Source organism: Micromys minutus (genome assembly GCF_963924665.1).
Source record: "Micromys minutus genome assembly, chromosome: 26".
Taxonomy (NCBI): Eukaryota; Metazoa; Chordata; class Mammalia; order Rodentia; family Muridae; genus Micromys; species Micromys minutus.
In genome coordinates this window covers 13,786,778-13,851,933 of record NC_137961.1, presented here as the reverse complement: position 1 = coordinate 13,851,933, position 65,156 = coordinate 13,786,778, and the positions used below count along the sequence as shown (strand labels likewise).

The 65,156-nt window shown below is 41.0% G+C and overlaps 1 protein-coding gene across 1 annotated transcript; it reads right to left on the bottom strand.

Annotated features, from left to right (window-relative positions):
- Positions 1-4,778: 4,778 nt before the first annotated feature.
- RAB2A (RAB2A, member RAS oncogene family) lies at positions 4,779-60,395 on the bottom strand. The gene is made up of 8 exons (XM_080938489.1): positions 60,114-60,395; positions 43,091-43,162; positions 35,940-36,007; positions 29,337-29,419; positions 28,436-28,528; positions 25,327-25,438; positions 7,817-7,885; positions 4,779-6,081 (listed from the first exon to the last, which is right to left on the bottom strand). Exons 1-8 carry the CDS (start codon positions 60,157-60,159, stop codon positions 5,986-5,988), a joined length of 639 nt encoding a protein of 212 aa, XP_080794615.1. The 5' UTR covers positions 60,160-60,395; the 3' UTR covers positions 4,779-5,985.
- Between the last annotated feature and the right edge of the window lie 4,761 nt (positions 60,396-65,156).

The following is a 65,156-nucleotide window of genomic DNA, read 5'->3' as shown; positions in this document are numbered from 1 at the left end:
ACAGTTCCTCAATGCTCCTCTTCCACACACACAGGAGCAGGCTGAGATGTGGACCTGTGGGTGGACATGGCTCCCCTGGATGGCCTGCGTGGTTTCTGCTTTATCGGATAGTCAGCTCCTTGTTCGTCCTATCGCTAGCACATCATGTGATTTCTCATCTCTCAGCCCCGCTTTCCTTCCCTTTCTATTAACACAATATCCTCTTCTGCCTGTCTTTGGGGCCCCTCCTAGTTTGCAAGGGGCACTGACCCACCTGTGTGTCTTGTTTTTCTATGCCTTTCCCTGCATTTATTGTGAGGGATGGGGCTACATCCATTGCATAGCATGGGCTCCAGCTCCTTTGGTATGAGAAGCTATCCGTGTGGTGGCACACACCTTAAATCCCAAGCCTGGGAAGGCAGAAGCAGGTGGGTTTCTGTTCAAGGTTAGTCAGTTACATGTGAGGTTCCAGACCCTGTCTCAAACACTAAGTAAGAAATTAAATTTGCTCATCAGTGGACTTTGAGATGAAAGGGTTTATTTTCGATTATCTGTCTGAATCTGAGGGTCTTCAGAAGTGAAGGAGAGAAAGGAGAGATGGTATTAGAGAAACGTATGAGAATAACTTAAGCATCCCTGTTTGAACATGGCTGAAAGTATACAAACCAAGAGGTGCAAGCTGCCTTTAATATGGAAAGCTGGAAAATAAACCAGCCCTAGAACCTCAGAGAGAAACACTAACACCTTGATTTTAGTTTAATGACAGTTGGAATCTACAGTCCTGTGTGATAATGCATTGTAGGTGTTAAGTCACATTTCTGGTAATTTATAAAAGCAGCACTAGAAAACTACTATACTGAATTAAAAAAAAATCTCATTATACTTAGAACAGAATCATGCTAACATGGCTTCATAAGCTCCACTAGGGAAGTACTTGGATTGTACAATACTTGAATTTGAGGATGTGTTGCATGTAATTTAGAACACACACACACACACACACACACACACACACACACACACGCACACACTCTTCCGCCTTTTGGGAGCTCTGTCTGTGCTCCCAGATAGGCTCAGAGATTCTCACTCAGTTCTGCCAGCAGCCAGCTGGCCATTTTTTTCCCAGGAGCTGTGATTGCTCCCCAACCCCTCATGGCTAGCTTCGCCAAGCTGCCAACACCACCCCTGCTAGCCTTTTATTCCTCCTGCCCACCTTAGCCCCGAGGATGGAAGATACTAGACCGTTTCCTTATTTTAGAACTAGCCAGATAACTCAATGGCTGGGGGAAGAATTTCCTGCCCTACACTTATCAACTAGCTCCCTTGGTCCTCCTCGGCCCCTGCTCATGGTGGAAGCTATAATCTCCAGGGGGCCCACGACCTATGTGACTGCAGCCTCCTCCTTGTTCCAAAGCCTGGTCCAAAATCCTCTTTCTCTTTGTCCCTTCCCTTCCTTCTGGATATCAGAAAGTCCCACCTTTTCTCCTTTGCCCAGAAATTGGCTTCTGCCTCCTTTATTGACACACTCAAAAACCAATTAGGGAATCAACACCTCCCTCTGCAGGAATGAGTACTTCCTGTAGAAGCTGTTGGGATGGCAGTGATGTTTTCACTTACACTGTCTTTGTCAGCTGACATTGTACTGCACAGAATGGGGAGTGGAGGAACCCTGAGTGAATGTCTTGAATGGATCTATGTTGTTGACATGACCGACTTGGGGAATTCCCATGTTTCAGCCCAGATGGCAGACGATCCAAGTGTGGATGTTGATAACATGTGCAGAAAATGTTCACCGTAGCTTTCTCATCCTGGAAATGTATGGCCCGAAGACTCCTCTATAAACTGCTCCTCCTAAGAATAGCTAAACCGGTCTGTGTGTGTGCACGTGCATTTGAATGTAATAACTCAACTTCCCTGTTTAACCATATGTGACAAGCTGACCTGCTGGGGTGCTGTGGCTTCCCCACTGGGGAGCCCAGTGCACCCGATTCCAGCTTTTCCATAACTTTCTGTTCTTCATTTAGCCACTGTGTGGATAGGTCAGTCCCTGGAACAGTGTAAGAGCACAGAACAGGAGCTGCTTCTCTCCCTGTTCACTAACTCATTGGTTTGCAGCATTACTAACTTACAGGCATTCCTCTCCATTCCCAGCGCCACAGGGTAGCCTTGTGCATCTGATCTCTGTATTGCTAGCACCATCCAGGCAGGTCTCAGAAGAAATCTGGATTCCTAAGACAACCGCAATAGAAGGCAGCTTTGTTACATTGCCACGATTCTCTCCAAAATGTCGTGATTTGTCCAGTTTCATGGGAGAGACTGGCAACTTGACGTCCCTTGAAAATTTTAGGTTAAAAAAAAAAAAAGCATATCCTATTTGTGTATGCATACACGGATGTGGTAAGAGGACAAGTTGTGGGAATTCATTCTCCTTCTACCAGTGCTACCCAGGGATGGAACTGAAAAGTGGCAGGCTTGGTGGTTGGTGCCTTTACAAGATGAACCGTTTTTACTGGTTCTCTTTATTTTAAATAATCATGTGCACACAAGGGATCCAATATTAATTAGTAGAATAAAAGTGTTGGGGAAGCAAATCAACATATCCATCAACTCATTTTATGTATGATTAAGAACATTTTTTGAGGGGTCCCAGGGATGAAACTCAGATTTGGCGGGCTTGTCTATACAACTGAGCTACATCCCTAAGCTTCATCTTTGGATTTAATTTAAAAATTGAGTGTTTCATTGACATTTGTTTTAAGATTTATGAATTAATTTATTTACTAACGTATACATGTATGCCTGCGGGCCAGAGGAGGGCAGATCTCATTACAGCTGGTTGTGAGGCACCATGTTATCTCGTGATGGACTCAGGCATGACCTCTGTGCTTAGAGATTTCCCCAGCCCTGTTGGCATGTATTTTATGTGTACCAACAGGTGCTAATGAAGGACAAAAGAGAGCATCAGCTTCCCCGGAAGTGAAGTTACAATGGTTGTAAGGGGCCACATAGGTGCTGGGGACTGAACTCTGCAGAGCACTAAATGCTCTTCACTGGTCTCTCCCAACCCTATGTTTACTTCTAAAAAATAAATTTAATTTTCTTTCTTTCTTTTTAAAGATTTATTATATTTATGTGGGTACACTGTAGCTGTCTTCAGACACACCAGAAGAGGGCATTGGATCCCATTATAGATGGTTGTGAGTCACCATGTGGGTGCTGGGAATTGAAATCCGGACCTCTGGAAGAGCAGTCAGTGCTCTTAACCAGAACCATCTCTCCAGCCCCCAAAAATTTATTTTTTTTAATGAATTATCTTTTTATTGCTCTCATTTTCTACCAAAGCTTTGGTCCTCTGTGGTTTAATATTTAAGGGCAGTCATCATGACTACAGAGCTAATGAATACTAAAATGTGCGCCAGCATTTCAAAGTTTCCTGTCCTAACTTCAAACGAGTTATGAACTACACGGCAAGAGCAGGAGTCCTGCTGGGCTGGCTCTGATAACACCAAACCACATCTGAGCTATAGTCTATGTGTCCATCCCGTGTGGTACCATTTCCTTCACTACCTGTTTTAGTTTTTTAAAAACTTCTGTGTGAGAGATGATGGTGTGCGCATGCAACCCACCGTCCACGTGCAGAGAGCGGGGACAGCTTTCAGGGGAGCGCGTTCTTTCCTTCCATCTTGTCGAGGCGGTACCACAGTGTATCTAGAGTCATCTTGCTGACCTTACTTTTGTAGAATATCCTTAAAGACAAACTGAAAACTGCAGCTGTGTTTCACACACAGCTGTAATTCTAGCTAGCCTCCAGGCAGATTCTGAAGTCACAGCCAGCCTGACATGCAGTGTGAGGTTCCAAACAGAGCAATGGAAACACAACAGGTTCCATTCCATGCACCACCTGACTGTCTCCACAGCACATCTGTGTGCTGCTCCTTCAGCCATTTGCTAGAAAACAATGGAGACTGCAATGGCCACTGGAGCTGTGTGTTCCCGTGACTGATTGTTACTAAAATACGACCATGTATGCTACAAAAGTTGATCCAAGATCAATAAAACCAGCATCACGGTATGACTCAGCAGGGTACTGACGCTGTATTATTGGTACCAGGACAATAAATGAGTAATGAGTGGAAGAGGACTCTTCTGTTGAGCCACAAAGCGTCCCTGCCATCTATTCCGTGGCTCTGAGTTGTGTGGGGAAAATGGCAGGGAATGTCAGCAGCCCAGGAGGTGCTCCTGCGGCCACAGCGGAGCTGTCTTTAGGTTGTTTCTGGTGGGTACTAGGCTACATGTCATACTGGTTCTTGATTTTAGCCACCACTTTTCTTGTATTTGATTCAGGAAAGTATCGGGGTTAGCGGAGAAGGGATGGAAAAAAGTATTTCAAAGCTGTGTCGTATTTGAGGTCCCCCGTCTCTTGGAATCAGCAGAACTCAGGCTGTCTGGACTTCCCTACGCAGCACGGGAAAGCCGCTCACTGTCAGTGGACCGCCCACTTAGAGGGGGAAGGGCTCACATAAAAAATGCTCACAAACTACATGTCCTCCTTCCCTTTTCTGTGCCACAATCAGCCTCGGGACAGCATCTGGCGATTCCCTGCTAGACAGAGCAGTGACAGAGCTGACAGGTCTGTGGGAGGTCAGCTCACGTTCTCGTGCAAGGTGAACAGCAAGGAGGGAGTGCATAGTGAGCCCTCCCACACTCACTGACTCTCCAGGACAGCACGCTGGATGGAACACAGGAAAAAGGTGCCAATGTACTTACAAACAGATTTAAGATGTGCTCATCATAAAAAGGACGCTTTTATACACAGGACTTTATTTTGCACTGCTGTAACAATTTCATTCTAGACCAAGGGAGAAAAAGAAAGGATAAAACCACCACAGTGAGTTAACAACTAAAACTTTGCTACTTTGAACAGGATTTTCCATCTGTTAGATTTATTTTCATATCCTCCTCAAAACAGACAGTAAGCTTACCATATTTTAAAGATTATAGATAGGTTGCCACTGAAAGAAAAAATTTACACAGTCACTGTACATCAAGGTTGACAAACTGCCCTGCATGAAAATATACTTAGAAACTGTGTGAATAAAAGGGAACATCATTGTGTCTAAGGGAAGATTAAGTGGTATGGCGTGCCCTCTCCGTGTGGCCACCGCTCTTGGGAGTTGCGTAGTGTTGGAGTTTCTGTTTCTGCCCTTCCCACTCATCATATCGTGTTTTACCCAACAGCACTCATTAAGGCAAACAAATCCTTTTTGTGAAGCGGTCTCAAGAAATTGTGGACAAATAGCAACCTTTTGGCATTAAAACAGGTTAACACACACACAGCCTTTAGTAATACACAGGAAGCGGATTGTTCTTGGACTAGTGACAAGAAAAGATGAACATGCTCATTAACGATGTCAAAAAGTTTAAAAGTCAGTGTCCAAGCAATTCCTAACAATGCTTCTGCAGCTTCAAGCTCCGAACAGTGGTAGAATTTATGCAAATGCATTAGAATTCAAGCTTGGCAAATCACACCCAAGCAGGTTATTAAACTATATATACAGAAAGCAAATTATAAATACAGAATTCAGACTTCTGCTTTTCCTTATATCCTTGAAAGTTGACAAACCTTTTGAGGACAGTCCTATAATATTAACATCAGGTAACCACAGGTATTGGGAAACCTAACTACACAAACTGATTTAAAATACTCACCATGACTTTGTAGTGTTTAATACAATTCAGCTCGTAGTTAAGGGCACAAGACAACATTTAACAAAAATAATCACATCAATTGACCTAGAAATCAAATGCAAATAGATATGAATACAATCTCCAAAATCTGTCTTTTTAAGTGAACATTAACCATTTATTCAAAGTTATACAAGAATCTGAAAGATTAAAGTCTCCTGTGACATAAAGCCATTTCAATAGTTTCATGTCTCAGCTGAGCATGAGGAAAGAGGGTGAGAGTGCGTGGCTCCACTGGGCAGCTGGCCGGTAATGACAGACTCAACAGCAGCCTCCCCCTGCCTGCTGTCCTCCTTGGTTGCCTCCATGAGATGCATTGGTAGCAGCATGCTGAGGGCCAATTTTAATGCCATTTGCCTAAAGTAGAAGAAACAGGATTGTAAATAAAAGTGGCCCAACCGTGCAGGAGACTAAGTAGATTATTATTATTTTTTTAATTCACGTAATTCTTAGTGATTTAATTTTGCCAAACAACTCTAAAAAATATTTTAAATAGATTTTTGAAACCAGGAGGAAATGTTTTGGAAAAAACGTTTGTTAGGAACTGGTGGGCAGAAATGAGATAATGCTGCTTGCCAGAGAGCGTCATAGTGAAGAGATTACTTGTAACAATTAGTACATGGAATGGTTATTAAAGAGTAAAACTATCCAAAGCCTTCACTGCTCTAACAGGACAGAAAATCCTTCTTTTAGACAGCATTTCTGTTCCATGTTGAATCAGCTGTGCAGGCTGGGGGACATGAGTGTTCTGTGTCATCAATAATTTCTGTGATCCCCAAAGACATGGCAGGGTGCCAAGAACCCACACACAGAGCGGTTCTTTCATTCGTCAAATTCACACTTGTGTCTTAACCCTCGCTCCCTCAAGTGGGTTTTACCTAAAAATACAACACTTTGCGAAAAGTAATACAGTAGCTCCAGAAATTAAGCTCTTAAGGAAACTTTGTGTCACAGTAAATCTCAGATTTATGGTGCTTGGCAGTTACTCTGCAACAGTAGTAGCCTTGGGGCTTCTGGCACTGGCTCACTATTGACAGTGGCTGATGTGGTTTCTTTTCAGTCTTTTGACTCCTCTTTAATAAAAAGCATGCCCTATGGCTCATTGGTTCTGCCCCCTCTGGGCTGGTAGCAACTTCTTGAGGAATCAGGAGTCAGCCTTGGCATCAGGCCAAATAAATAGCATGGCCTGTTGGCTTCTGACAGCACATTACAGTCAGAGCTGCAGAAGGCACAGCAAAGCAGCTACTATATGAAACCAGACAGAACAGCACACGTGCCCTTTAAACAGGCGGCAATTACTGTTCAATTTATAGGGTATTAGTCTCTGAATGGTGTCACCTTTAAATTAACTCAAAAAGTATTGCCATGTAAGTCTAAATGTAAGATTTAAAGCTATGCTACTCCAAATTTAAAGAAATCAAGCAGTATCTGGAAACGGAAAGCGATAAATACAGAGAAGGGAATTTAGGTCAAATGACAACTCGTGGGCAACCACAATCATCCTCCACGTTACACTCTGTCTAATCATGCTCAACAAATTGGGCTCAAAATAACATTAGAGAAAGGACACGCCAACTGTTAATTATATATCGATTGGGCCTTCTGAAAGATGTGTTTGCTCTAATAAGAGTCATTTTCAAATTGGGAATTGCCTTCTCTCACCAGAAGAGAGCATATTGCAGGAGTCCACAGGCCTCGAATTTACACACTAGGATATTATTCCTCGACAGAATAAGTACATGTGAACAGATGCAGGTCTTCTTTGCAACTGAGGAAATTTACATTATTTTCATTGTTTGTAATGAACAGACAGGGCCATTCATTTTAATCCAACTTCATAAAGTGATCCTCTACTACAATGAGTACTTAACCAAAGTACTGCACACACCAAGTAACATAAGCACCTACCTACTGTACTCCACACATCAGGTATTACATGTACCAGACTTTCAGATAGATGATTATTACTAATGTGGCAATGGATGATCAATTGAACCATTTTAGAATAAAAAAATAACAAAATCATGAATTCAAATACTAAGTTGGTATCAATTCAAAATTAGTGCTCTGAATAATATTTTTGTATACACACCTCATTATTAATGTCAAAGACCCCTTCTTGGATTTTTTCATAAATTTCTTTTGCTGTGTTAATAAATGCCTGAAATATAAAGTAGGAAAATTGGTTTGAATTACTCAAAATCACAACAGTAAAGGAACATTATACACAAGCTCAAGGGACTGGTGAGTGGTTCAATGTTCTTCCAAAGGACCTGAGCTTGACTCCCAGCACTCATGCTTGGGGGGGGGGGGTTCCCAACGACCTGTAAGTCCAGCTCTAGGGAACCTGACGCCTTCCTCTGGCCTCTGTGGGCATTGTCCTCTGACCGTGATGCTGGTGAAGAACTCTTGAAGGTTGGATAAGCTGGCTTATACCGAGGGTGAAAGTATTTGCCATAAAAGCTTGATGATCTGAGTCTAATCCCCCCAAAAAAAGAACAGACTCCAGAAAGTAACCTCCATACATGTGCCAAGGCATGAATGTGCCTGTGTGTACACACACCAAACACACACACCACACACAAATACATAAAAACTCTCTTGAAAATATCGTAACACTTGGTACATGAAAATTATTATTTTTGCATATCCTTATTAATTAGTGACAGAACCTTGATCATCTCAATAGATGCATAAGAAGCATTTGATAAAATTTATAACTTTTCATCAAGGAAAATGTCCAATACAGTAGGACTAGAATGGAAAGCTTGAATGATGAAATATCTAAAGCGGTGGTTCTCAAACTTCCTAAAGCTGCAACGACCCTTTAATACAGCTCCTCAGGTTGTGATGTTACTCCATTGCTACTCTGTAACAGACACTTTGCTACTGTTATGAATTGTAATGTAAATATATCTAATTTCTCACAAGGGTCAGGACCCACAAGTTGAAAACTGCTGATCTAGGACAAGGCACAGCTGATGGCATCCTCACTGGGAAACCTCTAACCCGAGTAAGCAAGGATGCATGCCAGACTCCATTTGAATCATAAACACTGTTTGTTCATAATGGCTGAAATATGAAACAACATGACGTTTACCCACTAGTGAGTGAAAACTGAAAGGGCCACTGATATAACATTCAGCCAATTAAAGAATGAAGATTTGGGCTTTATCCTTTATATTGCGGTTGACCTCTGAAAAATGCATAAAATATACGACACATAAAGGAGAGTAACTGGCAACTAGGATTTCTCTGGGGTCTTCCAAGTATCCTCGGATTATTAGACTGTGGTGACAGCTGTGCAATTCTGTAAATAGTTCAAATTTAACTAAACGTGCTTGAAAAGTGTGGCTTTTATGGTAAGTGGATTTTATCTCCAAAGCAAATTATCACCAAGGAAGGGAAAGAATGTCTTAAATGTGTATAGGAGAACCCACATCAACTGGGCACTTTACACACGCCAACATGTCTGCACTAGCTGATTTAGAGGACAATGTTCCACATGGGACTGCTTTTGCCATCCTTAATCCTGTAGTCTGAAAGACAGTCAGAGTCAGGCCAGGAGATGGCTCAGCAGGTCAAAGTGTTTATCATAAAATCCTAAAGACTCAAATTCAATCCTGGAACACATTTCAAAGATCAGAAAGAGTGACCATGCCTAGCAATGCCAGCATTCCTACAGTGACAGAGGGAGAGCCATCAACTGGGAGCTATGTGTGCAGCACAGTGGCAATGTGACACACTTATACGTATCTCATGAGTGTTCTCTCTCACACATACATCCTCTCAATAAATCTTTAACACAAAGAATAAGAGAATCAGGGTTCAAACGGTAGAGACACTGTTCACGTTGAAGAGCTTTGCTCTCTGCTACACAGTGCACTACTACACTTCAGAAAATGGGGTGAGTGTGAGAAACCACTCATCAAATTAAGCCTCTAAGTTGTTCACAACCATCCTGTTTATGTAGACTATTTAAGGTCGTTTATGTGAATATTATCAGTGCTACAGAGGACGCACAAACTCTGAGAGAATCTAAACTATCGGATTTGAGAGAACTAGAGTATTAACCAGTATGAGGAGAAAAGGCATCTTCAAGTAGCATCTTATGAAACTTCACAGGAGGTCTTCTGAATGACCACCAGCACAGATCTAATGGAAATTAAGAAGTAAAAAGTTCAAGGGGAGGCAGGAATCCTAGCGCTCCTCCTTTAGATACTGGAAGCATCTGACTGCTGAAGTTGCTATCATAGCTTTTGCTTCCAATTAACAGGACTGTTACGTTTTCACCTTTAAAGGCCTTACAGCTCCCCAGAGTAATCAATCTACGGCAGCTCAATTACTATACCAAGCCCACCCCAGTCAGCAAAGGAGGGCTGCACGACTGTGGCAGGAGCACAGGGTATGAATATGCATAAACTCTAAGTGGCCGATCGAATCATCAGAGGGTCATGAGAATTTGCTGCGGAAATAATGAGAAAAATTAATCACTGGTGATTCACAATGCATTTAGGAGGCAAGCACGGTTTTCATGTGTGTGTGTTGGCTTTAAAGTGAAGGAGAAAGTAGTTTTCCACCAACTAAGAACTGATTCACATTCTTCAAAACTGAAGTTATCCTTATAAATAAGTAAAAATTTAACATTATTACAAATAACAAGTCAATTACAATAATGGCTTCAGAAACCTGGCTAACTGAACTAAAAGACACAGACTTTGCGAGGCTGCAACTTTTCCAACAGGAGCACCATATGTGTGCATGCCAACCCAATGCCAGACTCCCAGGTCCCATGAATGCAGAGTAGCATGTGTGGGAGTGCTGACACTGCTAGACCTCACAGAAACAAACAGGTCTAACGCTAACCCAGTACAGAAAGACTCATCCAGTTGACAAACTGTTCTGCTTATTAGAGAAATCATTTAAAAGCTAGCATAAGAAAGCTAAGCTATGTAAAAATTTCCATATGTAATACTTTTATTCCCTAAACAGTATTTACTACTTTATTCATACTTTAAAAGCACAGTTGTACCACATTTGAGATATATTTTAATTATGGAAGGCATGAAATTAATTTTCTTTGAATTGAAATATATAAATGGTTATAAAGTTTTCATTATAATTCACTTTCTCAATGAACTAGTTGTTGAATAATGCCACCTCTAACTCTGATTCTTTGATTAAACCCTTAAAACAAGATAATCTTTTTCTACCTTTCTGCGTATAATATAGAAAATACTATGTAAATGCAGTTTTAGATACTTCAAAATTAGTATTTACTACACATTATTAGGTAACTAAGACTGGCTCTAATGATTCCTTAGAATGTGAAATCCAGCATGTCAAATGGAGACATCAATATACCTATTTAAACTGTAGAGCTATTGGCTAGAATGGAAGATTCTCCAAATACAATCAATATTAAAACGGACACTACTAAGGCTCACTGCTGGTCAAGCAAACTTCTAAGTTAATACTGGGCTCACATACAAATTCTCTCTTTTCAAGATTTAAAAAAAATCAGTAATAAGAGATATTCAAGGATATAATCATAAACTGGCTAGGATTAAAAATAATAATTTTAATGGGCATGGCTCAATGGTTAAGGCACTTGGTGCCCTTGCAGAGAACCGATGTTTAATTCTCAGTACCCACATGGCAGCTCATAACTGTCTATAGTTCCTGACTCCAGGGGATCCAATCTCCTCTTCTGACCTCCACAGGGATCAGAAGCACACGTGGTAAATATATATACAGAAATGTAACACACTTATACATATAAAATAAGAATTTACTGATATGGGGCTGGAGAGATGGCTCAGTGGTTGAGAGCACTGACTGCTCTTCCAGAGGTCCTGAGTTCAATTCTCAGCAATTACATGAGGGCTCACAACCATCTGTAATGGGATCTGATGCCCTCTTCTGGTGTGTCTGAAGATACCGACAGTGTACTCACATACATAAATAAACAAATCTTTAAAAAACAAAGCCCCAACTTTAAAAATTCTAATTCCATTCTTCATTATCAATCTTCATAGATGTTTTTCAAATGCTAGTTCATATTGCTGATCTGACAGGACATTTCGGCTAGGACTGGTAGAAGACGAGTGCTAGGCGGCACTGGGTCCTGACACACACACACACACACACACACACACACACACACACACACACACACACACACACACACGACACTCTGTGCACGGGAGCAGGGGTGACGCAGCACACTTTTTATTACCGCTTTACAGCTTTGAAGTGAAAACACTGACCTTCAGCCGACTCGCACTGATTTCATTACGGGTCACACTGCCACCTGGTGGCAGGACAGACAGGACATTAAATCTGACCTCAAAGCAACTCTCCGAGAATCTTGAACAATTTCTCTTAAACAGATGCTAGAGAACAAGGTGTTTTGCAAGACAAATGACTTTGTAGTGTTCTCTTTCAGCTAGAAAAAATGACAGAGCTAAAAATCTTTAATTTTCTTCTCAAATGCTGAAAGCAACTACATGCATCAATTTGTCTGTGCTAAATAACCAATAATTTATAAAGTGCTTACTGGTGGCACTAAGTATTTTATATAGCTTGCATTGTTTCCTAAAAGAAATTAAAATTCTATTTTAAAAAATCAAAGATTTAAATTCCTTTCACAAAAGCTTATAGGTATGGGATGATGTTATGCCTCTGAAACTCACACACATAGGGGAACGAGGTTCTTCTGGTTCAAACTCCAGCACCAGTGTGTGGCCTGAGAAGCAGTGCTCTACAGGAGAAAAGGTATAAGTGTGTAAGTCAGCAAGCCCTGCCGATATTCCAGAGTAATGAATGTGGTCAATGCTCAGGAGAAAATGAAAATATCTTGATTAAGAAAATACTAAAAAGAGAATTAACAAATCATGCATGGAGTGAGCACTAAAGAGATACAGATGGAGACAAATCCAGCAGACACGGATGGGAAGTCCTATGAGAGCACTAAGCAAATTTTAGTATTAGGGAGCTTAGGTAAAGACCTCCTTCAAATTCTGTAACTTTATTGGGATCCTATGCACTTTAGTCAAGAGGCCTCAGATCACAGTGGCTTTCAAACCCTATCTCGAGGCAGCGTTGCTTTGGGATGAGGTAAAGAGTAATGGAGGCTAGTCAATCTGCCTTAGCTTCTTCAGCTTCCTGCTGCCTCTGATGTCTCTATCAATGGAAGGGCAGAATGAAATCACGTAAATTAAATGAAAGAAAGTCAGCTTGTGCATGGAATGAAAGATACCATGTGAAATTCTAAAGTTGTATGAAAGTGGCAGTTGGTGTTTTAGATACATGCATGCTTATACATAAATGTCCACTTCACGTGACTGTGATACACATGAAGCTACCTTGGTTAGCAAAGTGGATACAACTTCCAAGAGTTAAAAGTAGGACCATCTGGGCTGCAGAGATGGCTCAGTGGCTAACAGCACTGACTGTTCTTCCAGAGGTCCTGAGTTCAATTCCCAGTAACCACATGGTGGCTTACAACCATCTGTAATGGGATCTGATGCCCTCTTCTGGTGTGTCTGCAGACAGCTACAGTGTACCCGTATACATAAAATAAATAAATCCTTAGAACAAAAAAGTAGGACCACCTTCAAAGTTTCCAAGTCTGGTGGCCAACAGCCAGCCCAGAGGTAGTGAAGCTAGGTCAGCGCTGCCCTGATATTCCAGGAGAGAGGTAGTTATGACAAAAAGCTTCCCTCCAGGGACAGACCATCCTAGTCTGTTTGTAAAGTTCTCTTCTAGGCTTCAACACAGACCTGAGTAGAAGACAAGAAAGCCTCCAGCTCAGTCAGATTCCAGCTGCCTGAAGGACTTTTCACTACTTAGGACTATTACTAAGAAGCACAGCCTTTCATAATGTAAGCAAAGGGCCTTGAAGCGAGGGATGCACTTCACAGATGATTAATTCCTACTTTAATATGAAGAATACATTGTGGGTTGCTGGCAACCAAAGGGCCTTGGCTGTCAAATTATGGAATCTGATGCTAAGACTGTGGGGGACCACTACACAGTTTTAAAGAAACTGGAGAGCAACAATCATTTTTCACTTTTTAGAAGCTTTCAGACAACAGTGGAAGACTGAAAAATGAAGACAGTAAGTCCTATTAGGAAGCAATAAGGGTCAATAAAGCAACAGGAAGGCAATACAGATTAATGGGGTGAGTGACTGAAGGGATATGCAGACATAGAATACCGCGGGCCAGACTAGCGCAGCGAAGGACTCCGGCCCAGGACAGGTTATGACTGTGGGTCTGAAGACCATTCACAAAGAGCTCTCTAGGAGAGTAGAACTTGGAGTTAAGGGGCACTTCAAGTCTTGAGAATTTTGGAGAGACATAAAGAAGTGGGAACACCAAACTAAGGAAGCTATTTATAAGAGTAGTCAAAGATATGAAGAGACTGTTTACAGTAGGAATGGAAACCCATTTGTTAGCTATGGGTTATTCTTAAAGTTGCATGAACTTACCAATGGGGAAAGAATTCAGGTGAGAAACTTAGAAAAAGGACTAGGGAAACTCGTTGGAAACTGAAAGAGAATACATCCAGAACTGGAGGGATGGGTTTTTGTTTTGAAGACAGCTGAACTTTGATCCTATAATTACATGCTCTAGCTAGGAGCAAATAAAAAAGGAAGGGATGAAGAGGGCTTGAAAGCGTGTGCTTTACAAGGGTGGGGAGTGCTCTGTCAGCCTTTCCTGTGTGGTAACTGAAGTGCAACCTGCACTGCAGCAGGAGTCTTGAGCAATGTGCACACAATACCTATCACTGGAGAAGCGCTCACCCAGACAGCGCAGTGTGAGGAAAGCATGTGGGACATTTAGATCAGAAGAAACACTTTTTGTGCCTTCTGCCACATGTCAAGTCAGAGGAAAAAAAAAAACTTGAGGTACTGGGTGGGCTGTGCTAACGGACGAGTAATTTCCCCTAGATACATGGAGGGAGCGATGCTTAGAAAATTAGAAGTTAAATAAAACATCAATTTTCTCTGAGACAAGGCTTTACTCTGCCTGGGCTAGCCTCAAACACACAGCAAGTCTTCCGCCCTCAGTCTACTGAGCGCTGATATCACAGGCACGAGCCACCATACCAGCCTTTTCAGGAGATTTCTCTACAGTGGCTTCTCAGACATGAACACGCTATTTTCTGGTTCTCTCCTATACTTGCTTGCCCTAGGAATCCCAAGCCAAACAATCATTACAGGCATTCTCGACCACGTGGCAGTATACAGGGGAATGACAAGAACCTGAAATGCCTTGGCCTGAGTCCTCTGTGAACAATGACTCTGCACACGAAAGCACCTAAGAAAATACACAGTGAATAATCTGCCTGCAGTATTACTGTAAGCATGTATAGTACTTGGACCTTATGCTTAAAAAGGCTAGTGATAGTTACCAAAAGCATCAAAAGTAACTTACGAGGGGAAAAAGACCAAGAGTACTTTGGTTGAAACTGGTTGTCTTAGGTGTCTTCTGTTGTGATGAATGCCATGACCAAACACACTTGGGAAGGAAAAGGACTTATTTCCCACACTTTCGAATATCATGGAGCAGCCTTCACCATGAGGAAGTTGGGGCAGGAACTTGTAAGGAGGATCTGGAGCGCAGACACAGAGGAGTGCTGCTTACTGGCTTTCTCCCCACGGACAGCTCAGCTTGCTTAGCTCTACAACTCACGTCCACAAGTCCATGGGTAGCATAGTCAGTCCCCTGTGGGCCTAAGGCCCACCTTCATCAATCATTAATCAGGAAAATAGACAAGAAAATTTGCCTACATGCAATCTCATAGAGATTTTCTCAACCGAGGTTCATCTTCTCAGATAACTTTAACTCATGTTAAGTTGACAGAAAACCAACCAGGACACTGGTCCTTAGATTACACTGCCATTTAGGGAAATGAAGTCCGAGGGGAGCTTCTACCACACTTACAGGTGTATTCCTTCAGTGTTCAGGGTCACCATCATAACCTGTACAGAATCTACTTAATAAAAGCAATACACTCTTATTATAAGCTGCAATGTAAAAACTATAATGTATCATTTGGAAATAAATAGATAAAATTAGTAGATAACAGACATGTTTATAATGGAAAAGGCTTTTCCATGCTTGTGTAATTAATGTTTATGTGTATAAATTTTGTGTGTGTTAATATATATATTCCCCCCTCTTTCTTTAATATCTAAAGATATAGCTAAGAAATTCTTACCTTCATTGTTAATACCTAGTTTAGGCAATGGGGTCTCACTTTGTTTCCATTTTCTTTATAAATTAACTTCAAGTATTTGTATTGTTTTGGTACTGTTTTAAACTTAAGATCAAGACAGATGGCCTCAGTTCTGGTAAGAGCAAAACAATTGGCTCATCAGAGGTTATTACTGAAGAAAATATATGAGTAGAGAGGTGCTGAAGAATGATGCTGGTGGTTCCTGCACCAGAAAGGTTGAGTACAGTAATGTGGGGGACAGCAACCTGGAGTCCCGGATCACCCTCCTGTTAGAAGCAGCACACTGAACAGAAGGGATGCTGTCTTTACTTTCAGGTAGTAAGTGAAATAGAGCAGTTTTAATATCAAAATTACAGTGCTAAGCCACACTTCTTGTTCACTAAGAGTTGCTGCTAATTCAGCTCTTGGAATTTATATTACTCTACCTCAGTAGTTGTCAACCAGGACTAATGTAATGACACTGTGGACCAGACAATGGTCCGCTGCAGTTTCCCTAATCCTATTTGTCCCTAATTACATCTTTAATGAATGAAATCATTATGTTGACTAATAGTAAACAGTAAATGTAAAGATTATATAAGCTTATTTCCAGCTAATGCTGAAACAACAGTGGTGTTATGTTTTAAATATTCTAATCCCTTCAAGGGAAATATAACCCACATCTCTTGGTTTCTACTTACATTACAAAAACCCACATTTTTGTTAAAATATATAAAAGGAAACAATAGGCTCATTTCTAAAGACCAACAACATTCCACTGGGACTTAGCCAATGCAAAATCATGAAGCCTTAATTTTCTATAAAGAACGCATAATCAGATGGTCCATTAATCACAAAATAGACACATCTATGAGTCACTTATCTTGTATCATAATTATCTTTAAATGCACATGTTAAAAGATGACTCATATGTGAGATATTTACTCATCTGGCTGCTTATACTTCAGAGACTTTGAGCACAGGGTCTCAAACAGATAGGACAATATTCTAACCATGAGATACACCCTGACCTTGATGGTTTTACTCTTTCTGCAACACAGAAGACTGCTTAGACACTGTGTGGATCTACCAAAATGAGCTAATGGATAAATGTGTTTGGCTTTAAAAATCATACAATTAATTGTGCTTAAAAATCTTATACATAGGGGGTCAGGGACTGGAGAGATGGCTCGGCAGTTAAAAGCACTTGTTTTTGTAGAGGACCTGGGTTTGGTTCCAAGCACCCACAAGGCAGTTCAAACCATCTGTAACTCCAGTATCAGGTACAAGTGGTATAATATAGCAAATATATTATATTTAATATAAATTAAAATATACATACATGCAGGCAAAATATCACATACAATTTTAAAAAATCTAAAAATAAAAGTCTGCCATGTAGACACTGAATAAACAGTTGGTTGTTTTATCTTCAAATCAGGGCTCTTATTCCACACAGACCTGTCTTTTTGTTTAGTCTAACATCTTTAGTTAGTTTGGAGACAGTCTCTGTCTGTCTGTATCTCTATACACACAAACACACACACTTTTTACAAACCTGAATACTAACTCCATTATGGTACATGGTAAACACAACACTTAGGGACTGAACTATAGAAGAAGTTCTTACTGCAGAAAGGATACATGAAAACTCCTAAGTGTCACATTTGACACAATTTTATCAACTTAGTAATGTGAAAAATAAATTCAGTATTCAAAAATTCATGAAGTATAATTTAATCCTTAGTGTCTACTAATAAAACTTTGCAAAGGATTACATTTAAATTACATTATTAGTATTTTAAAGACTTATTTCTACTTTATGTGTTTAAGCATTTTGCTTGATGTATATATGTGTACCATATGTGAGGTCAGAAGATACCATCAGTTCTAGATTGACAGAAGACCCTGAGCCATCATGGGTGTTTGGAACTAAACCCAAGTTGTCTGGAAGTGCACTAGTGCTCTTAACAAGTGACTTCTCCAGTCACAAAGTTTGTTTGTTTGTTTATTTATTTTTGATCAACCCTTTTATTTTGAGACAATTGTCAACTGGTACGCAATTATATGAAGTAATACAGTCACCCAGTATGGCTTTTCTTTAGTTTTCTCAGTGGCGACTTCCTAGAAATAGTACAGTTTCCAAAAAAATAAATTAAAAAAAATAAAGTAAAACAAAATAAAGATGATTATTGTAGCATGCTGTGCCGGTTGACTAGCAGTGGCCGCATAGGCTCATATATTTGAATGCTTAGTGACAAGGGAGTGAACTTGGTAGGATTAGAAACTTTAGGCGATGTGGTCTTGGAGGAATACGTCACTGGGTTTGAGGTTTCAACAGCCCACAGCAGGCCTAGAGCTGCTCTCTTCCTGCGGCCTGTGGACCACACCTCTCGGGAAGTAGAACTCACGTACTTCTCCAGTGCCGTCCTTGCCTGACTGCCTGCCCATGACAGACTAAGTCTCTCAAACTGTAAGCAGACCTTCCATCACATGCTTTTCTTTTATGAGGTGCCTTTGCCATAGTATCTCTTCACAGCAATAGAACAGTGACTAAGACAGACTTTAAGTGTTGTCTTTTTATAGTCCTAACACTTCCTCCCACGCAACACCTTCCTGGGTCCTGGCAGTGATTCATCTGTTCTGTGGACTCTTAAGTTCATCACCTCAAGGAAAGGGGGCAAAAAAAAAAAAAAAAAAAAAAAAAAAAAAAAAAAAAAAAAAAAAAAAAAAACCCACAGTGGGCAAAGCTTAGTGTTTGACTCAGTGAGCTTAGTTACCTGGAGCTTCATCCAGTATTTTCATAGAACAACATTTTTTTCCATTTTATTTTTTAGTAAGGAAGTTTCCTTAGACTAAATAAAAAGGTGCTAAGTTATTTCTAGCTTGAGACTATTATGAATAAAGCTGTTATAATTACTGGTCTATAGGTTGCTGTGCAGGCACTCATTTCTCTTAAGTGCTCATGAGTGTAATTGCGTGTTACTCAGTCCTCCCACCCATGTGTGGGTGACCAACTGTGCAGTCCCCAGCAGCCTGTGGTGCAGTCTCTGCCTTTCATCTGGGCGATCCGATAGGTGTGTAGTTAGTGCCTTGAGACTTCTGTGTGACACAGGCTCTCACCATGGAGCAGGGGCAGGCCTGGAACTCAGCTGCAGACCAGTCTTGAGAAAGGAACGGCCTGTCTCTGCCTCCTGAGTGCTACGATTAAGGTGAGCACCAGCACCACACGGTTGAGCTTTTGGTTTTAGAGTCTAGATCTTAATATTTTATTGGATCTGGGCTTAAAGAGTGTTTTCTCTTTGTGTGTATACCTGTCTTTTTTTTTTTTTTTTTTTTTTAAATCTGCCAAGAATGCTTCAAAGAGCACACGTTCTGAAAGGTCAATTTATTAATTTTTCCTTTTAAGAGTTATTGCTTTGGAGGCAAGTGTGCCTATGCCCCTAGAGTGCTGCTTTTTTATCTAAGAGACAAAACAGAGACAAAAGCACCTTGAGTTTATTTTCTTGTATAAATGTGAGATCCAGGGGTTGGCTTCAACCACAGCAGCACTCTTTGTTTTAGGCGGTCTTGTGACTACTGCCCTGTGCCTTTGTTAAGTCAGCTGACTGTGAGATGTCCAAGCTACAGGTTACGCGCTGTCCATATGCATATCTGGCTCTGGGTCTTAGTGGTCACAGCTGTGTGGCACCTGAAACCAATGAAAAGAGATGCACCCTGCTTTTCCTTCCAGGTTGTTTTGGTTACCACAGACTTTTTGCATCTCTGTATGTATTTCATATTATTTTCTACATTTACTAAAAATGGAATTTTGTTTTGATAGAAATATTGTTAAACCTTTATGTTAAACTGTAAAGTAAGTTAGTGTTCTATTGCTGTGAAGAGACACCAAGACCAGGGCACGCCTGTCATTTTTATTTTTATTTTTTTGGAGGCAAGTTTTCTCTATGTATCCCTGGTTGTCCTGGAACTTGCTTTGTGGACCAGGCTGGCCTTGAACTCGAGAGAGCTCCACTGGGCCTAGTGCAGGCTTCTGAAACCTCAAAGCCCCATTCGTCAGTGATAAGGCCACACCCACTCCAACAAAAATCAAAACCCCCTAATAATATCACTCCCTAGGAACCTTTGGGAGCTGCTTTCATTCAAACTACCACAGTCACCATTAAGAAGCGGAACACTTTGAACAAGTCTCCATCTACTTTGATCTTTTCCTTCGTTCATTAGTTTTAGTAGTTTTCATTGTATGTTTTACATGTACACCCACAATCACACATATTTAATTTTGTGTGTTGGGTAATATGCATGTATGGTTACCAGATGTTACAATGTGACCTCTGTGGAAACCAGAGGTCAACATTGGTTGTCATCCTTAGTTCCTTTTCTATTTCAGTTTTAACTTTTTTTTTTTTTTTTTTTTTGAGATAAGGTCTCTGTGTGACAGCATTTCTCAGTGAACCTGGTACTCACTGATTTAACTAGACTGGGTGGCTCCTGGGATCTGACAGTCTTTTGCCTTCCCCAAACCCCAACATTGGTTTTCAGGCATGTGTGATGTCTCTGGCTTTTTCTGTGGGTGTAATTCCAACTTGGGTCCTTTTGTTTGCAAATCAAGCACTTTAACCACTGAGACATATCTTTAGCCCGCTATACAGATTTTTAGATTTACATATAAGCATTTAATTTTTGTGATTATAGATGGTACTCAAATATGTTCATGTTTCCATGAATTTAACAGAAATATAATTGTTGTGTTTATCACATGTCTACCAACCTTGAAGTCAGTGCCCTAAATGATTGTCGACTTTTACTTTGTAAATTTCTAGAGATTTTCCTAGTGTAATTATGCCACTCACAAAACATTTTAATTTTTCTGTCCTGAATTGTATGCCTTTCTTTCTTTTTTTATATTAGTGTGCATGCTAGCTAGACCATCCATCAACCCATCTGATAATGCAATTAAGACCAAACACAGACATTTTTTCCTTGTTCCTGGATGAAGGGACAAGGCATTCAGTTTATCATTAACTTTAGCTGTGGTGTGTTTGTGTGTTTGAGCACGCACGCTCGTGCACATGTACATATTCTTTATCAAGGTGAGGAATTCTCTTCAATTTTATTTTCTGAGACTAAAACGAAAAAGTAACAAGCATGGGTGAGCAATGCATTTTTTCATTTTTTGTTACCCAGATTGATTGTGATCTTCCTGCCTCACTCCCAAGTACTTGGGATTATACGAATGAACCACCATGCCCAGTGTTACTGCTTTCTTGTAATTTAAATATTTTTAGACTTATGATTTATATATTATTTCTTGTGCATCTCTGTAACATCTTTCAAGTGCAGCACAGGTACTGAATTATACATACGTAAGCAACCACCATCTACTAGTGACCTTGTTTTACCAAACTGAGTGACGTTTAGACTTTCCTTCCCATGATGCTTCTTTGTTATCTTTGGTCCCTTTGCCTGCACTGACGACTACATTGTGCAAGGTCACTTCAACCATCAGACATACTTTAAAACACTCAAGAGAGCATCATATTCACCTTTACATTCATTATGTTCTTCTTTCATTTTAAAAATTATTTCCTATAGACATTCTTCTATGGTGGATCTGTAGTTGACAAATTTATTTATCTGACATTAACTTGATTTTTCCTTCATTCCTGAAAGACATTTGTAGTAGGTACAAAATTCTAGGCTAATAATTGTTTGCTTTTAGCTCTTGAAAAATCTGTCATTTTCTCTGGTTCCCAAGGTTTCTTGTGAAAAATTCTTATGTGTTTTGCTTGTAAGTATGTACATCACATGTGTGCAATACATGGGAACCCCCTGGAACTGGAGTTACAAATATTTGTGAGCTGCCACATAAATGCTGGAAACTGAACCTCAGTCCTCTGCAAGCACAGCAAGTGCTCTTAACCACAGAGCCATCTCTAGCCTGTCTTGTGATTTTTGATGAGAGAGCTGTCACTTGAATTGCTGTGTCACATACTCCAACCCAACTGGGGTATTGCTTTAAGTTTTGTTCTTCTTTCACTTGCAGAAATTTGACCAGACAGAGCTTTCTTTGCTGATTTATCTGGTATTATACTGTTTGGGTTGGCTTGGCTTGAATCTGTACATTCCTTCCCCTGACCCTCATAATCAGTCAGTTTTTGTTCGGTTGTCTTAAATATTGAAGAAACATATTCTTTGCCTTCTTCTTCTAGAACAAATAATACATAACTACCCTTGTTATGGTCTCACAAGTCTATTTGGTACTATTCATTCTTTCTCCCGGGCTATTTTTTCCTGCAGCTCAGAAGCTGCTTTTTTGGGGGGATGCTAGGGATCAAATCCAGGGTTTCATGTGTACTAGAATGCTACACCATTCAGCCACACCCCTAGTCTATCATTGTACTTTAAACTGGGTAGTTTCTATTGTTTTAAAACTTAAAAAGTATTTAATTTTATGTTATATATAGATGCTTTGCCTACTTATATGCATGTACATGCACGTATACTGTCTACAAAGGCTAGAAGAGGGCAGCACATCCCCTGGAACTGTAGTTAAAAGGTTAGCTGTATTACAATGTTGGTGCTGGTAATTGAATACAGGTCTTCTGAAGGAGTAGCTAGTGCTTGTAAGCCCTGAGCCACTCCCCAGCTCCAGCCTCTACTGTGTTATCATGCCATTTGCTAGTTCTTTTCTCAGCCACACCTCTATCAGATTTATTAATTTCAATTATTTCAGTTTTAAGTTCTAAACATGATTTTTATAATTTTTGGTAGTCATGCCTCAGGTTTACTTATATAAGCAGTGCAGGATTACAGGTGTAGGCCAACATACCCAGCCTCTCTTACTCATTCAGTATGGATCTTTCTGGTGTAGGTAGCTGGGAATCTTCACCTGATGCTAGGAATCTTGAGGACTAAGTTGTACGAGTCTGGATTGCATTTAGGCCTCTGTTCTGTGGCTTCCTCTGTTGATACTCTAACTGGGAAGTAGTGCTACCATTTCTTTACTGGTAAGTAATACTAGGAAATTTTAGTCTAGTAGTGGATATGGTCCCTCTTTTTTCTATAATGTCTGGTATACTTATAGATGGTTGTGGGCTGCCATAGGGGTGCTGGGCACTGAACTCAGGACCTCTGAAAGAGCAGCCAATGCTTTTAACCACTGAGCCATCTCTCTAGCCCCTGCTTGTCTGTCTGTTTTTTGAAATAGGGACTCACTGTGTAGCCAGAATGGCCAGAATCTCACCAAGAGCTTCTGTCCCTCCCTCTCCATTTCTTTCTTGGTACTGGGATCTGTCCTGGGCCTCGTGTAAGTCAGATAAGCACTGTCATACCCCTGCCTAGAAAAGCAACTAAGAGTTTGCCAGGGGCTCTGTATCTAGGGGCCCCTTCCCAAGATACTTTGGGCTTTCTCTTAGTTGTGTATGGCAGCAGGAAAAGTTAATCTCAGCTGAAGTTAGTTACCAAGTTCGTATCAAACTCGTGGCAACTCTACTCGTGTCAGCATCCTGTGTGCTGGGATCACAGGCATTAATCCCACATCCCTCTTGATTCCAGCCATTTCTACGTTACAGTAATAGTCGTGCATCTTAAATATTCATCATAATATATTTAGCTTTTGGGAGGCAAAATAGTTTTCATCGTTAAGTAAAATGCTATTTCTTTAAGGCAAATTCCTGCTCAGATGAAATTTAAACAGTTAGTCTATAAGTCATAAATGTAGATTTATAGTCCTGCTCATCTATTCCAGGAACACAGCATTTCTTTCAAATACTCAACCAAAAGGACAACCGCAATTTACTGCTTACAAATAAACACTGTATTCATTAAGAAAAAAGCACACAAAGACATTAGAGGCAGAATCAGAAGTCTAAAGTTTTTCCACAAATTGAAGCCTTGTTATCTGACCTCACAGTGTGATTCTTAATTAATCAGCTATACCTAAGATGTCTTGAAACCCTTCCTCACCAAAGACTGGCCTCATGATTTCAGTACACTCCAACAGAGAGGCTCTATGAAACGAACGTTTCATATATATGTGCACATTTCCCCTTAAAGACAGACAAAAGTGTGGCAGAAACTTCTCCCTTGGTGCTGTGTGAAGAGAAGTCTATGTTATTAAGTTGTAAGCCTTCGGCTAACAGCACTACCTAGTGCCTGCACGAAATGCGTTTGGCATCACAGGGCTCCTCACCAAGTACTGAGAAGTTTACCAAGGAAAACTTCTTCACTGATAAACCAATGTCACAGAATCACTATAGTTAATTTTTTGCATTCAAGGGTTGTGATGGTTTGTATGTGCTTGGCACAGGGACTGGCACTATTAGGAGTTGTGGCCTCACTGGAATAGGTGTGGTCTAACTGGATTAGGTGTGTCACTGTGGAAGTAGGCATTAAGACCCTAGTTAGTTCTAGCTGCCTGAAAGTTAGTCAGTCTTCTCCTGTTTGCCTTGGAAACAAGATGCAGAACTCTCAGCCCCTCCCCCTTGCTCCTGCCTTGATGATAATAATGGACTGAACCTCTGAACCTGTAAGCCTGACTCAGTTAAATTTAATCTTTGTAAGCGCTGCCTTGGTGTCTGTTCACAGCAGTAAACCCTAACTAAGCAAGGGTTAATTAGAAAACTTCATATTTAATAATGGAATACTATGTCTAAAGTACTATGCTAGCTGATGCATAGGGCCCTTTCCTCAGCTATACTTATAACAGTAAGATTTTCCAGCTACTATTCTCTTTTTGTAATATTTTATTTATTTAACATATGGTTGCTCTGCTGCATATACATTCACATGCCTGAAGAGGGCATCAGATTTCTCTAAAGATGGCTGTGAGCCACCAAGTGGTTGCTGGGAACCAAACTCAGAACCTCTGGAGGAGCAGCCAATGCTCTTAGTTGATGAGCCATCTCTCCAGCCCCAGCCACTGTTTTCTAGGTCCCCTTCAGTCATTTCTATAAGCTGTTCTCATCCACGAGGAAGAAATTCAGCATCTGAGTAAACTGCTTTCTTAGTCTCATTTCCTCTTTTGATAAAATACAAAATATAGTAATTCTAATCTTTTAGTATAGTACATCCAAATAATACAGCATAAAAATGTATTCAGAAAACTAATAGTTCAGGATTAGAACAACAAAAAATGAGATAATATAATTTTCACCTATTAAAGACACAAGGATTTTCATATAGTGTTACTGCGCAGATATACTGACACATGCAGACCACAGGGCTTCAGAAGACAATGCAAAAAATCAGACAGCAACTGTTGTTAATATTCAACAACTACTAGAAACTTAAGCTTACAAAATAAAGTGCAGTAAATACAATGTTAAGTCTATGGAATATAGGTATAAGCCAATGGATGAGGTATTAACTTACCTCCTCTACATTAGAAGCAGTCTTGGCAGACGTCTCCATGAAGATAAGTCCATGCTCCCGTGCAAAAGCTTCACCTTCTTCCTTTTTCACTTCTCTCCTAGATTCTAAGTCACTGAGCACAGAAGAGAAAAGAGCTTTGTTAGTAATGAACATAGTAGAAATAGAGGAGTCAGTCAGTGGAAAATGCACCACAGAACTTAACATAGACCATTTTTCCAAGAGTTTCATACATAAAGATCAAAATGTTTGAAATATATCGCCTACTTTCAAGTGACTAGAATTCCAGCAAAAAAATATTCCGACTCTGAGCTCCAGAATGTTAAGACACTTATAGCAGCAGCAGGAAGGCAGCTTGGTATAGTACCTCATCTTCAAACACAGTGGGTTACCAAAGCAGAAAGTTACTTGGCTAAAAATTAGTTTAAAAGATGAGGACTAATCCCATCTCCTCATCCACTGTCCACAGTGCCCGACTTTCTAAAGACGAGGTAAAATATCTGCCATCCAACTCCCCAAAGTTATAAGAAACTTTGTAAAACTCAAAGTGTTAAAGAAATGTGGATTAGATTATTTATCTTGGTTTAATCCTTAGTTTCTTCTTAAAGCAAAGCCAATAGAAGATGGGTAGGGACAAACAGAAGTCTACATTAGAGCCTGGTGGTCTCCTTGCAGCGCTTTCATAAAGAGCTTCTTTAAGCATGCTCCAGTCTGAAAGTCCAAACCCTTTCCTCTTAGTGTTTATGTGAATGTATTGAAATGGCTGGCTACTTGGTCTGTTCGTCTTTCACTGTAATTATTCTGAATATCTAGCAATAGTTCAGTCCTCTTTATTCCTGAGACATTCTTGTTTTTGTTTCCTGGCCATCTCAAAGTGACTAGTTCTTTTGTCAAGAGCTTTTACCACAGTGTTCTGCATTTCCATGAACCTAAAGTGACATCACTGAGCAATTTAATGAAACTTTTTCTCACTTGATTTTCAGATAGGTATTTTTCTCATAACAGAAAACTGACCAAAGTACCAGTTATTATACAATCTTTATTAACCTTGCTGAGCATGGTGGCATATCCCTACAGTCTCAGCATGGGGGTAATAGGCAGAGGCTCACTGCAAGTTCAAGAACGGCATGTGGTTTACAGGTGAGTTCTAGGCCAACTATAGAGACTTTGTGAAAACACAAAACAAAAGCAACCAACCAGAACCCACCCTCTCCATTCAACAACACACAACACATATTTCAAAATCTAAAGTAAAGACAGTAGACCTTTCAATTTTGAGCCTCGTTGTCAAAGTTGATATGATTAGACTACAGTTTTCACATTTTTAAAATCAGATTATGACTAACCCACTAAAAGGTACATTGAAAAACTATCTTAAAAGTACTTGGTTTTCATAAGCTAGATGTGATGGCTCATGCTTTTATCCCCAGCATCTGGGGAACAAGGGAGGAGGGCAGGAGGCACTCTTGGCTACAGAGTTAGTTTTAAAGCCAGCTTGAGCTGCATGAGACAGTCTTAAGTGCGGTGTTTGTTCTCTATGCTGTTCATTCACAGCATATCCTCTTAGGACAGAGGGACCTGTCTCAGGGTCACCTGTTCTCATTCCAATATGTGATCACTACCTATTTTACTCATTTTCTCAAAGAATAGTTTCTATTTCTACAGCCAGGCATGGTGGTGCACACCTGCAATCTTAGCACAGAGAAGGTTGAGACAGGAGGATTATTAGCTTGAGGCCACAGGCACAAGCACACACTGCTCTTAGATGCCCCAAACAAAACCACTAGCTTCTGATGTCACTGTTTCCCTTTTCTTTGCTTATACTGGTGTTTTTCAAACAGGGTCTCACTGTGTAGCCTGAAGAGGCACGGGCCTGAGATCCTACTGGCTTCAGCCTGGTGTGGGCCGGGCCTCCACACTTACCCATCTTTTTAGTTTGATAAAAAGATGTGATTTCCCTAATATATAATCATTCAGTGTTATAATTTCCTATTACTGCTACCCTTTCACAACTTTTCAAAGATTGTAGAGACAGAAGTTTACTTGTGAAAACTGATAATAATAGTTGCTACTAATAGCAATGCAGGAGGTGTAAACTACAATTATTAGTCGTCCATGAACACCCTTTGGTGTTAATCTGTCTGTAAATTAACTTGGCATTCCTTATATAAATGTGTGTTATTCTGTATTCTCTTTTGGACTGGCTGTATACTTAACTGGTTTCTTCACTAATTAATGAAATAAAAACTTGAAAATGCTTGTTACTAAATTACTCTTTTACTTTCTAAACATATTATCTGCCCACAGTATATATTTTATAACCCTAAAGAGCAAATAAATTCTACTTCTACCACTTAAAAATACTATGTGGTGGCCACTCCAGCCAGGAAAGCAGGTAGGCTCAATACAGGCCTTCCTCTTTCCCTTCTCCCCTCCAAATCCAATCATCCAGTCTCATCCTGAGCTCTGCAGAAGACCACATGCTAAAGCTCTCTCAGTCACACAGATCTTTCCCTACTGTTCGATTCCCCATCTCTTGATATATCCCATCTCCCATCTTCAGCAGGCACTTCCTGGGCACTCGAATGTCAGTCCAGCCAGGGAAGTAGGTAAGCTAGCTGCAGATCTTGACCTCTCCTTCCATTCCTCAAAATCCAATCCCCAGCTCCTGAGCTGTGTAGTGATGTGGTGTCTCCTCATTCTCCCCTCCCATTCTCAAGGAACTAAGCAAATCCTGGCAGAACACCCTGTTTTCCTCCCTCCGATGGACTCCCTCAGCCCTCCACTAGACCATCCCCATTCCTAAGAGTCAGTTCCCAATACCTAGAAACACATTCTACCTGGAACCTACAGTGGTCATGCCTTAGGAAGATCCTAGAATCTCCTACCAGGCAACACAGAGCCACCACTCTAAGAACCAGAGGGGAACAAAAACCAAGGAACAAAACGCCCAATAACAGTAAAATCTAAAGAAATACTCAGGATTTAAATAAAACTTTAAACTTAAGAATCCAGGAACTTTCATGCTGACAAATCCACAGGAAAAGTAGTCACAAACAGTAACCACATCACTCACTGATAATTAAGTTAAGCTCTAAGTTATTTCTTTTACCTTTTATTTCCAATAAGCATGATGACCATGTTGGAATTGGAATGCTGACGGGCATCTTCTAACCAGGTTGTCAAGTGGTTGAATGTGTCTCTCCTAAACATAAATGGTATGTGATTACAGTTTCAGTATTATTCATAGTACACAATACGTAGTCTACATTTCCCCAACATTAACCATGTTAGCCACACATAGACATTTATACTATGAGAGCCATATTTAAAGCACAGTGTTGGGAAAAAGATGGAGAGTGGAGGGATATGTTCTATGGAGGTGTGGGGGAAGGGGGACGCTTCTGGTGGACCCATGTTGGACATCCCTTCTCTGAGGCACCAGCCATCAGATAGTATAGTATAAGATGAAGTTTATTCAAGGAATGGGGAGGGGAGTTAAGAAAGTAGTAGGGGGGTTGGGGAAGAGAGGGAGGGAGGGAGGAAGGGAGGGATAACAGAGGCCATGAACATGGCCATGAGTACGTAGCGGGAGTGGGGGCATTGGGAGAGGAGGGACAAAGGGGTAAGAGCAAGAGGGCAAGAGAGTGAAGAGGGACAAGCAGCCCCTTTTATAGCACCAGGTCACTGTGGGGTGGACTTTGGAAGAATCCTAACACAGTATTTGGGTCTAGGGCTCACTGATTACATTTCAGTTAGAATAAACACAGCTGTTAGCACAGCTTAGAAATTTTCAGTGTATATAATATATAATAGCACCAAACTGATCAATCTGGGGATGCTTATTTAAATAAGAACTGAGCTGCAGATTTTGAGAATACATTTAAATTTGATTCAAGACAGTTTCCAGGATGAGTAGCTAAAGCATAAAGGCAATACAGTGTTATTACTGGTAACCACACGTATTTAGAAAGTCTCCTTGTACTGAGCTGAAAAAACTTGCATACACTTACCTTGTAATATCATACACTAGTAAAGCCCCCGCTGCACCTCTGTAATATGACCTTGTGATAGAACGAAAGGACTCCTGCCCTGCCTGTGTAGAAAAGGTTGAAAAGTTTCCTTTAAAATGATACTTTATACATTTCCATATTCCATTGTTAATATATCACATATTAAACATAAAGGAAAGGCAGTCATAAACAGAGGAGAAAACTTCACTAGTCTTAGGAAAAATCAAATAACACCATTGCTCAGATCACCAGATCACCAGGATGCACAGGCAGCAATTCCCACTACCCTCCCACTCCCAAACAAGACCCCTAACCCTTTTTGGCAATCCCTGACAACCCAATTTACTGAATGGCTTCACAATACATGAATCATTATTAGAGCACAAAATGGACTCCTAGCAACTAAGCCCTGAAGACAAATTTGAAAGGAAGCAAATAACCCAGAGCCTCACATTTGAATTCAATAACCCACTCCCTGGGGCAGCTGTTGACACTAGAATAAATAAAGCCCATTGTAAATAAATGATGAATGACATCTTTACGCCCACCATCTGCTGGTGGAAAGGTTGTCAGAAGGCCAAGGATGCAGATTTTATCAGTTATACCATAAACTGCAGTGGGCTTTCAACAGCCACAAGATGGGATTCTTTGAGCAATCATTTTATTATGAAAAACAGAAAAAGGTTCTGAATTGAATTTATATAATTTTTCTTCACACAATCAATTTCCTCTGCATCTGATATATAATGCTTGTCAAGAGGCAACCGGATGTAAATGTCATCTTTATATCCTGTGAAACAGGCACCAGAGATTAAGTCCAAGTCAATAATTTTTCTATCTCGTAGTATTAACATTCTGCAAGCAAGGTTGAGGAAGGCTATGACTATAGAAATAATTTTTGCACTTAAAATATATGAACTTGAAAGACATTTAGGTTTTCATGCTCTGAGTCTTGAATTTCTGATGCAAATATAAAATCTTCTATCATGCTCTGATTTGTTCCAATATCTTCTCTTGGTGACCCTTCAAGAATATTCCTGCCTTGAATGTCACTCTCAGTGCCTAGAACTGGGACTGGTACTCATATGACACTCAGAGAAAGCATGGAGAAGCAAACTGTGGAATCAAAGTGTCTTAGCCACGTGCATGAAATGGTCAGTATTCCACTGCACACAAGTGGACCCATTCAACAACAGTAACACCCAGATCTAAGTTAACAAGCCCTCTCCTTGAAGCCAGTTCTAACATTCAAAATGTCTTATGCTGATGAAAACACAAAAGCCATGGAATAAACAAACACCAACCAGTTCCTTTAACATAGTTCAACCAACCAACCAACCAACCAACCCACCAACCAACCAACCCACCCACCCACCCCTAGAAAGTATGGCAGCCATAGCAACTCATGCCTGCTATACTAATACCTAGAAGGCTGAGGTAGGAGGATGGCTGTTGAGTTTAGGCTATCCTAGGACAGAACGTGAGTTCTAGATTAACCTGGGCTACACGAGACTGTGTCTCAAGCATAACAACGACAACAAGCAAAACATGCATGTACACATGCTCATAAAGCTAGTTTTTTCCTACTGGTATCACCAATATCCTAAATAACACTGTTTCTCTTATTCCCTTCCTAAAAACCTATTGGTTCCCCTCCACCTATGTATCCACTTTCTAGTCCTTAGAGGATCAGTTCAAACCCTCCAGGGTTTCACAACGTGGAGGGGCTTGGCTACTACACTCCACATTCATCCTTTTCTCCTCGTAAATCCAAAAGCACTTCCATGTGGCTTTGTCTTAACACTATTGATTAAGTGGAATGAATACAATGCTCAAATGCACTTCTGTAGTCCCAGCAGGGCTAACCTAAGTGTGTTTCTAGAAGGCACTTTAATGTGTTATCTTGATTGTATCCATTTGATACTTTAGACTTGTGAGAGTCAATACTACAGTAATACTTATTCCTCACTGTTAGCCATCCACCTAACAATAAAATGCTAGCTATGTAGACAAGAACAAAATTAAAACATAGAAAGAAAATATGAAAAAAATTTTAAGAAAAAGTTATTGAGAAGCTGGAAACAACTCAGATGCCCCACAACAGAAGAATAGATACAGAAAATGTGGTCCATTTACAAAATGGAATACTACTCAGATATTAAGAATGAGGACATCATGAGTTTTGCAGGAAAATGCATGGAACTAGAAAGTATCACCCTGGGTGAGGTAACTCAGACCCCAAAGGACAATCATGGTACGTACTCACTAATAAGTGGATATTAGCAGAAAAAGTACAGAAGACCCTGGATACAATCCACAGGACTCAAGAAGGTTAACAAGCCAAACGGCCCAAGTGAGGATGCTTTAATCAATCCCACTTGGGAGGGAGAAGAAAGCAATCAAGGTTGTCGGTTGTCAGGTTGGGGGTTGTGGACCCTGGGTGGGGAAGATGTAATAGGGAGGGGCTGACTGAAGCTCTGAAGGCCAGCAGAAAGAATGGAAACAGGCTACCCCAGGAGGTAGGAGGTGGGGGGACCCTCTAGAATATACCAGAGACCTGGGAGGTTAGAGACATTCAGGCCTTAAACGGAGGGACCTTAGATGAAATGCCCTATATTGGGGAGAGGGAACTTGGAGAACCCACCTCCAGTAAAAACACAGGGCATCAAGTGTAGGGATGGGGTTGCCATCCCACAGTCAAAAACTCAGCCCCATACTTGTTCCTGTCTGAAAGAACTGCAGAGACAAAAATGGAGAAGAGCCTGAGGAATAGGAAGTTCCAGCAACAGGCCCAAATTGGGATCCAGCTCAGGGGAGGCCCTAAGGCCTGACACTATTACTGACACTATGGTGTGCTTACAGACAGGGGCCTAGCATGGCTGCTCTCCGAAAGACCCAACAAGCAGCTGAAAGAGTCAGATGCAGATATTTGCACCCAACCAATGGACAGAAGCTGGTGACCCCTGTGGTTGAATTAAGGAAAAGCTGGAAGAAGCTGAGGAGGAGGGTGACCCTATAGGAAGACCAGCAGTCTCAAACTTGACTAACCTGGACCCCAGGATTGCTCAGACTCTAAGCCACCAACCAGGTAGCATACACAGCTGATATGAGGACCCCAACACATATACAGCAGAGGACCGCCTGGCCCAGCCTCAGTGAGAGAAGATGCACCTAACCCTCAAGAGATTTGAGGCCCTAGGGAGTGAGGACATACTCTTGGAGATGGAGAAGGGATGGTGGTGGTGGTAGTGCCTCAGGGGGAGAAAGTATGGGATGTGGAACAGTCAGAGGACCGGAAGGGGGATAATAATGAAACTGTAAAAAAAGATTAAAGAATAAAAAAACAATTGGGAGAAGTGTAAATGTGCATATACTAAATAACAACATCCTAACACACGGTAACTTTAAACATAGGGTGTGGGAAGAAAACAATTTCTTTTGATATGAATCTCCCATAACCCAGGCTGGCTTTGAACTCCTGATCTTCTTGTCTCAGCTTCCTGCACGCTATTACTTTCCTTTCTTCTTTAAGGTAAGAAGGAATGCTTAGGAAACACAGCAAGTAGTCTGGATCACGCTAAACGCTGCCTGATGATGTATGGTATGTAAGGATATCAGTTAAGAAAGTAACCTACTTTATATAATGCTTTTAATGCACAGAGAATACTTCTTTTTGGTTGGTGTGGTGGTTTGACTATGCTTGGCCCATCAGAAGTGACACCATTAGGAGGTGTGGCTTTGTTGGAGGAAGTATGTCACTGTGTAGGTGGGCCTTGAGGCCTTCCAGTGCTCAAGCTCCACCCACTACAGAAAAGAGATTCTCTGTAGTGGCTACAGGTGGAGGACAGTCCCTTCTGCTACCTGCAGATCAAGATGTAGAACTCTTGGCTCCTCCAGTACCATGTCTGTCTGCATGCTACCACGCTTTCCACCATAATAGACTGAACCTCTAAAACTGAAAGCCAGCCCCAATTAAATGTTTGCCTTTATATGAGTTTCCTTGGTCATGTCTCTTCACAGCAATGAAATCCTAACTAAGACAACTGGAGATCATAGAAAGTTTGTGTACGTTATTTTTCTTTCTTTTTCTCTATTGCTTTTTCTTTCCTGCTTTCTGCCTTTTAAGACATGAGAGGCAGATCTGAGACTCTTATGCATGCTAAGCAAGCACTTGATCTATAAGATTCATACTTTCAAGCCTTCAATGTAGGTTTTTTTTTTCCTTTCCATTTGTTTCTCTGAGACAAAGTCTAATGTAGTCTATACTGGCCTCTAATTCATAAATAGCTGAGGATGGTCTTCAATTCCTGATCTTCTTGCTTCCACCCTCCCAAGTGCAAGGATTAGAGGCACGTGCAACTGTGTCCAGGTTTTCCATGTACTTTTGATTTGAAGTCATGTTGCCTGAGAAAATCTAAGTTAAAAAAATGTGTTGGACCAGGGACACAACTCAGTTGGTATGGTGCTGTCTAATAAGTATGAGGACTTATTCTCAGAGACCCAGCCTTCATGTAAAAACCGTGGTGTAGTGGTATGTAGGTAAAGTGGAAAATCCTTGAAACTCACTGGCCAGCCTAGTACAACTGACAAGCTCCAGACTCTGACACAAACAAAAGAAAACCAAGGTGGACCATGATCAAGAAAAACACCTGACATCAAACTCTGACATCCTAAACACTCACATGCACACCAACACGTACATGTATCACACCCAGTGTTAAGATGTTTTAGGCTCACGGTGGGAAAGAAACCCTTATGAAATAGATACATGCTGTGTATGGTGGTGCATACCTTTAATCCCAGCACTCAAGAGGCACAGGCAGGAAGACCTCTGAGTTTGAGGCCAGCCTAGTCTACAGAGCAGTTCTATAGTCTAGTTCCAGGACAGACAGGGCCACACAGAGAAACCCTATCTCAAAACAAAACATAAAACAACCAACCAAAAAAAAAAAAAAAAAAAACACACACACACAAACAAAAAGGAAACAGGTAAGCCAGCTTTCCATTGGAGAGAGGTCAGAAGGCATAAGAATGCCATCCAATGGAGAACTCCGAGACAGAGCAGATAGATTTAGTCACCGTTTACCATCTGAATACAACTGTGGCATATGTGGGAAATAACAGGAAATCTATATCCAGCAAATATCCTCAGCAACACAGTCTGAGAGTGGGTGCTTTTTTTGATCATTTTCCCAATAGCTTTTGCACTGTCAAGTGAGAAAGTAAAACTGAGTGAACGGAGGAAAGGAGAACAGGGCTGTGTGGTGATTACAATCCCTGTACTGCATAAGGCTCATGCCAACCTGTGATCCTCAACTACCTACTTGCAGGAAACTAGACTGACTTTGTAGACTCCCACTAAACACATGTGGGGCTAGATGTAGGGGAGACTAGGGCTCCAGTATCTTGTGCTAAGCAGACAGCAGAGAATTTCAAAACCATAACACCATGTCAATCTTCTTCCTATGAAAATATAACTGATATTTTTGCTTTGAAAAAGTAGAATTTTCAACTATACTGCATTGTTTATCCACATTAGATCATCAATATTAATTTAAAATGAACTAGAGGCTAAGGATATAGCTCAATGCTTATCACTTATCACTTGCATAATACATCAAGCCTTGTGTTAGATTCCCCAACACCAGAAATGAAAGCAAAAAACCCAAGGATCAAATAAGTTTCCCAGTTCCAATTTTTAATATAGTACTACTTACACTAATAACCCATAAGAGCTAAAGCTCTTTCTGGGTCTCTCTAAGTATATAGGGGGTTGAAAACTGCTGCCTAAGGTATCCACTATAACTTCACTTTAGGCATCTAAAAAAAAAATCACTCATAAACAATTTTTTAAAAAGAAAAACTAGGTTACTGAGTATATTGTAAGACAGTTCACAAAGGTGGGCAGTAATCAGAATAGTATTTGCAAATTCAACTCATTTTCTTATTCTGGACTCATCTCAGAAGACAACATTTAGAGCACACAGATTACATGTGGTATTAGTTCATCAAATGGGAAGTGATGGCAATAGGACAGGCTTGCTAAGAGGCTTATAGGGACTGAATCAAACTTAAAGCTCCTACGATCAATACCTTATGATAATTTTTATTTCCCATCACGTTTACTCCTTTTAAAAAAATCTAGACTTGGTGATTATTTTTCTTAAAAATACAACTTTTAGGGGCTGGAGACACGGTTCCATGGTTGAGAGTAGCTGCTGTTCTTACCGATGACCCTGGGTTTGGTTCCCAGTGCCCATGTGGCAGTTCACAACCACCTGCTCCAGGGCATCCAATGCCCTGTTCTGCCTCCACGGGCCCCTATACTCATGCAAACGCCCAGAGATGCATAAAAATGAACAAACATTTAAAAACTATACATACATGCAGTTCCTGGAGTGTTTCTATTCAGATCACAAGGCCTAAGATTCACACAGATTTGTCTACCAATATTCAGCTCCTGTAGGCACATTTATCTGTTGAAATCATTAAATACTAAGAAGAATCTTCTCTAGCCCATTTCTTTCCAGGGTAGAAACTTGATACTAACATATTTAGCCCTAACCAGGCATGCAAGGGTGATCTTATCAATGCCACACTTACTGTATCCCAGATCTGGAGTTTTATCTGTTTCCCATCAATCGTTATCATTCGAGCACCAAACTCTACACCTGAATAGAACAGAAAACAATTTGTTAAAAGAAAAGTAAATATTTCACACTCAACTATTAAAATACAGAATGTTTGTTTTGGAGATATGTGATAAGCATACCCACTAACCTTGGGAAATATATAAGCTAAGTCATAGGTACTCTGGAAGTTATCACTTAAACAAATTACTATCACCTAGACGCTAGATCATCTAGATTCTAGAGCACATCTTACTACTCTGTACATCCAGCTCTGTAACCCCAGCACCTGTGAAGGGAACCAAAGCAGGAAGGATTCCTGTGAGTTTCAGGCCATCTAGTCCACACAGCAAAAACACATATTTAAAAAAAGTTACAGGGCTTGGTATGTTGGCACACGCCTTTAATCATCCATGGGAAGTAGTAGCAGGTCGATTTTCCTGAGTTCAAAGCTAGCTTTGCCTACAGCAAGTTCAGCTAAGGCTATACAGAAAGACACTGTCTCAAAAAAGTTAAGCATGGTAGCATATGCTTGTAAAGCCAGAGAAAAAGAGGTTGGAGAATTAAGAGTTCAAGGCCATCTTCAAAGTGAGTCTGGAACCAGCGTGTGTTAGATAAACCCATCTTCTAAAAACCAAAGCAAACAAGAAAATATAGCCATTTTAGCACCTTATATTTTTTTTTAGCTGTCATCAGTAGATGAGATAGAAAGAGAATATGTCTTCTATGATATAAGCTTGCTATGGTTTTCACTTGATGTTCTAATACTTGTTCTATTGGGATACTCGATCTAGGAACTAATGGTTATGCTCACGATTTTGAGGTCAGAAATATTGGAACTCTAGAGAAGAAAAACACGGGAGCTGTGAGGTACTAGAATGAAAAATGTAAATCTTAGTTTTTCACATATGCTCATCTACACACACACGTACGCATATATACTTTAAAAACATCTCTTCTGGCTATAAAACCACCATGATATGGCATAAAAGCCCCTCAGAGAAGTCAACAGATAAGCCAACATAAGCTAGTGGAATTATTTTGAGAAGGATGTTGGGGATGAACTTTGAGGTTTTAAAAGTTAGTCCAGGTCTAGTCTCTCCCCACAACTTGAATATCAGGATGAAATGCTTAGCTACTGATCTAATGCTATGCCTTCCTGTCTGCCACCATGCTCCCCACAATGATGGTCACAGACACATCCTCTGACATTCTAAGCAAGCCCCCAGTTAAATGCTTTCTTTTGTTGTTTTGTTTGTTTTCAAGGGTATCCCTATGTAGATCAGGCTAGTCTTGAACTCACAGAGATCTACCACCCTCTACTTCCCAACTGCTAGGATTAATGGTGTTTGCCACTAAACTCAGCTAAATGTTTTATAAGTTGCTTTGCTCATGGTGTCTCTTCACAGCAATAGATAAGCAATTAAGATGACCAGTTAACATTTAAGGGTTAGGAAATTATGATGGTAATTATATGACTAAGCATCTAAATCCCACTACCAGGACAGTTGGTAAGATAAGCAAGCTGACCCTGGGCCTATAACCTGAGCTGACCCACATCTGTAGTTCCCAGTTAATAAGTGGGTCTGTACCAAACTGAACCAAAGAACTTTCTTTTCCAATGAACTTGGATTTATATTTACAAAACTCTTTAATCTTCTGAATGATACAACTTTGGAGCTGACCATAGTAACTATTTCTTGTCATAGAGATAGGAAACAACAACAAAAACCCCAAAACAACAACAAAAACAAAAACAACCAACCAACCCACCCACCCACCCACCCATCCTCCACTGGGAACAGGCAGAGAAAAATAAAGCAGGCATAGGAGGATGTGTGGTAGAGGCAGAAGTTCCATCTCCTTAAAAGCTCCTCTTCTGGCCAGACCCAGGTTCTCCCTTCCTCAGTTTTTATGGGACACAAAGTTACTTAAAACAACAAAGTTTTGATCTGCTAAATCTGTTAGGTGGATTTTGTTACTTAAGAGGCAATATGAAAATCTCCAGTGCCAACAACTCTACTTCCCTAAAGTTGTTGGTAAGAGAGGTACCAGAGCCTTAACACAGAACAAGTTATTGCCACTGCTCTAGGTACAAGATACCTAGAGGTATCTAGGTATTAGATTGACCGACCTAGTGGTTAGCTTTCATGGTGTCAAAAGGTGCACAGAGACTGTAGAGCAGACAAGTTACCAAAATTTACCCAGTTGTGATTATTGTCAACTATAAAAATCAACTAGCCTGACAAGATATGTCCATTGGTGCAAGAGTGCCGTAAGTATCATGTAGATAATCAATTGCTTTTTGATTGAATTTAAGACTCACTCCACAGTAGAAAACTCATGGCAGGTTCTATAAACCTGGCCAAGAGCACAGGACAAAGAAGGTCATAAGCCATAAAGAATCTTCTGTTATTTAACTAAATGGACATAATATCAAACTGCCTTTTAAATGCTTACATTTATACCTATAGAACAGTGTAGTTTTCAGACAGTCCTTAGCAGAGATACTCTTTTTGCAGTGCACAGGGTTAATACAGAGGCTCAATACTGGTCAGAGTACAGAGAATAAATGGAGTCCCTGACCTTAAGGGAGACGAGCTTCAGGGAAGGCTGTGGAAGGCTCTGGAAAAGACTGCACTAGAGCAGAGTGTTGGAAAGAGGATCTTCTGGGCAGAAGACAGCTGAGGCGCATGGCTTACAGCAGCTGTGCTCACCTGGACAGCTATCACATCTCACCATGGGGAAGGAAGGGATCAGGAGGCTCTGTTCCTCCCTGAAGGATGGTTAATGGTGGCTGGAGGCAGGGTATCGCCTTCTTCAGTTTTATCACTAGTAAGCTGCCAATGCTCCAGTAAGTAACTCCCCACCCATGCTTATACAGGCAACCTTATTTTAACATTAAAAAAGAGATATGAAAGTAAGAGAGGGGCCTGCTGAGAAGGGTTTCAATGAGAAAAGAGAAATTAACGGGGTTATGGGCAACAGGGGCTAAAATTAGTCACACAAACACACATACATACATATAAAACTACCAAAGAATAAAAACAAATTCTAAAAAAGTGAAAAAAATATTTTGAGAGTCAGATGTGAAGAAGAAAGGTATACCAGCCAGGGTCTTAGTCAGAAAGGCAGAAACCACACTTAAATACTCAAATGCCTAGTATATAGAATTTGTTATAACACAGAAAGGCAAGAGACTCAAAGACGAGGTGGGGACTCAGCTCAGAGATGAGCCACAGCAGGCAACTGTTGCTGTTTCCTGACCAGAGGATACGGGGAGAGACTGGGGTAAGAGCTCAGGAGCCACACTAGCAATGGCTTATCAGACTGGGGTCGAGGGCTGAAGTAATGGAGAACATAAGTCAATCCAGGCTGAGTGAAGTAGAAAAAGGTCTCTGGTTTCTCTTTTCTTTTAGCCTCCGATTTTTCAGTGTCTGCTTATCAGCCAATAACCTAGAATGAAGCCAGATGGCAGCTGTGTAAATTTCAAACAACCTTCTTTAGTCTCTCTTCACAAGTATACTGTATACCATTTTCTGACGGGTTCAAATCCATTTACTCTAGTGGGTACTCTGCAGCAACTTAGATATTTATGCATATGAGTCAGTGAAAAGGAAGAACATGTTTTTAGAAATACTCTATATTGAAAACAACTGTATGGCTAGTCATTTTAGGACATACTCTCTCCTACAACTAGCTACCAGGATTTCAAGTCCATTGAGGAAGGACGTGAAAAAGCCATGGGACTAGATTTAAACAGAAGTACTGAGTTCAGCCATCATCACTGTCTAGACTAGAAGTTATCCAAACCTGTGGATCACTGATATTCCTGCTGATACAGTCTCTCTGATGGTTTGAATGAGAATAGCCTTCCTGGGCTCACATCTGAATTGTCCCTAGTTGGTGTACCTGTTTAGGAAGGATTAGGAAGTACAGCTTTGAGGTTTTAAAAAAGGCTTGTGCCACTCCTAGTGTACTCTGCCTCCTGCTGGGGATTCAGGAATGAGCTTCCTGCTGTCTCGCCTTCACTCCACCATCAGCACCTTCACTCCACCATCAGCGGCTAACCCTTTGGAACCATGCGCCCAATCAAATGCTCTCTTTTATAAGTCTCCTTGGTCATGGTATTTTAACACAGCAATAAAAAAAGCAACTAATACATATCTTTAAAAAGTATCTTTTACTCTTTGACAATTTCATATATGTAAATTGCTAGCATTTCCTCCAGGCTCCGCTCAACAGTTAGCTGGCAACAGCCAGGCACATGCCTGGCACACTACTGAAGGACTGTTTGGCCTCCCTGTCCTTCCCTCCCCGAAATCTTTCCTCTCTCCATCTATTTTCTTTCTTCCCTTATAACCCTGGCTGGCCTCTTCTTTCTCTCGTCCTCTCTCTTTCTGTCCTTCTCTGTCCCCTTCCTTCCTCTGCCTTTCCACCCTTCTCCAGACCCCCTTCCCAGGTCTCAAATAAACCTCCTTTTACACTAGGCCTGTCATATATGCATCAGCAAGGGCTCTCTAAGGCACCCTCTTCTGTGGCCTCATACCATGTTTTATAAAACACAACATAAGCAATGTATCTTGACCATATGCACCCCCAATTCTCTGTCTCCACTGCCAAATGCATCCCCTTTTCGGATGCATGTCCTCTCCATTCTTTAACGTCTGAGTTCAGTTAGTTTAGTGCTGCCTATTGAAATGCTGACATCTTGTTTGCTTGATCTTGTGTAAGTTACCATAGCTGCAGTGAGTTCATGAGTAAAATGGCTTCCTAGCAATCTTCTCCATCTTCTAATTCTTACTTCTTTGGTACCTCTTTTATCTAAGCCAGGGGTGTTTGATATAGATGTCCCACCAAGGACTGAGCACTGACAGTCACTTACTTATTCTCAGCTTTGACCAGGCACGAGACTCCACATTAACTGTTACTCTATCTGTATAACTATTCAGAAGGCAGCTTGATATTACGTTCATTTAAGAAGACAACAGTAATATATCCAAGGCCTAAGGAGGCTAGGGCCTGACCTCCCTAGTTATGGGCTTTTGACCACATTTACAGTTTTAGATATGTATTCCCTCTTGTGGAGCAGGCCTCAAATCTAATCCAAAAGCGTCTGGTTTATGACAGAACATTTGTGCCTGGAAAGATACAATAGCATGCAGGATTTGCTGCTGGGAAACTGCACTGAAGCTTGTCTCCTCCACACAAGCTATAGCACCTTCCAGCATTACAAAAATTAGCCAACAGGTAACAAGTTTCCACATCAGTACCAGTTTGATTTCTTTATGTCCTGCAACAATACTGTGTTGCAGTTTTAGCATCAGGGTTGGTCATGATATTAAGTTCTTACCAAGAGCAATGGTAATAACCTGAGTTATTGTGGGTACTTCTGGAACCTACTTGACCAATAAAGACTCAGTGAGAAATCCTATGCCTGCCGTGAAGATTTTCATTTAATCACCTGGGTTGTCTGGGTAAAGCACTGTCTGTCCATGTGGAACAACTCCAAAAACAAACAACCCACCACCACCAAATAAACAAAAAACCCATACAAAACCAAAAGACTTTACAAAGTAGAGGGTTTCTAAGAGGTTGTCACACATCCTTAGTTTTTGGTTAAGCTAAACCTCACTAGTCCTATGTTTTCTGGTTTTGTTTTGATTTGTCTTTTGAGATAGGGCTTCATGCTGCCTAGACTAGATTTAAACTCACTGCGAAGCTGAGGTTGGTTGCCCTTGAACTCCTAGATCTCCCTGTATTTACCGTTAGTAAAGTGTAAGGAGTAAATAACATAATAAAATCAAGAGACTGGGTGTGGCAAACACAACTGTAACCCAGAGTTCAGGAGGTGAAGGCGAAGGGCTGCAAACTCAATGTCTGTCTGTTCACACTTAGAGATCTATCTGAAACAAACAGTAACAGAACATACAAAGTTCCAAGACAGAACTAGGCAATCAGTGAGAGAATGATAGTAAACAAAAGAAGGAAGATCTCCAATTACTCTCTTTGTCTACATTTAACTAATCCCAGCTTTTAGCAGGTTGAAACAAAGAATCATCCAGCTAGATTCCTTATCTATCAAAGCTCCTCCCCCACCAGTGGGTCTCAACCTTCCTAATGCCATGACTCTTTAAAACAGTTCCTTAAGTTGTGGTACCCCCAACCATAAATTTATTTTATTGCTATTTCATAACTAATTTTGTTACTGTTATTAATCATAATGTAAATATCTGATATGCAGGATATCTGATGTTTGAGCCCTCTGAAAGGATAGTTCAACCCCCAAAGGGGTTGCAAACTACAGGGTGAGAACCCCTGCTCTAGATTATCCATCCATCTACCCATCCACCACCCACCCACCCATCCATCTATTGATAATTTAATGTTTTAAAGAGACATTTTGCTATATAGCCCTGGCTGCCCTAGAATGCCTCTGAACTTACAGTGAACCTCCTGTCTCTGTTTCCCAAGTGTTAGGTTTACAGGATCATGTCACCTTGCCTGACCACCAATATAATTTTCAAACAAACTATCTACAACGTTTAGTTTTTTGCTCATTTCAAATTTGAAGCTTCGTGTACTGATAAAAAGTAGAAGTCACACTATGTAAAACATCAATAACTAACACTATCTGTTACTAGTACCTGTCTCTCTCACACTTCCTAGTGGGCAAACGGTCCTGGCTAACGACTACAGACAAGCATGCAGTATGGCCGCACGGAGGGCTCTGCTCCATTACAGCTCATTACTGCTACGGTGACATGGGGGACACTGTCGTCTCCACTGCACACACAGAAAAGGTGAAATGGGAAGTGGTGAAACAGTTTGCCCACTTACTATTAGACGTGTTTTCATTTTCAGTTAAGTACCCACTGTGGTGCAGTTTTGTCTCTTAAAATATAATTAATAATTAAATAGAATTGAAATCTTAATATTAATGTTCTTCATATTCCAAACTTGTATAAAAAGTTAGTTAATATTGATTTTTACTATTTATTTTTAAAAGCAATAGACTAAATTCTGCACAACAAATCTACTTTCACTGCTTGTTCAATGGACCCACTCGTATACTATACATAAGCTCTTCAAAACATTGAATGTGTTTTCTTTCAGAAAACTTACCGATTGTGAGGTCATGCACCGGCTGAAACCTCTTGTCTGTAAACTGTAGCAATAAGCAGGATTTACCAACACCTGGAAATTACAACATGAATAAACAGTCAGAGAAAGAACCCACAGAAATTAGACTGATCTTAGAAAGTAGCAGCAGGGTTTTGCTGCTGTGAACAGCCAGTCACTGTTTGCATTTCTCAATGTCTTAAAAGAACACTTTGCCCTTCCTTACTCAGTAGCTTTCCATGCAAAGGCAGCATGGCAGCTAAAGTTCTAGAACAGCATAGGCCTTCGCAGTCCTCACCACAACACCCCAGGAAAGTTGAATAAGGCATTTTATCAGATTTGGGTGAATTAAATCAGTTAACATAACGCACTCAGAACACAGAGTAACTCTAGAACTCATTTATTATCTAATTTAACTAAAAAGTCTAAATTCAACAGATTTTTACCAAATGTTTCACTTCTTTATGCCAAGCTCCCTCTGTGCATCTGTGCTGCCCGAGTCCCTTCAATCCTAGAGCACCATCCTGCCCCTTCTCTTCACAGGTAGGGCAGTTTTTCTGTAGGTCCTGAGAGCTCGCCAGCCCTTTTCATCCCCCTGGTTATGCTTCTCCTTGCACTGAATCCTTTCTTCAGCAGACAAATCTTCAAGAATCTCACATTCAAAACACACCCACATCTCTCGAGGGAGGATAACTTAGTTTTGTTCAGCAACCTCACAGTCACCACACAGAACAGTTAGTAAGCTAAACCTCAACGTTACCTTTGTTTGAGATGGCTTCAGAGCAAGGAGAAAGCCCAAAGCAGCGGTATTTGGAAACGACAGAAGTGTTTAGAAGGCAAAGACTCTCTGCTTTCCTCAGCAAACAGTTAACTACCCCCACCTACCGCTCCCTGAGCTCTGTGAGGCTGATAACCTTCATTCATGAAGGCCTTTCTTCCATTTTTATGGATGTGATCTTTAATAAACTTTTTTTTTTCTGAAAAGGCATTTATTACTAATTTTAATTTACACTGTCAGTTATTTAAATGGCTATTTTCATCTTTTTAATAAACAAAATTCCTTATGGAAAAGATCTAAAGTTTACTCATCATTTCTTCTTCCAAAACATCTGATGTGGAAAATACTATTATTCGTGGTGTGTATGTGCATATATGTTAAAGTGTGTGTCATGATGCATGGGTGGTGGTCAAAGGACAACTTCCAGCAATTAGTTTTCTACTTCCACCAGGAGGGGCTCAGAGCTCAAAGCCAGGTTACCAGGCTTCTCTGGCAGGTATTCTCCGATAAGCCATCTTGCCAAACTGATAACACTACACTTCAAGGCCCTGATTAGGTACCATGACTTCTCTGTGTAACACGAATGATGCATGTAATAGTGCTGTAACCATCAAGTCTGCGTCTCTTCTTTTTTCCCTGTCCTGATTTATGTAGCAGAGGCTATACTTGAACTCAAAAACAAAGCAATCCTCCTACCTCAGCCTTTTATTTTATTGTATTTAACGTGGGGTCCAAGTCATTGATTGTTCTCTTTGTAGGACGTAGTGCTGTGAGACTGAGTACCTAAAGGCCATGCCTGTAGCCACATTTAATATCATGGCACATCAAAAATCAGGTTCCTGAAGCTCCTCTCCAGAGAATCTGTAGGTTGGCCTTAAAGCTTGAAGTTTTATCTATTTAGTCCTCAAGAGATTTTGGGCAAGGAGCCCTTTGCAAGAAGCACTGGATTCCTAAGAATCCGGTGAGTCATTTTAAGACTTCTGGTAATTTCAAGAGTCTTAAAAATTGGTGATGATTCTATTTTTCACAAGCCGAACAACTTACATTCAAAATATGAAGGGAAAACCAGTCACAGGTATGGGAAGGGCCAGGGTCACTGGTAACCAGTACAGAGAACAGAGTTGTACAAGGAAGGGTGGGGGTGCGAAACAAAACTCCAGGGAGTGAACAACCTAGCCTAGGCTTAAGCTTGTTAAATTTTGCTTTTCTAAGACAGAGTCATGCTATGTAGCTTAGGCTGTCCTTGAATTTACACCAATCCTCCAGCCTTAGAATCCTGAGAATCTCAGATTGGAACTCTAAATGTTAATTAAATTGATAAAATTCAAATACAGATCCTATAGTAGAAATTCCTTTTAATTTAACGTTAGTTAAAATCTTTTTCAGTTTTTAACTCATATATCTTGAACAAAAAAGTTATAAAAATTCACCTCAATTTTCCTGTTTCTAAAATGAGAAAAAGAAAATCCTATCAGGGTTGTGATTTGTGTGGCTCAGTGGTAAAGCACTGCCTAACATGCACAAAGCCCTGGATCTGGTACCCAGTAACACTAACACACAAATACATGCATGAATGCACGAACTTATGCAAAACAAAAAAGAAAACTACAGATAAAGAGAAAATAAGTATTCCTCCCTCAAAGAAATATCACAGGTTCAAATAATAAAATTTAAAGTATGCTGAAAATTAAAAAAATTAATACAAGCATTAAAGATTCTTCAAGATGACAGCAAGCTGAGCGGATATGGACCCCGAAGACATATGACAAAGTGTCAACCACAATCTCACTTGGAAAGAGGGCACTGCAGATGTGTCCAAGAATTTCAAGATAAACTAATCTGGACCTGAGATGTGAACTAAATCTAAAGGCAGGTGACCTCCTAAAGAAAGGAAAACGTGGACATATTACACAGTGGAGTGTTAGTAAAGATTAAGGTTAGGAAGATGGCAGAACTGGGAAGGACCATGGTAGACAAAAGAAAGCAGACTTAGAAGGACAAGCTTTACTTCTTTTCTGGTATGCCCTATCTAAGGGAAGAGAGGGAGACAGAGAAAGAGAAGGACAGAAAAGGATTATTAGAGAAAAGGACAAAGGAGGGGAACAGTAACAAGGCAATGGGGGTGAATATGATCCATGTGTGTTCTATACTCTACACAACAAAGTCTGACATTTTATACATTTCATGTTAATAGAAAGGACAAGGCATGGTGAAACACATCAGTAATACAGCACTAGAGGCAGAGGCAAAAGTTCATTTTGGCTACAGAGTTTGAGGCCAGCCTCATCTTAACAAACCCCCAAACCATACAAAACTACAAAGAGCAAAAAAGAATGAAACAAGGTTAAAGAAACAAAGACAGAGGGAAGAAAGCCAGGAAGACAGCCATGCTACTATAAACAAAACAAAAAACCAACCAACAACTAAACACCCTGAAAATGCAATAACCTCCAAAAAAGAAAGATGAAACTATTTATTGACTGTTCAACTGCTATGTTCTAGGTACTACTACTTGGTCATAGAAATAAAGAAATTAACGTCATATTACAAAACAAAAGCAGTTTGAACAATGTAAGATACTCCCCTGAAAAATGGAAAGCATTAAAAACAAATACGCTGATGAAGCTGAAAGACTGCTAAAGAATCAATAAAAACCTGACATCCTCACACATGGGAGGCTGAATTAGAAGAACTCCTGTGAATTTGAGGCCAGCCTGGGTTACATAGTATTAGGCAAATCTGGGCTTCACAGCCAGGATCTTATCTCAAAAAATTTGTTATTTGGAGGGTGAGGATATAAGATGTCATAAAGAAGTCAACCCACTATGCAAATCATCTATCTCTGTAAGGGTGACAGAACATGGAAACACTTCTAGGATGCAAAATGAGCAAAGCAGGTAGCTTCAAATGAGCGTCTATGTGCCCCTCTGCCAGTATCACTTAAACATAGTCTGCCTTTGTACATTACAATTATTTTTACTTTAGAAATAAGAATTTACTAGATGGACCATGCTTAGCCCCAAATTGTAATCTCCTGCCTCAGACTCTCATTACTGCAGTTATATAGTTATATGTGGTATGTGGGGTGTGTGTGTGTGTGTGTGTGTGTGTGTGTGTGTGTGTGTGTGTGTGTGTGTGTGTGTATTATCCAGTGACCATGCCCCCCACCTTAACTTATCCTTAAGACTTTAGTACCACATGATAGTATTGACAAAATGATTAAGGCTTTCTAATTTTTAAAATGTGGACACTTTCTGGTTAAGTGTTACAAACAACGGATCTCATTGTCTGGCTTCTGGGGACAACACAATAAATATCCTTACACTCAAAGCTGGAGGGAACCCTGACAGGCTTCTGCTATTATCTTGCTCTCCCTGAGTGTGGCATGCACTCCAAGAAAACAAACCTGGACTCTGGCCAACATCTGAAGCCAGGCTTCACTGAAAGGCCTTTAGAAGCAGGGTCATCGTAGCCACAGACACACTATGCACACAGCAGCTGTTGGCTAAGGTTCCACAATGAATACACAGAAGAGAGCACTGGTAGTTACCCCCGTTCTTTGCTCCCAGTGTTGGGGGTCATACCTGTGAGGCAAGGTCCCTTTTGACTTTACTTCCTCAAAATTTCCATTTTCCTTTTCTTAGGCTTTGACTTCAGGATACCATTCAGGTATCTTGAAGCATTTGTTAACATATTTCCTTGGGCTCCCAGGCCATGGTAGATGGAATTTTCACCTTTCCTTGCCCTTGATCAGACTGACAGTTTGGGGGACGCTGCTCAGCTGCTCTGTAGTGCATCCCCTGTTCGAATTTCATTTTGTCATGACTAGGTTCAGTCCTGAGTGTTTGAGAGGAAGTCCACAGAGACGATTTTTATTTTTAACACATGAAAAATAACTGTTCATCTTGGTTGAAGCAATTTGTCCTATTTCTCCACTGCAAAGAAACTCCCGCATCTACTCCGGGCTGTACTTTTATTTAAAAAATAAAGAGTATTTGAAGTGTCCATTCTTTAGAAAAATTTTCACTTCCTGTAATACCTTTTCCATTTTTACTATTAGCTTACACAAAGAAGGGATTTTCTAACTTTTATCAGTAGTTTCCATCCCCCCCCCCCCCAATCTCTACTACATACAACTGTGCCAGGGTTATGGGCATAAAGAAGTAGAAGGGTAGCGTTGTTTTTTTTTTTTTTTTTTTAAACATCCGATACCCCTGCTATACCATTACAAGTATATATTCGCTCACAAGCTAATGTTTCATAAGACAGTCTATACCCAGTTCCCCAATCAGAGAACATATCGTAGCTAGCTGGTTCTGTTGAGTCTTCCCCACCAACATCCCCATGTTGAGAACTAGATCCAGGGCCTAATGCTTGCTAGACAAGTAGTGTTCTGCACTAAGATAAGTTCTGATCTCCAGCTCTGTTGATTCTAACCCTGTAGAGCAAGGGTGTATCTATTTCTTCAAAGTAGGGTCTATTCTTATTTTTTAAGCATTTGGTGAACCTTCTGTATTTCAGTGTATATCACCAACCAACAAATGTGAGAGATGACTAATATCTACTGGACTAGATTTGAGCCCTGTACGGCACTGACAAGAAAGGCTGCTTTAGGTTTTCAAGCCCTGTTTGCTCATATTCCAGCGATCACACTACTGACCTAATGGCATCTGCTGAGAGGCATGAAGAGGACACAAAGTGGCAGCATGCTGGTGCTTTCCCCTTTCCTAGAACCTAAAGACAAGCCTGACATTTTACCCATTCAGGTCTTCTTTATCAGCCATTTAGCAAACCGTACCTTCACCATCCAAGTGCAATCTAGGTTCTTCCTCGGGTGCAGTTAACAGTTACTCTTTGGTCATCTGAAAATTACTCTAGTAGTCAACAGCCTTAGAAAGTAGATGCTCAGTGAACGCTCAGTTAATGTCGTGTTTGAGTAAGAGAACACAGAGACTACTCATTTCTCTACGACAAATCTAGTCTACACTTCAAGAAAATCAACCACTTTTCCAACTTTTTCAGACACACCAGAAGAGGGCATCAGATCCCATTACAGATGGTTGTGAGCCACCATGTGGGTGCTGGGAATTGAACTCAGGACCTCTGGAAGAACAGTCAGTGCTCTTAACTGCTGAGCCATCTCTCTGGCCTCTCAACTTTTTTTTTTTTTTTAATTGGTATTTTCAGACAGGAAAGTATTCCAGGGAGTCAAGTGCGACTGTGCTACATTAGAATCCCATGTCTGCCGTGATCAATCCTGAATTTACACATGATTTTCCTCTGAAAAGGGACACGTGCAGGAGTGCACTAGGACGGTAGCCTGCTAGTGAGATCAGAGGACCTGCAGCAGGTACAGCTGCTTCCGGACAGCAACAGCGCCTGCGCCTCTCTATGGCCAGCTCCCCCAGTACTGCTTCACTGCCTCTGGAGTTCCCGCAGGATCCAACCCATCTAAGCTCCTCAGAGAACTGCCATGAGTTTGTCCCTCTAAGGACATCTAGGTGCCATGATGCTCTGCCGAGCTGCAGAGAGTAGAGACCCTTCTCTCATTTTCTCCAGTTTTACTTCTTTCTATATTTTTATTGAGGCTAATCCAATGTAGCCCAGGCTGGTCTCAAAGCTGCCTAGTATAGTATGCACAAAGCCTTGGGTTTATCCCCCAGCACCACATAAAAACTGACTAGGCATGGTGTCTTCACCCCTGTACTCTAAGCATGTAGGAGACAGAGGCAGGAGATCAAATGTTTAAGTCATCCTCATCTACATACCAAATTTGAGACCAGCCTGGTCTACATTGGACTCAGCCTCAATAATTGTGTATCTAAACCAACTCACATGTATTGAAAGATCTCATCTACACTACTAAAATGAATCCATCATGATAAACCTAAAAACTTTTCTTTTGTTTACCTGAAACGTAGCTGGGCAGCAAAGTGGCATATACCTGTGAGCCCAGTACCTGAGAGGATGAGGTGGCAAAATATAAGTCTGCCAGGTTACAGAGTATAACCCCATCTCAGAAATAAAAGGGGAAAAAGTGAGGCCAACTGCACTCTATTATAGACCTATTAAATAAACACTTCCAGAGTTGGGAAATAAAGCAAAAGAACCAACACAAAAGTAGACATGGTGCTGCGTCCCTGTAACTGTAGAATACAAGGGACTGGGGTAGAAGGCCCATTGAGGGCTCATGGTCAGCCTGGACTACACAGTAAGACACTGCTCAAAAGTAAGTAGCTTAAAACATTCTTTCATGATGCTGTGGAAAGAAGGTAGATACATCTATTATTACTATAGAATAAAATCTATTATACATGACCTATAAGAAGTATGTTAGGACATAAATGTTTTGTTGCAAAGTTAAAAACTGTAAGCAAGATAAACTAGTTCATGTAATTTACAGATAAGTTAAGAACCAAAGGAGCAACATTAACAAAAACAAATTGCTAAATTATGAAAATACAGACTAGTTAATTAATCCACATAATTAGTGCTAAAATTAGCTTGTTAAATTTAAGACCGTGAAATATACAGGAAGTTCAGATTAAACACCCCCAGACTTAAGAAGGTCTTTTGGCAACATCTATAAAAATTCAAATGCAAACAGCAGCTGATGCGGAAATCTGGCTTTTGACACAAACACACAAATTACCGGTAACAACACTGAAGAGAAATGGTGAGGTGGCCGGGTGTGCTGACAACATCTTTAATCCCAGTGCTCAGCAGCTAAGATGGAAAACTGAGAGGCTGGGCCAATCAGATACTGCTGCTCAAAACTTGAAATATTGAGAGGGTGTGACAAAAATCAAGGGTCATTGGGAGAACAATCCATAGTTGCCACAACACAGATGAAAGAGCCCAACAGAGTCACTGGCATGAGCTCACCATCTTAATGACAGACACCATGACTCTGGCTGTGTCCTCTTTTCCTCCTTCATGTCCATTTTGAAACTTGATTCTACTATCTTCCTCCAAATTCTGTGAACTAGCCAAGGTTTTTGCTAAAATCTTGTTAAAGTAGGGCTGGTTTCTATCAGACAAGACAGGAGTAGACTAAGAGAATCACAGATTAATTATGACTTAACTATGCAGAAAAATTTAAAAACTAAGACTTATGTATATGGTGTTACAAAGGACACTATAAAAGTATAATAGTAATTATTGCACAATTCCTTTGATGAAATTAGAACACAAGGATCAGATATATGATTGTTTTAACTTGTAACTGGTAAGTCATTCTGTCATTTTATTCTACTGACTGAGGTAAAGTTTTAAGAGCAGTCTTTTTAGGGTCATGCACACTTTTACTTCCCCTATTTGAAACTGGGGGAGCATTACTTCATGCAAACAGAAGAGATAGCTCTATCAACAGATTCATTTTTACACAACAGTTCTGCAGAACTACAAACCTCCTTCTTTCAAAAATGAGAGAAACCCTTCACGTGGTGTCTTATCGTTTCTACTGCTCTAATAGAACCATGAACAAAAGCATGTTCGAGGGTGTAGTTGCCCAGTCTTATTTAAGGTGTTGTTACATTATCCAGGGAAGTAAGGGCAGGAACACAAGGTAGGAACCTGGAGACAGGAACCCATGCACAGGCCATGGAAGAGTGCTGCTTGCTGAAAGGCTCTGCTCCCTCATGGCTTGCTCTGTCTGCTTTCTTATAGTACCAGCACCAGCAGCCTAGAAGTGGCACCACATAAAATGGGCTGAGCTCTCCCACACCACTTACTAAGAATGTGCACTATAAGCTTCCCTATATACCAATCTTATGGAGACCTTCATCTCAATTGAAAGTCCTGCTTCCTAAATAATTTTAGCTTGTGTTAAGTTGATATAAAAGGAGCCTTATATTAAAAAAGTACCTTAATGATAAACTGATCATTAAAGTAAGCATGGAGGAAGTCCAGGTAGAGGGTGACTACTGCCCTGCCATTGGTTTCTGAAGACTGGTAAAAACTGGAATGTCTTTCTCTGATAGTACTTCCAATCTTGAGTAGTTCAGGAAGACATCTGAGACAGAAAAGAACCTTTTCAAGTTTATTAAACACAAAGGACATCAAGATCAAAATAGCTACTATTTTGTGATTATCACCTTGTTTTCAACTCAAGGAGTTAGATTGGAATCAGCAAACTAGCCTTTTTAAATAGGCAAAACCTACCCCACTAATTTAACTTTAGGAAGCGTAATGAAGGGAACAATTAACTTTAAGTACTATTATTAGTAAGCCACTTTGTGGTTTACAAAGCACCTGTATATACTTTTATATCAAGCTAAAAAACAGAAACAAAATCCAGTGAAGTATGTTTGGCATTACATAGATGCAGAGATCTGAGCTTAACCAAGGTCATACAGTGGAGTTACCACACCAATCAAAATCTTCTAATTATAAATACTAACTCTTGAAAAGTGTCCAAGAGTGTGATGTAAGCCAAAATAACCAGAGGAACGTGTGATACCATTTTACTTCTCAATGCATAGAACTTATTGCTAAAAATGAACAAATGCCTATCTTCAACAAGTTTATTTAATTAATAGTAGTTAATTCATTTTGAGATAAGGCCTCGATACAGTCAGGCTTGCCTGGAACTTACTCTACACCCCAAACTGGCTTCTAACTTACAACTTCCTGTATTAGCTTCTTAGATGCTGGAATAACAGGCATGCATCAGCATATCAAACATAAACATACTACTTACACCAGCATACTAGCAGTAAATAAATGAGAGACACTTAGCTGACACTTGAATTTCAAATACTACTATGATGTTAGAGAAAAAAATGGGGCTTGAACAGGCACTTGGCAGACATTATATCAACCCAAAAATTATATTTTAATCCCACAAATGATAGCCTTTATAATGTTCTATAATGTACAGGTAACATATCTTCAGAAATGTGATATTCATATTATTGCTTCCTGTGTGAGACGTGCTAAAAAAGCCATATGCTTGTCACCCATGTCTTGATCCCTGTCTAACAGTGGTACCTAGTAGCAGAAATAAATTTAAATTCTTCAATGATTACTATATATACAGAACATTTCATTTTTCTAATTATAGACTCAAAATAAATTTTAAAATATTGTAATGGGTTATATAAAAAAATTACAGGAAACCTTGCAACTTGTCAAAATGTAGAGAACAATGGACCATGAAGTACTCAGTCCCAACTGATACATTTACAACATAATCCCTACGCCTGAGGCTCAGGGAACATCAAGGAAGAAGGGAGCAGAAAGACTGGCAGGGGCTAGAGGACCAAGAACCAAACTTCCTGGTACAGTGAAAATATGGGCTAGGTGGGGTGGGGGAGAGAAAGACAGCGGAGACAGAGGATCCCTGACACTTTCTGGCTAACCAGTCTAGCCAATCTGGTGAGTTCCAGCTTCATCAAGAGACCCTGAGTCAAAAAGACAAAAACATACCCTCCCAAGAAAAACCTAGATAAGACATCCAATGTTAATTTCTGACTTCCACATGCATGGGTGAATGATTCTACACACATGTACCCACAGGAATAAATGCACACATACACTGAAAAAAATGACTAGTGGAGTTGCAGATGGATGGATGGACTGATAGAGAGACAGACGGATGGACACAGACTATTAACCATCTTTCTATAAGAAAATGTATATAAACCATTTAGGTACAAAAAAGGAAAAATGCTAAGTACAAGAAAATACAATAGAAGCTGGGAATACAAATACAAGCCATAGCAAACTACTTTAACAGTACCATGTGGTCACAAAGAAGGTAAGCAGAAATGTCCTGGGGGCTGGAGAAGAAAATCAATATTAGGATACATAGAGGGCAAAAAATAAACCTGTTTGGTTTTTTAATCTGTATTATTTGGCAGCATGGTCAAATCTGGGTTGGTTTTTAAAACAAATGTGAGATAATGATAAAAACATTCAAGGTAACAAGACAGAGATTCACAGTCACACATTGTGGTGGTGTGAATGAAAATGACACCTATAAGCTTGTATGTTTGAATACTCGGCACCCAGTTGGTGGAACTGTTTGGGAAGGTTTAGGAGGTTTGGCCTTGTTCTTGTTGGAAGAAGTGCAAGGTGGGGTGCTATAGGGGTTGGTGGTGTGTAGGCTCTGAGGCTACAAAATAAAGACATTCTTAGTGCTCTCTCAATCTCTGCCTCAGTTGTAGATCAAAATGTAACATCTTGGCTGCTCCTGTGGTGATGCCTTTGCTCTGTCATCATGAACTCTAACACTAACTCTCTTAGATAGTAAGCCCAATTAAACATTTTTAAATTATTTTTCTAAAATTGGTTTCAAGACAAGATTTCTCTGGGTAGCCCTGGCTGTCCTGGAAGTCTGTGGACCAGGCTGGCCTCAGAGATCTTCCTGCCTTGGCCTCCTAAGTGCTAGGATTAGTGGTGTGCACCATTATGCCCGGTTTGTATGAGTACACATACCATTTCTTTAAATAAAGGGACTAAAGGACTTTGCAGCACCAAACAGCAACTTAACAAATCAAGAGGTTAGCAAACCCACAAAAAGCAATTTGAGAAGCTTAGGAGAAGCAAAGAAATCTTCACAATACAGGGGAAATTGCAGATTCCAGAGTCAGAAAGGCCGGAGTCTATAATCCAACTTAGTTATGAACTATGTTGTGTACTATGACAGCTTCCTAACCCCCAACTAAAAACAGAGTCTCTCCATGGATACTAATGTTCAGATACAATGAGTTAGAACAGCAGAGGGACTGCCCTACACAAGCAGTTACAGCAGCTGACCTGGTGATCAATGGTAAGTCCAGCACTTGAGAGGCAGAGAAGATGGAACTACCGCAAGCTCAAGACCAGCACTGACTACTAATGAGACCTAGAAAGTAACAACCAACCAACAAACGCAAAAACAAAACTCAAGACTGGGAGGCGAAAAGGTTATTTTGGTTATCCAGGTAGATTCAGTGTAATTACATGCATCTTTAAAAATGGAGACACCTAGCCTAACCAGACATGGGAGACACCAGATGATTTAGAAAGGCAAGTACATGGCCTGGGCACGGTGGTGCACAGCTTTAATCCCAGCAATCAGGAGGTAGAGGCAGGCAGATCTCTTTGAGGCCAGTCTGGTCTACAAAGCCAAGTTCCAGGACTGCCAAAGAAACTCTGTCTTAAAACAAGACCCCCCCCCCCAAAAAAAGCAAAACCTTTCCCAAACCAAACCAAAACAAAAAACAAAAATAGGACACAAGGAAAAAAGTGGACAACTGTCTGTTACTACCTTTGGAGAGGAAAAACAAGCACAAAAAAACCCGCCATGCACTCTCTATGTATCACATGGATAGGCATGGTTATGGATATGGAAAGTTGGGAAAAGCCCTCAAATGACAGCCATCACACAAGGATAGGAGCCCTACAGCTACAGCTCTTGAACTAAGTTCTGCCGACAACCTATATATATGAGAAAGGACTTTCCAGAACAAAACACAGCCTTGCCAAGGGCTTGACTTTTGCCCAAGACAGACACATCGTAAGTCTGAACTGTTAAATGCTAAAATTCATTTGTTTTGTTTGAGCAGCTAATTTACTGGTATCATGTTACAGTAACAACAGAAATTAATATATCCTATACCCCCCATTTACACAAAGCTCACCCATCTCTGTGCCCTTTACAATCTCTAGAAATGAAGAATAATTTGGAAAATGCCATGCTGTTTACCCAGCAAAACCTACATATCCCACAGTCATCATTCACGAAAGCACTGCCTGTGCCAGGCGCCATCCTGCCTTCAAGGAGCTGGCTGCAGCAACACAGCCATCGATATTCATCTTCTCTCTCTCACCCTATCTGGTCACAGGCAAAGTCACTAATAGCTATACGTGAGGATGAGAGCACTGAAGAGAAGCAGATGATCTCTATGAGTTTGAGGCTAGCCTGATCTATACAGCAAGTCCCAGATTATCCAGGATGTATAGTGAGGTAAAGGTAAAACTGAGGTAGGTGGGGAGAGATGCCAAATGGGAATGAAGCAGGCCATCAGTATTGAACAGCCCAAGGTCTTTGTACCACGATTACTAAAAATAAGTCTTTCTAAACATAGCTTACCTTTCTTCATCTGTAAAATGAAACCAAATGAATGTGTTGAAATATTCAAAGATAAAAGACTGAATGGTACAAGCCAGTAATCCCAGCATTCAGGAGACAGAGGCAGGAGGGTTAAGGCCAACTTATGTTACAAAAGGGAGACCTTAACTAAAAAAAAAAAAATAATAATAATAAATAAAAAATTAGGCTGTGCAGACTGGTACATGCCCTGTAATCCCAGCACTTGAAAAGTCTAAGCAAGAAGATTATTTCAGCAATATCCTTCTTCACACCAAGAAACTGAGGCCTGCCCGGGATATAGAAAATCCAAAAAACAAATGACAACAAAATTAAAACAGGTCACCCCCCAAAAGACAGACAGACAGACAAACAAAATAAGGACTAGATAAATCTGTAATCTCAGCACTGAAGAACCTGGAGCAGAATAATCATTTCAAAAGTGAGATCCTATGTCAATACATATATACACAGATACACACACACAAGCAAAAGTAAATAAAAGAATTCCCCAAACCAACGGGTCGACAACAGGGCACTGATATTCTATAGAAACTACAAAAAGCCTTAAGATTCCTTTAAGATAATGTACCACCCAGACAGTGCTAAATGCTGATGTCATAGAAAAGTCCACACAAACCAAATCTTAGTAATCCTTAGGGATTCCTTAAAAAAGAAAAATCTGCCAAGTAGAAAAGTACATCAGTAAGAAAAGTGTCAAATTAGAAAAACTAGCATAAAGGATCAATACTGACCAAATGAAAGAATAAAATGTCATCATGGAACTAATAAAATATCATCTCAAGAGAAGTTTTGAATAAAAACAAAAAACAAAAAACCAAGCAAGTAAAAGAAGGTGACTAACCTGGGTGTGGCAGCCCAGGGAATCCAGCATCTTTTAAACAACAGTTAAAATGTGGAGTATCTTAAAGCTTGTAAATAAGCAAAGTGGGTAAGACAAGTGGAAAGGTCTAACAGGAAATTGAAGTTACAGGCAAGTTGAGGAGGTTCTGTGTGGCTCTGTCTTCTGCAGTACAGGACACAGCCTCCTAGCCCGAGGATGAGTAGCCAAGTGAAATGGCACGAGCTTTCTTGTGGTAGTAGGTAAGTAGCCTATGAGACTTATTCAAGGAGTAGTTACTGCTAATTGAAAACTCCCCCAAGCACTCCGAAACACGAAATGCAGTTGACACCGACTGTGGAGACCTGGCTGGGCCATGCACACAGGAGGCGACATGGACACTAATATTAGCGTATTAAAGCTGAGGGAGAAAAGGGGATGCAAGTACAGCTTACGCTTCTGTAACTGGCTCTTTGTACCCATCTGCCTCCTGACCTAGCACTCAAACCATTCCACTCCAACAGTCCAATTTCTACGGAGTTTAACACTGGAGACAACTCTGGAATCATGGCACCTTACTGCTGCTAGGTGGCACTTCCTCTTTACAGAAGGAAGACCTTCTCAGTTTCCTTTCCTATTCACTAAAGAAAGGTTATCACACACTTCATTTCAGAAGGGCGAATCTGTCACATCTCCCCAGTGTCAACAGTTTTACATGTGAACTAGTGCACCAGAATAATCTTCACCAAATAAATAAGACCTTGCATTTTGGGGTGCAAGATCTATAACTTTGCTCTGCAATTGTCTGTCCAATGGTGCAGCCATCAAACCTTGCTATCAAAGCAGGAAGATGGAGACAAATGAGGAACTCTGAGAAGGAGTCTCTTAGACTGGGAGCTTATTTATAAATGTATTAATATTTTGAGACTTTTTTTTCTTCCCTATTAGATTTCTTAATCTGGGGCCTTGAGAGGTAGCCCAGTGGTTAAGGGCACTTGCTGCCGATCACAGCTTTGGTTCTCAACAGCTATACACAGTAGCTCAACTCCAGTTCCAGGTGATCTGGTATGATACCCTCTTCTGCTCTACAGATATCAGGCATGTACATGGTTCCAAACACACACAAAAACCAACACACATGCACACACACTATATGCAGACACACACATAAAATTTTTTAAATTTAAGACTTTATAATCTCAACAGTTCAAATAATGAAATCTTGGACAAAGAGGACTGCATTTGTGATTAGTTCTCAGATCTCTAACCTAGGTCGTCTAATCCAGGAACAGGAGGACTGATGATGAGGTTAAAAACTTATGTTAGGTTCCTGAAATAGGCTTTTTCTGTTAATAAATTCTGTGCTTGTATTACTCAGCTAGGTTTGCTCAAAGCAAAAACACTTTCCACTTCATAAATCACATTATACTTGTTAGTATACTCTCTATGAAATAAAATAGTAGACATTTTTGAGCAAAAGCACTAAGCAAAAAAGGTAGCAGAATTGGGGTTAAAAATTGAAATTACTAATGTATAGTAGTAGAAATATAGTCCATTTGGCTCATGATTAATTTCATTAGCTATATGAGCTATTGGGCCCCACAGGCAACAGCAAGGTGGTGCAGTAGGAAAGAATGCTAGAAGAGCAGGAGGTGCTTTTAGTTCATGGAGGATCAAACCAAAAAAGTAATCAAGAGCTTGCCTCCTGACAAGGTGGTTCCGAGTAAACGGAGGGTAAACTATACTAGTTAAACTGGAATGTGGACAAAGTGCTACTGCACAGCCCAGTGTCAAGCAGTCAAATGCCAGAACTAGGTCAGACCAGAATGCTAAGAAAGGAGTGTCTTCCCTTCTAACGCACAGGGGCTGTATTCGGACGGGGTCACATGTCCTGAGAGCACCAGCTTGTTACTCTCTGCCCTCCCATTATCCCCTGCACACCGCTTTGTTAATCCACAATAGATCTCCAGTAAAAACAGGAGACCCTGCAGATCCTCAACCTAAATTGCTGCTGAGACAACCCAGTGGTCTGTTTCCCAAACCCAGGCATGCTGTCGTTAATCTGACATCTCCAATTTTACTTTTTTTTATAACGCAGTGCTTTTATTTTAGATACCACTTTTCCAGTTTACAAAATATGGCTTTACCCAGTACCTTTCACAGAAAACCACACACACACACACACCTTGCTAAACAACTGTATTTACAGCAGGAAGTTTTTATTGGGCAGCAATCAACATACTTCCAGAGTTACTTATAGAACCTGCTACATCACAGGGCAACCTCAAGCTGCTTCCACATTTACAAAGTTGTGTAAGGGGTCCAGGTTGTGCAACAGTCACCACTGAAATCAGACTCTGGTGTATTAATAGTTTTAACACCTAAACAAGCTTTACGTTTATTATTAGATTCAAAATGAGGCCCAAATCGCAGGTATTCAGAGTATTTTATGAACAGCTTGCCTATTTGCTTGAGAAATTTATTAGAAACCTATTTTTTAAGTGGGAACTGATTTTTTTTTTTTTTTCTTTTTTTGCTACAAATGTACACGAGGTCCCAGAAAATTAGCAGTTGTAATCCTGGACTTGACACGACTGCAAAAAAGAAAAAATGGGTAATCAGTCAGCATACCCACTGTATGCTCACACCCAGAACACTGACCTGCCGCCTTGATTACTATTAAATCAAATAACCCCAGCATACACGTGGCAAAAGTCGCCAGAGCTCTACATCGCTTTAATGACCCCCCCGAAAAGAATTGCCCTGCCATCGAGTCATGTGATCTGACTTATTCGGACTTGGGAGGTTGAGGATGTTTCAAAGAAAGATTTTTTTTTTTTTTTTGTTTTTCCTTTTTAATTTTATTTTTTCCTCCTCAACAGGCTGTCCCACTTCAGGGTGCGTCTTGCCAGGGCCTAGACGGAAGCGTGCAGGTCGGGGAGGAGGGACCAGGGAGAAAAATCCGGACTGGGGCCTGTCACGCTCTAATTCGCTCGGCTTCCCTCTCTCCCCCGCGGGCCGCGGAGACAGTCGAAGCGGGGGGCCCCCGGGGACCGCCATCCTGCTGTCACACTCTCCGGGAGTGGCAAACGGCTGCCGCGGGCCCGGCTGCAGCGGGCCCGGGCGGAGCTGGGAAGGCCCAGCCAGGCCGCGGCCGCTCGCAGCGCCCACGTCACCAGCGCCAGCACTGCGGAAATGGAGCGGCGGCCGGGGGACCGAGGGAGGATGGGAGGAAGGGAGGCGCCGCGCCGCCCGACCCGCGCCTACCGGCGCCGCCGCCGTTTGCCCCGCCTGCCCGCCCTGGTCCCCCACAGTCCGCCGCCGGCCTCACCTGTGTCGCCGATGATGATGTACTTGAAGAGATAGGCGTACGCCATGGCCGCGGCCGCTCCGTGCCTGGCTCACGGCTCCTCCTCCCGCTGTGCGCCTCCTCCGCGCCCTCACCGGCGCCGCTCGGCCGCGAACCCGGGCCCCGCCCGCCGTCGGCCGCCGTCAGAGCCAGCAGCAAGGGCCGAGGGGCAGCGGGACGAACTGACAGCGCCGAGCGCGGATCGCAGCGGCCCAGCCCTTCGGAACAATAACAGCCGCGGCGCCTCCGCCCCGCCTCCGCGCCGACCCGGAAGTGCTGCCGCCGCCGGCGCCGCCGGAGGAGAGGGGAGGAGCCGCGGCCGCGCCCTCCGGTCGGAGTCCCGCCTACCCCGGAGCCCCGCCCACCAGGCCGGGTATGGGGAGTCGCGAGGAGATGGAGCCAGGGCTAGGTTTAGGTTCAGTCGCTGCCCTTTGTGTGTGTGTGTGTGTGTGTGTGTGTTAGTAATCATGGTATGTCTGTCATACTGCTTAAAAAAATTGTATAAATATTGAAGTAGATATATATTTGCATGCCGTTTATTAGACCGTGATTCTGAATACTGTGTTGTATATACATGTAATGTGTACAATATATAACTTAACCATGTTCTCTGTATGTATTGTATGAAACACTGTAATAAATGCAGAAGCAACATGGAAGGAAATACCTGGTATTGAGCTACATGATCAAATTGGTAAAGTGTATGTGTGTGTGCAGTTCAAAGTTGTTGCCTTTGAATATATTCTGTTTTGCCAGGAGTCTCAACAAGAGGCCGACTTTAGTTCTTTAAAAGCCCAGGTTTTGAAGAAGGTGGAGGATGGAGTTAGTTTAACTATCTAAACAGTTTTCTAGAGAGATTATGTCTGGTCCAGTTACAAAAAAGTGTGTATCAAAAGGACAAAGGTTATTACAAGCCAGCCATGCACTTAAAATCTCAGCACTTGGGAGATAGATAGAGGCAGAATGATCAGGAGTTCTAAATCATTCTTACAACACTGAGCGGTCAAGCATGTGACCCTGTCTCAGAGAAGTGTGTCCCGAAAGAGTGGATAAAAAGCACATGCCAATGCAAACCTGTCTAGAGTTCGTTCTCTGGAAACCACAATGGAAGGAGAAACAACACACGCACACACACACACCCAAGCAGAATGATGTTCACAGGGAATTTAAGAGTTGTGTAAGGAAGCTAATCTAATGCTCCAAAGCCTCTTCTGTTGGCAGTGGAAGGAGACTTGCTGGAGGAGGAATGAGTGGGCTAACGTGGCCAGCCTCCTGCTGTCATTCCTTCCCTCTGGGAATCTGCCATTCTGTGATGATAGATGTTGGCGTCAGGCTAGGATGACTGAAGTTGGTTGCTATTTCACTTGCAAGACTGACAAGCAGAAACTCACTAGGTTTCTCTTCATTTCTTGGGAGGTGGTTTGCTAAAGGTTCACGAATTTGATGCGAAAGGTAGCCTTCCCCATGTGCTTCAGGTTTGAGGTTGTTTGTCTCTTCCTACCTAAGTGGCTTCACCCAAGTCATCTTTTCTGAGTGTCTGTTCAGAAACTCGGGTCCTTACTCTCAGAGTGTGGTCTTTACTATCTCAGCCCCTGAAGGACAGCTCTCTAGAATGTTTGTAGAAGCGTAGCCTCCTTTGGAATCAAGAACATTCCCTAGAGCAGGTATCTAGCCAGAGTTGCCTGAGTCCAGGCCATGCAGGGCCTTGTGTGCCAAGATATACACATAAAGAACTTTATACAGGAGACACAAGGGAAATTATGAAGGGAAAGAATTAGATATGCAGAAAAAAACCCCACAGAAATACATACACAGCACTAGAGGTAATGTGCTATAAAGAGCTTAGGAAACCTGGCTTCTGGTCTTGGTTCTGTCCTGATTGGACGACTGTGACAAATTGGTTTTGCCCCTCAGTGTATAGATCTGTACAAGGCTGAAGCTGGTCTACTTTACATTAGAATTTGCTTGGCTGCATGTCTGTCCAACCTCCAGTTGTGAATGTACCAGTTAAGGTAGCAATCCTCCCCTCCCCATGAAGATATGAGGCGAGGGCCACAGGTGTCCCAGGTGCAGTGTTCATGGATGGGGCAATTCTTTTATAGTGCACAGCGATTGCAGAAGCCAGCAGCAGCACAGCAGTATGACCAAATGAGCATGGGGACTTGATATTCTTTGTTTCTGAGGGGTTATTTTTGTTTTGTTTTGTTTTGCTAGATTATTGTGTCCATCTAAGAGTGTGAGCATGTGTGTGCTATGGCACTAGACTAGGTCAGCATATAACTTCTTGGAATTGGATTCTCCCGAAATATGTGGGTCCCAGAGGTCAGACGCAGATTGCCAAGCCCAGAGGCAGGTATCCATCTGCGGAGTAGTCTCACCAGTCCAAGCACTCTATTTTCAAACCTTCCTCTGAGCCTCAGATCAATTCTCTGGGAAATGTGGACGATGGGTGCCTTGCAGAATCAGTGCTTTGCACAGCTGGCTGGAGATATGGCTCAGTCAAAAAAGCTTACTGCAGAAACATGAGGACTTAAGCGTGGATCGCCATCGTGGGGGAGGTGGACACAGGCGGATCTTGCAGAACAGGGAGTGCAGCTGAATTAGTAAGTCCCAGATTCACGGAGAGACCCTGCCTCAAAAAACAAGGTAAAGAGCAAGTGAGAAAAATAGCCAGTGTTGATCTCTAGCTCCTGACTCAGATGCACATGCACCAGAACACACATGCACACGCATGCACACAGAACGCAAACTGAAAAGAAAGCACATATACATAGAAGAAAAAAGTTTAAATATTGTAAATCTTATTTTAAAAAAAAAAGCTTAGGGTTGTTGCGCAGTATTGCAGTACTTGCCCAGTATAATTAAAGCCCTGAGGTTCCATCCCAAGCACAAGAATTTTATATATTCATGTCATTTTTATTTATATGTATGTGTGTGTCTCTGTGAATATATATCATGTGTTTGAGGATGCATAAGGAGGTGAAGGTTCTGAAGGTTATGAGTTCATGATGTAGGACATGGAAACCAAACAAGTCCTCTGGAAAACTAGCAAAGTTTCCTAGATACCGAGCCATATATATATATATATATATATATATGTATGTATGTATGTATGTATGTATGTATATATATATATATATGATTCTTAAGTGCTGCATACTTTCTAAAAATTACTTTAGGGAAATAAAGGTCTAATCACAGTTTTGGAGCTGTTCATCGTGGTACCCATCTCTAATCCTAGTACATCGAAGACTGAGGAGGAAGCATGGCTTGGAGGCTACACAACAAGACCCCAGTCTCAAAAACAGGAAGCCATTCTTCCTTCTGTGTTTTCTTTTCTGTCACTTATAATAATGGTTTATTTTCTCTAGTCGTCTACATTGCCTTAAATTTTCTTGTAATGGGGATATAAATAAATGTCATTTGATTTAGCTTATAAAACCCAAATTATTTTTTCAATAAAAAACCCCCCAGACTTCCTGGAGTTTGATAGACTTCCTGGGGTTTTTCCATTGGATTTAATGTTCAGCTACTTCTGTTCTCTTAGGGGAGCTCTTGTCACCTCATCTCTCAGTCTTACGTCATATCTGGTGGCTTTAAGGTGGAAACTGTGGGATTTAAAGACTATTATGACTATGTTTTTAAATAACTCTTTGTTCAAGCTCTCTTTAACATTCAAAAGTATAACACTATGTTCGAATTTTGTAGTTAGTGTTCCAACTCAAATTTTCTGCTTCCATTTTCTCTTATGTTGAATGCCCTCAGGATTCTGGGGAAGGAATGTAGGCTAGGAAGGAATATGAAAGATTGTAATTCTTTTTTTCTTAACCAATCTTCTGAAATGCTATGAAACAGATAATGCATATATTTCCATCTGTACAATTTTATGGGAGGCATTCTTTCAGAGGGCTATGACCCAGAGATAAACAAGAACCAGGGCTTGTTTATATCTTCAGAGGTTTAGAACATCATCATCATCATCATCATCATCATCATCATCGCAGTGGGGCACATGGCAGCAGGCAGGCAGGCATGGTGCTGGAGGAGGAGCTGAGAGCTTTACATCCTGACCCACAGGGAGAAACTAAACTTGGTGAGAAACTTTGAGACTTCAGAGTCCACCCCCAGTCTCCTCCAACAAGGTCACACTTCCTAGTCCTCAAATGGTTCACCTACTGGGGAGGAAGCATGCAATTATATGAGCCCTTGGAATGCATTCTCATTCAAAACACTACAACCTCCTCCTCCTCTCTTTTCATTGCAGTCAGTTTATACTGACATTGAAATCACACTTGTCACCTAGGTTAGCCTGGAGCTTTGATCCTTATATTTCCACCTTGTGAAGGCTGGGGTGGCAGGCCTGTTCAGACGCTGCTCAACAAAACTGCTTTACTTTGGCATTTCCATGGTAGAAAGTCTAGGAAGCTTACTGCTTTGAACCGGTTTACTTGACCTCTCACTTTATCCATCCTGACCACACCCAGTCTCTTTGGAAACACTTGTACTTTTGGCCCAATGGTTTTACACAATATTGAATAGTTAGGAGGTGAAAAAGTCTCCTGAATTATGTTTATTAATTAGTTAATTAATTAATGCAAATTATCTACAATTTATCTGCCATTCTAAGGCTGAAAACCAGGGCTTTTTTTGTTCATGTAAATGCCACAGCACTGACATATACCCCAAGCCTGTCCATATCAACTGCAAAAATAATCTGACAACTTCATTTTTTTCAAGGTCTTGAGGGACAGAGAGGCTCTGAAGGCTAGTCATTTCAGAAATCTTTGCAGATTTAAATTGCCATCAAGTTCTGGCATGGGCTTCAGTCTGAATCTTTAGTTTTATAGTCTATAAAGCACCCACTTCCCTATATGTGTGACTATATGACTTAGCCACACAATGGAGCCTGTCTGTGCCTCACTTTCTCAACCTGAAAAGTAGAAATAGCATCACAGTCACAAGATAAATGTCCAAGGCCTCTGTGGTGAGACTTCTCAGTTCATATGTCACGTATCTTTGGAATTA

Bases quoted from the DNA above. Each gene is read 5' to 3' on its own strand.
- RAB2A (XM_080938489.1), bottom strand. From the start codon at position 60,159: ATGGCGTACGCCTATCTCTTCAAGTACATCATCATCGGCGACACAG. The intron at 36,008-43,090 runs GTAAGTTTTCTG...TGTTCTATTCAG, and splicing joins GGTGCATGACCTCACAATCG to GTGTAGAGTTTGGTGCTCGA. The intron at 6,082-7,816 runs GTGTGTATACAA...CTTCTACTTTAG, and splicing joins TCTTTGACATTAATAATGAG to GCAAATGGCATTAAAATTGG.